This window comes from Saccoglossus kowalevskii, chromosome 14, assembly GCF_978046115.1.
Source record: "Saccoglossus kowalevskii chromosome 14, keSacKowa6.1, whole genome shotgun sequence".
In the NCBI taxonomy this organism is placed as follows: domain Eukaryota; kingdom Metazoa; phylum Hemichordata; class Enteropneusta; family Harrimaniidae; genus Saccoglossus; species Saccoglossus kowalevskii.
Window position 1 is genome coordinate 17,391,626 of NC_140654.1, and position 67,801 is coordinate 17,459,426.

The window sequence follows — 67,801 nt, forward strand, 5'->3', positions numbered from 1 at the left end:
ACTGAGTTAGCTAACTTTTCCCCTGACCATACTTACTGATTTAGCTGGCTTTTACCTTGACCATACTTACTGAGTTAGCTAACTTTTCCCCTGACCATACTTACTGATTTAGCTGGCTCTTCCCCTGACCATAATTACTGAGTTAGCTAACTTTTCCCTCAACCATGCTTACTGATTTAGCTAGCTCTTCCCCTGACCATACTTACTGAGTTAGCTAACTTTTGCCTTGACCATACTTACTGAGTTAGCTAACTTTTCCCTTGACCATACTTACTGAGTTAGCTAACTTTTCCCCTGACCATACTTACTGAGTTAGCTAACTTTCCCCCCTGACCATACTAACTGAGTTAGCTGGCTTTTCCCCTGACCATACTTACTGATTTAGCTAGCTCTTCCCCTGACCATACTTACTGAGTTATCTAACTTTTCCCCTGACCATACTTACTGAGTTAGCTAACTTTTCCTTTGACCATACTTACTGAGTTAGCTAACGTTTCCCCTGACCATACTTACTGAGTTAGCTATCTCTTCCTCTGACCATACTTACTGACTTAGCTAACTTTTCCCTCGACCATGCTTACTGATTTAGCTAGCTCTTCCCCTGACCATACTTACTGAGTTAGCTAACTTTTCCCTTGACCATACTTACTGAGATAGCTAACTTTTCCCTTGACCATACTTACTGATTTAGCTAGCTCTTCCCCTGACCATACTTACTGATTTAGCTAGCTCTTCCCCTGACCATACTTACTGATTTAGCTGGCTCTTCCCCTGACCATAATTACTGAGTTAGCTAACTTTTCCCTCAACCATGCTTACTGATTTAGCTAGCTCTTCCCCTGACCATACTTACTGAGTTAGCTAACTTTTCCCTTGACCATACTTACTGAGTTAGCTAACTTTTCCCTTGACCATACTTACTGAGTTAGCTAACTTTTCCCCTGACCATACTTACTGATTTAGCTAGCTCTTCCCCTGACCATACTTACTTAATTAGCTAACTTTTCCCTTGACCATACTTACTGAGTTAGCTAACTTTTCCCCTGACCACTTACTGAGTTAGCTAACTTTTCCCTTGACCATACTTACTGAGTTAGCAGGCTTTTCCCCTGACCATACTTACTGATTTAGCTAACTTTTCCCTTGACCATACTTAGTGAGTTAGCTAGCTCTTCCCCTGACCACACTTACTGAGTTAGCTAGCTCGTCCCCTGACCATACTTACTGATTTAGCTAGCTCTTCCCCTGACCATACTTACTGATTTAGCTAGCTCTTCCCCTGACCATACTTACTGATTTAGCTAGCTCTTCCCCTGACCATACTTACTGAGTTAGCTAACTTTTCCGTTGACCATACTTACTGAGTTAGCAGTTTTTTCCCCTGACCATACTTACTGATTTAGCTAGCTCTTCCCCTGACCATACTTACTGAGTTAGCTAACTTTTCCCTTGACCATACTTACTGAGTTAGCTAACTTTTCCCTTGACCATACTTACTGAGTTAGCCGGTTTTTCCCCTGACCATACTTACTGATTTAGCTAGCTCTTCCCCTGACCATACTTACTGAGTTAGCTAACTTTTCCCCTGACCATACTTACTGAGTTAGCAGTTTTTTCCCCTGACCATACTTACTGATTTAGCTAGCTCTTCCCCTGACCATACTTACTGAGTTAGCTAACTTTTCCCTTGACCATACTTACTGAGTTAGCAGTTTTTTCCCCTGACCATACTTACTGATTTAGCTAGCTCTTCCCCTGACCATACTTACTGAGTTAGCTAACTTTTCCCCTGACCATACTTACTGATTTTGCTGGCTTTTACCTTGACCATACTTACTGAGTTAGCTAACTTTTCCCCTGACCATACTTACTGATTTAGCTGGCTCTTCCCCTGACCATAATTACTGAGTTAGCTAACTTTTCCCTCAACCATGCTTACTGATTTAGCTAGCTCTTCCCCTGACCATACTTACTGAGTTAGCTAACTTTTCCCTTGACCATACTTACTGAGTTAGCTAACTTTTCCCTTGACCATACTTACTGAGTTAGCTAACTTTCCCCTGACCATACTTACTGATTTAGCTAGCTCTTCCCCTGACCATACTTACTTAATTAGCTAACTTTTCCCTTGACCATACTTACTGAGTTAGCTAACTTTTCCCCTGACAATACTTACTGAGTTAGCTAACTTTTCCCTTGACCATACTTACTGAGTTAGCAGGCTTTTCCCCTGACCATACTTACTGATTTAGCTAACTTTTCCCTTGACCATACTTAGTGAGTTAGCTAGCTCTTCCCCTGACCACACTTACTGAGTTAGCTAGCTCTTCCCCTGACCATACTTACTGATTTAGCTAGCTCTTCCCCTGACCATACTTACTGAGTTAGCTAACTTTTCCCTTGACCATACTTACTGAGTTAGCTAACTTTTCCCTTGACCATACTTACTGAGTTAGCAGTTTTTTCCCCTGACCATACTTACTGATTTAGCTAGCTCTTCCCCTGACCATACTTACTGAGTTAGCTAACTTTTCCCTTGACCATACTTACTGAGTTAGCTAACTTTTCCCTTGACCATACTTACTGAGTTAGCTAACTTTTCCCCTGACCATACTTACTGATTTAGCTGGCTCTTCCCCTGACCATAATTACTGAGTTAGCTAACTTTTCCCTCAACCATGCTTACTGATTTAGCTAGCTCTTCCCCTGACCATACTTACTGAGTTAGCTAACTTTTCCCTTGACCATACTTACTGAGTTAGCTAACTTTTCCCTTGACCATACTTACTGAGTTAGCTAACTTTTCCCCTGACCATACTTACTGAGTTAGCTAACTTTCCCCCCTGACCATACTTACTGAGTTAGCTGGCTTTTCCCCTGACCATACTTACTGATTTAGCTAGCTTTTACCTTGACCATACTTACTGAGTTAGCTAACTTTCCCCCTGACCATACTTACTGATTTAGCTGGCTTTTCCCCTGACCATACTTACTGATTTAGCTGGCTCTTCCCCTGACCATAATTACTGAGTTAGCTAACTTTTCCCTCAACCATGCTTACTGATTTAGCTAGCTCTTCCCCTGACCATACTTACTGAGTTAGCTAACTTTTCCCTTGACCATACTTACTGAGTTAGCTAACTTTTCCCTTGACCATACTTACTGAGTTAGCTAACTTTTCCCCTGACCATACTTACTGATTTAGCTAGCTCTTCCCCTGACCATACTTACTTAATTAGCTAACTTTTCCCTTGACCATACTTACTGAGTTAGCTAACTTTTCCCCTGACCATACTTACTGAGTTAGCTAACTTTTCCCTTGACCATACTTACTGAGTTAGCAGGCTTTTCCCCTGACCATACTTACTGATTTAGCTAACTTTTCCCTTGACCATACTTAGTGAGTTAGCTAGCTCTTCCCCTGACCACACTTACTGAGTTAGCTAGCTCGTCCCCTGACCATACTTACTGATTTAGCTAGCTCTTCCCCTGACCATACTTACTGATTTAGCTAGCTCTTCCCCTGACCATACTTACTGAGTTAGCTAACTTTTCCCTTGACCATACTTACTGAGTTAGCTAACTTTTCCCTTGACCATACTTACTGAGTTAGCAGTTTTTTCCCCTGACCATACTTACTGATTTAGCTAGCTCTTCCCCTGACCATACTTACTGAGTTAGCTAACTTTTCCCTTGACCATACTTACTGAGTTAGCTAACTTTTCCCTTGACCATACTTACTGAGTTAGCCGGTTTTTTCCCTGACCATACTTACTGATTTAGCTAGCTCTTCCCTTGACCATACTTACTGAGTTAGCTAACTTTTCCCCTGACCATACTTACTGAGTTAGCAGTTTTTTCCCCTGACCATACTTACTGATTTAGCTAGCTCTTCCCCTGACCATACTTACTGAGTTAGCTAACTTTTCCCTTGACCATACTTACTGAGTTAGCAGTTTTTTCCCCTGACCATACTTACTGATTTAGCTAGCTCTTCCCCTGACCATACTTACTGAGTTAGCTAACTTTTCCCCTGACCATACTTACTGATTTAGCTGGCTTTTACCTTGACCATACTTACTGAGTTAGCTAACTTTTTCCCTGACCATACTTACTGAGTTAGCTAACTTTTCCCCTGACCATACTTACTGAGTTAGCTAACTTTTCCCTCGACCATGCTTACTGAGTTAGCTAACTTTTCCCTTGACCATACTTACTGAGTTAGCAGGTTTTTCCCCTGACCATACTTACTGAGTTAGCTAAGTTTTCCCCTGACCATACTTACTGAGTTAGCTAACTTTTCCCCTGACCATACTTACTGAGTTAGCTAACTTTTCCCTTGACCATACTTACTGATTTAGCTAACTTTTCCCTTGACCATACTTACTGAGTTAGCAGGTTTTTCCCCCGACCATACTTACTGATTTAGCTAGCTCTTCCCTTGACCATACTTAGTGAGTTAGCTACTTTTATTTATTTATTTATTTATTCATTTATTTATTTATTTATTTATTTATTTATTTATTTATTTATTTATTTATTTATTTATTTATTTATTTATTTATTTATTTATTTATTTATTTATTTATTTATTTATTTATTTATTTATTTATTTATTTATTCATTCATTCATTCATTCATTCATTCATTCATTCATTCATTCATTCATTCATTTATTTATTTATTTATTTATTTATTTATTTATTTATTTGTACTGTGTGTATTAAACAAATCAACGTTTTTTTTGTTTGGTTATTTGTATCAACACAATGTGGTCAGTAGTTACTACAATGTCCAAGTGACGTCACGAGGATAACGACGATATTACCCGTTAGGTAAGCTTTTCAACAAGAACAAAAATGTATCGTTTCGCGACAGGAAAATAAAACACGAATTACATATATATTGGCACTATGTAATCAATCAATAAACAAACCACGCCATGTCGCCCACGCATTGGAGAAAGGGAGAGAATACGCAACATACACAAGAACTGAGAGTTGACGTTTAACCTACCTCTACAGCCTGTTTTGTCGATGTTGACCACGCCACTAGCTGTGTTCAACGGCTGTTAACGTGAGCGTTCAGGGCCCTCACCACGAATAATAAAAATGTACTTATTTGCACATACAAAATGAATATTTGATGTTTTAATTTCACCTCTATCAAATATTCAGACATAGTTTCAGGCTTGAATGGTCGAATTATTTGTGTAAAACGGTAGGCAGATATTTAGACATAAAGTTACCGTATTATTATAGTTAGGGATCAGAGGAAAATGAAGAAAGGTGAATACCATTCGATCAATGGAAGCTCGAATATATATAAAACATATCTGGTAAAAAGAATAGCTAATATAGCATTGTAGCCACGAGTCTCATTTTGCTTCATGGACAACAACAGCAAACTCGTGTATCTGAGTTGTATAGGCAATTAATGCTACAGCAAATTTAAACCGACGTCCCGGCTATTCCCTGATGGGTTGAGCGAACTTTGCACAACGTTACTTCTTTAATCGAATTTGCAGTTTGCGGTTAAACGCGACCTCCGGTGGGAATACAAACTCGGCGATGACCTTGTGGATTTAAGCAGCTTCAGAAACTCTCGCCGATGACTTTGCTCTAAAAATAAACGCTGACGCGGTTGCTTAGCAACATCTTATAGGTAAGGCCGACGTAGCGCTATTTGACGGTTACCATTTCTTGCAATTTCGTAATGAAATTTACAAAGATTATATGCGTTTCTTTTTTTTATTGGAAACATGCTGTTTTCGCTCGCTTGAAAGACGGTTCATTTTTATTACGTCACAAGCAGCGTCCCCGTGGAACCAAGAAGCGCGATATTTGTTGTAACGCCCAAGGCATAAATCCCCAAGTCAAAACGATGATGAAGAGTGAACGGTATCGTTTTAACTGTCGCGTTAAAAAGGACATTTAATTCATTCTCAGCGCCTTGTAAAAGTTGACTAAAATAATACTTTGTGCGATTTTTCTGACCTTTCAACAAAGAGCTTCTATACCAACATTTTTCATCGATCTACTCGCGCATATAATCAAAACTAAACTAAATTCAACTGGGCACTGATGTGGCAGCGTTTCTGCTTTTTCATTAGTAAAGCGTCACCGTCGTCGCCCGGGGGTGTGCTCGATGTGAGTCCCACACGACGTATACAACGCGTGTGCAATACATTATTGCTTTACCCGAAATTCAAACCCACACTACAATTACTGGGGCATTTCAACAACAACAACAACAACAACAACAACAACAACAACAACAACAACAACGACAATAACCTAAACACAGACAACAGCTCTAGCCCGCCTAATATGTATTTTTTTATTTTTCATATGCAACCTTTGTTTAATAATCCACGGTTGGGTATGATATTTCCACCTTATGCGATACAAGTAAGATGGACTAGCGGGCGAGTTAATGATACAACATATCAGAATTAGCAGTAATACGATTTACTGACAGAGAATTAACGGACGGTAAACCAACACCCTAATGAACTTCAATGAGTCGATGTCAAATTCGATTATTTTCTCCCGAGAAGCCCAGAATACGCAATCAAGCATACAATGTTGTATTACTGAAAAAAAGGGCTGACATTCAGTGCGACGCGTATGAATCCTGAGATTGCGAAATATAGACTAATGAAGAAATTCGTATTTCACTGGAACAACGCTTATACGGAATATACCTTAGATGCAAGTCTCGTTCGAAGCGAGGAAACGGATCTACAGTCAGTCTGAAAATGGGTCTGCAATTTAAGCGTTAATTCTGACAATGGGTCTACAATTTAAGCGTTAAGTCCGACAATGGGTCTGCAATTTAAGCGTTAATTCTGACAATGGGTCTACAATTTAAGCGTTAATTCTGAAAATGGGTCTACAATTTAAGCGTTAAGTCTGAGTATGGGTCTACAATTTAAGCGTTAAGTCTGACAATGGGTCTACAATTTAAGCGTTAAGTCTGACAATGGGTCTACAATTTAAGCGTTAATTCTGACAATGGGTCTAATATTTAAGCGTTAAGTCTGACAATGGGTCTACAATTTAAGCGTTAATTCTGACAATGGGTCTAATATTTAAGCGTTAAGTCTGACAATGGGTCTACAATTTAAGCGTTAAGTCTGACAATGGGTCTACAATTTAAGCGTTAAGTCTGACAATGGGTCTACAATTTAAGCGTTAAGTCTGACAATGGGTCTACAATTTAAGCGTTAATTCTGACAATGGGTCTAATATTTAAGCGTTAATTCTGACAATGGGTCTGCAATTTAAGCGTTAATTCTGACAATGGGTCTACAATTTAAGCGTTAATTCTGAAAATGGGTCTACAATTTAAGCGTTAAGTCTGAGTATGGGTCTACAATTTAAGCGTTAAGTCTGACAATGGGTCTACAATTTAAGCGTTAAGTCTGACAATGGGTCTACAATTTAAGCGTTAATTCTGACAATGGGTCTAATATTTAAGCGTTAAGTCTGACAATGGGTCTACAATTTAAGCGTTAATTCTGACAATGGGTCTAATATTTAAGCGTTAAGTCTGACAACGGGTCTACAATTTAAGCGTTAAGTCTGACAATGGGTCTACAATTTAAGCGTTAAGTCTGACAATGGGTCTACAATTTAAGCGTTAAGTCTGACAATGGGTCTACAATTTAAGCGTTAATTCTGACAATGGGTCTAATATTTAAGCGTTAATTCTGACAATGGGTCTACAATTTAAGCGTTAAGTCTGACAATGGGTCTACAATTTAAGCGTTAATTCTGACAATGGGTCTAATATTTAAGCGTTAATTCTGACAATGGGTCTGCAATTTAAGCGTTAAGTCTGACAATGGGTCTACAATTTAAGCGTTAAGTCTGACAATTGGGTTAAAATTGTAGCTGTTGTAAGCAACATTCAGTGTGAAAATTTAGTTTACATTTCAGCGTTCAGTTTGACTATAGGTCTACATTTTCAGCGTTCAGTCTGAAAATGGGTCTAACATTCCAACGTTCTGTATGAAAATTTGGTCTACATTTCAGCGTTTAGTTTGAATATGGGTCTACATTTTCAGCGCTCAGTTTGACTATGGGTATACAATTTCAGTGATCAGCCTGAAAATGGGCTATATTTTCAGCTGTTTCGGTGCTCCGTCTGAAAACGGGGTTATAATTTTAGCAGTCAGTCCGTTTTAGCGTTAAGTCTGAAATTAGGTCTACAATTCCGGCGGATACTTGGAAATTTGGTCTACAAATTCAGTCTGAAAATAAGTACATTTTCAGTCTAAAATTAGTCTACAGTTTCAGCATTCCATCTAAAAATGGGTCTACACTGAATTTAAGCGTTCCGACAATGGGTTAATAGTTATCACAATTTACAGATACAAAACAATAAAACATACACAATAAACGTATACAATGAAATATGCATGTTGAGTCACGTGGTTGCATGTTTCACAAAGATGTGTTACAAGGGTATACCTGTTTATGCAATTCGGCGCTCGGGAAAGAGTGTCGATTCTTTTGATTAGCGACAACTCCCGTACAGCACTTCCCAGGAAAATACACATGGGAATATGCCGTGACGGGGTCAAAATCAACACCTGAAAACAAAAAATATGCGCTTTCAAATAAAATCATGAAACATGTTCTCACTCTCTTGAATGGTGTACTTTAAATTAGGTTTTATTTTTTACTGCCTCATTTCCCGGTTCCGTCGCTCCGGTCCAATTAATCGCGACATCTGAAAGACGCGTGGTACGAGCTGTAAACTTTCATTGCCATACGGAGGTCACTTGTGAGGCTTACCACAACCTCGATAACCTCAGAGTAAAGTCTCCGTTCCAGAGAATAATCACTGCAGCTATAAAAGTCATATTTGATATTATCAGCAAAAAGACAGGAACTCAAAGGAGTCATTCAGGAAATTCTCTCCAGTAAAAAGCTTTGAATATGAAAAATAAAATGATCATAAAATCGAAATAATCTCAGATCAACGTGACTAGACTTTTTAGTTCATGTACATTTCGGGTGTGTTCACCGACCTCCAATACATTAAAAATAAGCAATGTGTCATACAAGAGGTTCCAACAATGTTAACAGGGCGTTCGCCGACTCACTGGTCCCGTTGACAAGACGAACCTGAGACGAATGCTGTACCGACAACATTGATGAAATATACACAGTATTTAAATACCCGTATAAATCGGCCGGATACGTACTTTCCTTCTCCCTCCGCGTGAATTTCAGAGCATTGCTACTGATTCCGGGATCAATTTTCTCAACAACAAAAAACGGTTGTTGGCTATACTATAATTTTTTTTATAGATTGTTTTCACGCGTCAACGTACGGACTGTTATTGATTTAGAAATCTGCGGTCTATAATCGTTTTGCGATATATCATAGAGGGCATACTTCTTCCAGATGAATGAATAAATAAACATATGCGATTGATTGACATTATCATAACAGACTACACACATTGACATATCAAGCAATTCGGTAAAACGAGGAAGAACATCACGGATTATTACATAAATAGAGTCGTTGAACTTCAACTTTTAAATAAAATCCTAGCGAAATCTAGTGAGTTTTGAGTTGGGTGGGTTGGTGCAGTGTAAGGCTGAATATGTCCTAAAATTGATATAAATATGTTTTCATAAGCTCAACATGTCCTGACGTCGTGTAACTGTATGTGGTTCATACCGTATCAGCTTGTCACTTCACGCTTTCATGGTATCAAGAAATTATGTGAAAACGCGAAACGAATTTACATATTCAAATGAGCTCATCGTTCCAGAACGGAACTATAGGTGGCGATGTTTTTGAATAGTTGAGTGTCGTGTAGTACTTATGAAGTATTGTCGCAGACAATGCGTGCGTTGAACTTTCGTGATTGATAATTATATTGATCTTGTGGTGTGGATTACATCATGTTGCCGTACGACCTGAGTCGCCACGTACGTGTGCGTGAGTGCACTAGCGAAATGCCAACGAAGCGCTCGATTGATATCGTGGCACCATTTCAAGTTATGCAAATCTCAATGCTACTCTGCAGCCTAACTTCGCAGTACGGTGATTTTATGGCTCAAATATAGGCCGTGGCACTGTGACGTCATTTTTGACAACTAGTGATAACAAATGCTGCTCATTGTGAACACTAGCTTGCGATCTTGTGTTGTTAAAGGGCGGCTGTCGCGTCGTCGCGCCGCGTCCTGTTCGATACGGGACTCGTAGCGACGTATACAACGCGTGTGCGGTTTATTTACATGAAATTCCAACACGCGCTGCGCGACGAACACCGTACGTGCGTATGTAAAGGATGGAAGTCGTCGCGCCGCGTCCTGTTCGATACGGGACTCGTAGCGACGTATACAACGCGTGTGCGGTTTATTTACATGAAATTCCAACATGCGCTGCGCGACGACCACCGTACGTGCGTATGTAAAGGATGGAAGTCGTCGCGCCGCGTCCTGTTCGATACGGGACTCGTAGCGACGTATACAACGCGTGTGCGGTTTATTTACATGAAATTCCAACACGCGCTGCGCGACGACCACCGTACGTGCGTATGTAAAGGATGGAAGTCGTCGTGCCACGTCCTGTTCGATATGGGACTCATAGCGACGTACACTAAGTGTGAAAAATATATTGTTTGTTTACATGAAATTCGAGCACGCGCTGCCTGACGATCATCGCCCAATAGCAAACAGTGCGACGGCCCAAAGACCATAGAGATTTCGCATTAGATGAACAGAAAAGTGTATGGAGGTAAAAAAAACAGATGAACCTTGTCAATCGCCATTTGTTGTTGTTCCACATTTTATAACTGTTCCAGATGAATGAAAATGCACATTTGATACACATCGTGAGGTTTCCAGTGATCGACGTCGTAAGGGCTGGGCCATTATATTATTTCTGCCGGGGACTAAGTTAAACTATTATACTATTACTGCCGGGGGCTAGGCTAAACTTTCCTGGAACATTAGTTTGGTTGTTCGCAAAGCATTACATCTCCACCATAATTACAGACGAATTTTCGGTGTGTCTTGTCATACACAATCCTTATTTTCTGCTTTTACTTCCGGAATCTTACCTGTGAAATATTTGATAAAAACTTAACAACAATATTGTCCACGCAACAGACCAAATCAGATTGTGATTTATCATAAACTGATATTGCGTTTGCAGGACACATAGACGTAAGATGACAAATCAAAATCACCAATAGTACACCATGTGCAGTGACTGTGCGGTGAAACAACCAGTGCATATGCACATTGGAGCATACCGTTGTTTCATCGAACGAATATACAGATGCGTACTACAAAAACAGCGTTCCAATGTCAAGATAAATCACAGTCAAATGTACCTATCATTATACAGTATTAAACAACAATATTCGTGAACCAAATTACTCGTCCGTATGATTATTAATGGCCTATTCCTAACGTGCAGGTGACGTTTGTCTTTCGTAGTTTTCGTAATTGTTCACCTTTTACTGAACTTTTCGTGACCCATGGACCAGGCACACACCGTTATTTACGTGATATATATCATTAATATAAAACTCCGCATGCTGCCGTCTGGCAAGCAAATTCACAGGCGCGGCGGCGGTAAAGTGGGTCATTTTGTGCGTGATATTCTGATCGATACTCTGTTTTTGACTTCAATTAGTGAGTTTTAGCTGAATAACATCGCAAAAAATTGCATGCTGTTAAGTGGCGTGCCGCCTGACACTTTTTTCTTTTTGTCTTGTCTCGCATGATTACAAACAATGTCGGTTGAACGCACTTTTCAAGAAAAATGAAATCAACCACTGTATACATTGCTTATTCACTAGAATATTTTATGCGTACATTTATGATATGCCCTTTGAGCGACAGACTTTTTCCCGGCAGCATTTCGACGCTACTTTTTGTCTATATTTTATACATGTTAGTGTATTTTTTTAGATAATTTTGAAACAAATGTATGTAATTTCTTATTGGCTACATTAATCAAACTTTTTGAAAAAACAATTTTACCATGCAGATTTTATTTTGCAAAAAGTTACAAAACTAAGCTCTCAAATGTTTAAAGGGGCAGTGTGGACATTTTTTAGTATTTATTTGACGCGTGGCACTACAAACATTGAGCACAACTTTGTGTTCGTTTGATGAAATAAGTACGACGCGCATGCGCTTTAAATTATCACTACCTCCCTAAAACTGAATGCGCATTCGCATTCGCAAATATATATATATATGGCGTCGTCTACGTAATTTTACGTGCATCTCATTTGAACCCAAAAGACATTACATTCTATGCCCGCAACAACAAAAAAATGATTTTTGCCGATGCACATGACACTGTGTGCTATTCATGTTTGGGGCCTACATCTAAACGTGAAAAACCGTTCTCGTGGCGGACATCCGGGCATTTTCACCTCTTGGCAACCATCACGTTGAAAACAAAGACCGAAACTCTCGGAAAACTGTATTTGGGGATAGTTGAGCAGTGTAACAAAATTACCCCCTACATGTGCAACATTTATACATTTGGTTGCCCAAGATTACTTCAAAGCTGAATCCGATCTGTTTCGTTGAACTATATAATGGGAATTTTTAGAGAACATCTATTATGCAACGCTTTCTCTCGTCTCTCGTCGTGTGTTTCGGTGCATATTATACATTTTCTACTACGGGGGGTATGTAACTATAACATCGTATGTGATACAGTCTTATAAATTATCTTAGATATGTTTTGAATCGTATCTGCAACATTTCGATGCGACGCCATGAAATTAAAACCGATTTCTTCAGCCTTGTGGCACAACACAGTACAACGGTGAATCATCACTTGTAAAGCCGACGTCTGTATACGACTATAGGCGGTCTACGATTTACAGAACCCTGATTAATCGCATCATGATTCATATCATATCAGGCTATTTTATTGTTTTCGCAACATAATCTTTTGAAATGTGGGACGCATTAGAAATAATACTGATTACATAACGGTTTAAATGTGGGATTTAAAAGCACCTTAATACAATTGTTGCAATATAGAGATAATACAATGTTTTTGTAATTTAGACACCAAAAAAATGATAGCATATTTATTGTTTCAAGCGAATTTGATTAATGCCATGACAACAAAGCAAAAGTAAATTATGTAATTAACGTATTTAATACCACATATCGGATTGATCATTTTGCTACCAGCAGTGTTTTTCTTCCTTGAATAATTAAAGAATTTTACTGATCGTTTTGTTTCCATGGTAACAAAGTAAGAATAGGATGTCTTATATTTGTCAGATTCTGCACTCCCGCTGTTTTCTGGAATGTTTATAGCAATGAAAAAAATATTTTATTATTATTTGCTTATATTCGTGTGCGCAGATTACTGGTTGTATACTAGTCTCACTAGATGACCAATTATGTGTTCATACATTCATAGAACAAAACAAGCACAAATAGGTAATATTCGGTAATCTCTGTTCCGGGTCACCATTCTGCAAATACGTACTCGACTTTGAAAGTACACAACAACACAAATAACCATCTACGGATACCTCGGGAGAACGCATTTCTTCCGCTTTCTTAAGGTAGAAGCCTACCCATAAATGCAATGCAGCCAGAATTTGTTCATTTTGTAATAAATTGTACTCCCGAGAAATATAATGACATTAACTTAAAAAAGTTGGTTGTTACCAGCTCAATTGATAGTTTCATTTTAGTGTCAGTATGGTAGTGTTCATACTGTACGTAGATTTCGATGGCAGATATTATCCCATATCTCAAATTGTAGGCTAGTGACATAGGCTGAAAAAATAATATATTGTGAACGTTGGGATACATTTTGTTGTCCTGAATTATTTAAAAAATCAGGGTTTTAAAAAGTGTCAAAAAATTTGCCTTTAACATTTTCCCATGAAATTGTTCTAAAATAGCAAAATATTTGTTTTTCGAAATATGTCACTGTAACACACCCATTTTATTTTATTGTGCCATGGGGCAATAGCCTCATGAATTTACATGGTCACGTGATTGACCAACTTGCTATAAAATGATGAGTAGGCTTGTCTCTTGAATTAAAATTCAATCAGATACTGTAATAGTCATGCACGTTGAACACTGAAGCAAATGGTTTCAAAAAAAAAAAAAAAAAAAAAAACAGTGTTGGACAGGATAGCCCAATAAACAGATTATATCGTTATAACTTTTATGATATCATACTTGAATTATATTCACAACAATTGAAAGAAAACATAATTACGCAACAACAAATAAAACAGTCCTAAACATCGAATAAACCTCATCTGACGTTCATATATTGTTAAGCAAAATTAATTTCCATGCCAAATTCAAGGTACCCCAAAAATGTTACAATATGCTATACAATATCGAAAAGTCGGGATACCAGAAAAGAACACACTTGGATCAGTGACATCCAAAATTTACTTTCAATTTGTACTATTAAAGGGCGGCAGTCGTCGTGCCGCGTCCTGTTCGATATGGGACTCATAGCGACGTATACAACGCGTGTAAAATACATTGTTTATTTACATGAAATTCGAACACGCGCTGCGCGACGACCACCGCGCTTTAATGATGCTTGACATGTACAAGAAGTTGGAAATGTTAATGTGTTTATAAATACATTTGTGGAACGATTCAAACAGTATCTTTCCTTAGTATGGCGGGCTGACTTGTGTACTTTAGGCAAGTTAGATACTTACTGCCAATTTAAAACTACCATAGAACCAGAAAGATATTTGTTTTCTGTTCATATTCGAACCCATATGCAATCACTATCTCGACTACGATGTTCATCACATTGTTTACGAATTGAAAAAGACAGAGGTCATCTTGAAAGAGATCAACGTACGTGCGAGCTTTGCAATACGAATTCTATTGAAAACGAGTTCCATTTTTTATTAGTTTGTAATTTTATAATCACATTAGATGTATCTATATCCCACACTACTACTGCGCCCCACCAACTGTAAATATTTGTTTTAATTACTGAAAACTCAAAATGATGTACTTCTACAGCGTTTAGCTGCCTTTGTATTTAATGCTATGAAACCTAGGCGGGAAGCCGCTGAAATATTGTAAATAATTTAAATGTTTTGTATTTACTGTTTTGGGCCGATGGCCATGTATCAGTTAATAAAGATCCTATTTATAAAATATATTGTTAAGAATGATTTGAAAGCTGAAAGCTGCTTTGTAGATCTCGAATGTCAGGCTTTGACTGACATTATCGTCAAAGTGAGTTATAAGTATGAATTGTGCGGCATTGAGTTCTGTATTATCTTATATCATTATAGAAGAAATTGCTATTGCATCTAAGGCCAATTATAAGGAGTTTCGTGATCGAATAAATAAGTGTAGAAACGTTGGATACCTTTGCAATTTTGTTCAATAGTACAGCGGCGAAATTATATTCTTCCCAAAATAAAACATTTTAAAAGGCACATTTCCCAATGGTAGGTGGTTTTATACATATTGATTTCAGTATATATTTATAATTCTTCTGTGTTTACATTAATTTAATATCCTTTCAATCTGTGTGTGTTAATAAACATTTATATAACACTTATTGAGATGTTTAGGAAACGTTGCATACAGTGTTGAAAAAAAAAACACTCAGAACTTAATAAGGGTATACATGGCCTCGACGAAATGCTTTACAATAGAAGATTTGCTGTGTTCAAGTCCGCGTGATATGTTGTTGCATTACTTCAGTGTCGCTGGATGCTCGTTCGAAGATGGTCCATGTCGCATACGACTTGTTTACCACTTCCGTGTCACTGAGAATGTTCTAGAACCGTACTGTGTCTGGGTAGAATATTCTAGATTTTTAGGAACTGGTTGAATAGGTAATAGAACACTGTAGAAGGCAATAGAAGGTAATGGAACATTCTAGAAATTTGTAGTAAGTTCCAGACTCATTATATATGCTGATGTAATGGTCTATTTATAGACAGTGGGGGTATATATAGGGGAGTTGTTCAGCACTGAGTTCAGATCGGAGATCTCGTTGAATTGTATTGGAGTTTAAGTATCTAGTTATTGGAGTAGTGGAGTTTTACCGCGTTATTGTACTTGATGTTTGCGTAGTATAATAATACCAGTACCAGTTGAAACCTCATCTGTTGGCTCCGTGTTCGTATGTTATCATCGCCGCCAGAGAAGTCTTTCTGTTACTGCTGCCATTTTGGTATTTGAACCATCACACCTGTACTATACCAATTACGGTAATATTACGTTGCGTGTGACAGTCCATGTTTATCCAAAGCTACTGTGCATTTCCTGGTGTTCACGGTACGAACGTCGAACATTTATACCAACAAACAAATTCAAACACCCTAGTTGTCTTAAAAAAATAAACTACGAACAAGATTACAAAATGACGGATACTTTTGGCGTACTAGTATTCGAACAAACATACCACGTAACACAGTAACCCGAAAACTGGGTGGGGGTCGAACCATATTCGAGTTGTTCTACTGAGCATGTTGCTGCACAAAATATTATGGGAGGGAATAAGAAAATATCTCACAGTGGTCGTTGCGTCGTGTTCAATATGGGTCCCATGCACAGTCACTTGGGGGCTGAAAATCAATAAATACTAATTTTCAAAAAAAATCATCCGCTATACGTATATAAATAAACAAGTTGTGAAACACGGCACCTAGTAAATCGACACCCTGTCGGTTTCAAATGTCGGTTTCTTACCTTAAAATGCGAAACAAAAATGTTAGAGGGGGTCAGGTGTTACGTTAATAACCATTGTTCATAATCGCTAACTTGATTTTATTCAAAACTGCACAAATCCCGCGTTTTCTGATGATATCCGACGATTTCATGAACGAAAATGGCCAGCAGCCAGAATCAAGGGGGATTCGCACAGAGTTCTGGGTAAATCAAGTGCGCATTTGAAACCGACAGGGTGTCGATTTACTAGGTGACGTGTTTCACAACTTGTTTATTTATATACGTATAGCGGATGATTTTTTTTGAAAATTAGTATTTATTGATTTTCAGCCCCCAAGTGACTGTGGTCCCATGCGACGCCTATCACCTGTGAAATACATTGTGTGTGCTTGTTTACACAAACTTCGAAAGCGCTGTACGACGGTCATCGCCCCTTTAAATGTCAATTGTTTGAAAACATTTTATGTGCATATTATGTATAATTGGAAATAAATATTTATGTTTCAATTTTTTCAGCACTATCATATTTCTGTAAAACCTAATTCTCAAAATAAACACAAAAAGGCGTTTAAACTAACTATACAAGGGCGCGTTGAACAATTTCTAGAGGGGGCGCTCCACTTCTTACCTTGTTCAGAGAAAATACTGGTTATTTATGAAACTGACTCTTAATATAAACAAGTCATTGAAAATGACACATTCCCCGTTAAGTTCTCTTTGTGCTCGTCATATTAAAGCGGAGGGGTTGTCGCGAGCGTGTCCTTGAAACTTGAGTTCCAAGTGGCGTATACAACAGATTGTTTATTTACATCAAAACACGTGTTTCGTGTCATAGTAATATGGCCAAAATAAAAACAGCCGTTATTCAGCCATCTTTGATCTGATTAGGAAACACACTGATATGTATGATGTATGTGCCAAATACGAATGAAAATGGTACATAAATTGTGGAAATATAGTAGTAAGGCCAAAAAGTCATATGGCTGTCAATCGGCCATCCTTGACCAGATTTTGAAACAAATTGTCATGGATATGCATCCTAACATGTATAAAGTACATGTATGTGCCAAATTTGAATGAAAACTGACAGAGCACATCCAAGATACCGCATAAAAAACAAAAACAAGATGCCTGCCAGTCGACCATCTTTGATCCATAATGGACATGTATCCTAACATGTATAATCTATATACCAAGTTTGAATGACAACTGACAAAGCATGTCCAAAATACAACATTTTCAAAAAACAAGATGGCTGCCAGTCGGCCATTTTGAATCGAATCGCTAAACCACTGCATGTGCATATGTCCCACATAAGGTACTAGTCACATGCAAAGAAAGAACGGAATCAGTCCACAGGATTCTGAAATATGACGTTGGATAGACTGACGCAGGGACAGACGGACACACGGACGGACGGTCGGACGGACAGACTCAGGAACTCATGGACGGTCGGGGACATGTATCCTAACATGTATGATCTATGTAGTAAATTTGAATGAAAACTGACAAAGCATGTCCAAAATACGACATTTTCAAAAAACAAGATGGCTGCCAGTCAGCCATCTTTGATCCAATTGTGAAATAAATCATCATGGACATGTATCCTAACATGTATAATCTATGTACCAAGTTTGAATGAAAACTGACAAAGCATGTCCAAAATACAACATTTTCAAAAACAAGATGGCTGCCAGTCGGCCATTTTGAATCCAATCGCTAAACCACTGCATGTGCATATGTCCCACATAAAGTACTAGGCACATGCAAAGAATGAACGGCATCGGTCCAAGGGACTCTGAGATATGACTCCGGACGGACGCACGGACGCACGGACGCACGGACGGACGGAGACCGAATTATAAGTCCCCTTTTTCGGACTTCGTCCGAACGGGGACTAAAAAAAATATAGTGCTTTTCCTATTAACAAGAGATTGCCAAAAGTGACGTTTTAGTAAAACAGCTGTCAACTCAGGTATAAGACAATGGAAACACTTGTGTAGCATTTAAATACTCGGCTTTCTCGAAATGCATTATATGTGCAAATCAGTCATCTTGACGGCGCATTTCATTCTCAATGACTGTAAGAGAGGTTGTCGCTTGTAAAAGAGGTGAAACTACAAAGGAAATGTGAGCCGAATAGAGCATCACAGTATTACAACTGTGTGAGCAATCACTGAATACAACTAAAACATATTATCGTATTAGCGACCTATTATTTTAAAAGAATTTCTTTTAAAAATACAAAAAGCAATCTGAGGGTTTTTATAAATATAAATATCACAACAACAAAAAATACTCAGCGTTTGTCACAGAGAATAACAATATAAATATAATCGAAAACGATAGAAGCCAGTGTAAAAATGTATATAAATTTCGAATTGCTGGTTAACGCAGCAATATTTAAAAAAAAACGAAATATGTAATTCGATGTCATGAATATGGTATGAAAAAAAAAGAGACTGAAATTAAATTTTCAGTTCGGTCAAACTAATCTCATGTATGCCAGGTATTGAATATCCAGTAATCAATTCGTTGCTACTTTGGGTGGTTTCAGATTTCAACATTGCTCACATGAAGCCATACACTTCCCTATATATCCAAAAACTAATCTGTTCAGTGCAACTCCGCTTCTACTGATCAATCACTAACGAGTCTATCTCTTTCTTTTGTAAGTATTCTGTCTCATATCAAGCATACCTATCCGGTCCCTTACTACGACGCGCCAAGTGTTGCAAACATATTATATTAAACAGAAAAAGGGAAAGCTGTCCAAAAAAATAATAATAAATAGTTTTTCTTCGTAGAATTGAACAGAAATGAAAATAAATATTAAAACAAATGAAAAAAGTGTGACTTGCAAAATATCAACATAAAATTAAAATAATAATATAGAAGGAAAAATAAAGTAAAAACACAATTGACGGTTTAAATGTGATTTATTACATACAATCTCCTATTTAACATACCATCCCATTAAAGGCACACGTGGAATATTAAATATACTGGTTATAATATTTGTAATTACTATTAGTTTATATACAATTATAATGGTTAATTCATTTGTCAAAGTTGCTAAGTGTGCCATAAACTTATATGGTCTACATGACATTATATGAATGATAGAATGGCATAGTGAAGATTGCTTGCATGATTGTTTCCCCACGCCTCACTCCCACACCCCCTCTTCTAATTATCAGAAATAATAGGTATGAGTCGATACTGTGGTATGCTTTCTGAATAGGCCTAATGAAAACAAAGCGAAAACATGTTTTGTAGTTTAATGACTCAAATTATCATACTTGTATCAATGGTTATGAGAAAGTTTGTATCACATTTCCAGTTGAACCAAGAAATAAAAATGTCTGTTAATTTTTCCATACCCACCTTCCAGCCAATCCCGCTCATAGCTACGAGATGCATTTTACTTGTTCGCTTTATGGTGAATGTCGATATGATTTATACAATTTGGCTTATACTTTATTTTATGGATTTTCTCCTGCGACTGAGGTTGAAAAGTTATTAGACAAATATTATTAGAAACGTTATCAAAAGCATATTTAAAAATTACAATACAATAAACTGTGAAGGTATTATGTTATGTTAATGTTTTATATCAGATAATACAACATGTTACAGTTCTGCAATATGCGACTAATAATGTTGAGCTTGTTTTTTAGGTACTAGTCACCTTAGTAAATGGTCATTAATTACTTTATAATATTACTTTATAACAATATATTATGTCGTAAACCAAAGAAACAAAACACACACTTGTATTTTCTTTAGAGTTCGCCATGTTCCGTGTCTTCCCGCCCGTCTTAAGCCATACCACTGGTTATCGAATACCTTTTATTTTGATTTACGTAAGAATCGAACAACGAAAACCAAAATAGAAATGTGACCCGTGATTATGAAATAAACAATACCCCTACCCCTATCGCAGTCTTAGCCCATAATTTATGTGTTGAAGAAAAACAAAGCGAAATTGTGTCACGGCATGAAATATACTTTGTATTTAATTTACATATGCCCAAGAAAAAAAATGAACTGTGTATTGCAATTATAATTGACCCCCCCATATCATGTTTCTTTTTATTGGGATTAGGTAGATCAAGGTCAACGTAACAAAAACATGGTTTAATATTCACCATTTCTACCGTTCTCCTCCAACCCACGACCATGCATAGAAATAGCTAATTTGTATTGATAACGTATTATATATCAAGTATTCATGTTTCCGGAGGTAATATATTCTAGTCATCATGTTATTAGTACTGTGTTAAAAATATTCACATAATATAATGTGTATTTACATGAAACAAACTAATAAATGCATTGCCATTAATTTTGAAAGTTCGTTATAGTTATATTTGTCAATATTCATATTGTTGCCATTTCAGTATCACACTTTGTATGTTATTATTCAGTGTCTTGACAGTGCTACTGAATAGACACATTTATTCTCCTTTATTAATTTGCATATTCATTTGCATATTCATTTGGTTAAAACGCGAATGTGGGGGAAATAAATTATAGAGATTAATTACTAGAGATCAACGTTGAAATCTCGTGAATTTCGCAGTCGTTTAACATGTTAGAAATGAATTACTTGAACGTCAGTAATGTCTACATTGATGGACATAATCGAGTCTAAGGTTGATTTTTAATAAGACGCTTATCCAGTGCTGTGTCAAGGTGCCAGAGGGAAATTATAGTTGTGCCTGGTCAGTATGCCATACGGGATCCAGTCGATAAAGTACGCGATCCTGGCCAGATCACCTAGTTGTGCCAACTTCACAAATCTTGTGTGTAATTTGTATATATATCTACATAGTTCCTTTAAACATCCGTCCAATCATAATTCGAGTACAGCGATTACAGTAAAGTAAAACAGATGACAACACTTTATGGGCGTATGTTATATAGTTGATACATCGTTCTGCCGCAGATTACTCAATGTACATTATTCTTTTTCTACGGCCTTATTCCCAATTGCTGGGGTCACCGGTGCGGATAATATCTCCGCATCATATTTTGTTTGGGTATGGGTTTTTACTGCCAGATGCCCTTTCTGTTATCGGACAAGGGCCTAGCCTCTGCTTTGTTTTCCTTCTTCTAGACTAGCTTCCAACCAGTCAACTTCGCATTCGTTAGTGAATGAATCTCGGCCTGTGGAATTGGCCTTCTAAATGAGTCTGTGGCACACTCACCCAGGGAGGGGTCGACCATATTTGATGTTCCGCCAGAGGTAGGATTTGAACTCAGGTCTACCAATCATGAGTCTAATGCGACAACCACTATGCTACCAGTGACCGGCATAACTAATGTACATTACGGTTACAATTTGTAGTCTGATTTATTGTTCCAGCGTCGTATTTCGGTCACCTTAACTCTAACAACGTGTCTTATAAACATTCTTACTGCAAACAAGATGAACATGATACTAAATTACATGTGGTTATGGTATGGTTGTTATATTTTTCTTGTATTTTTAAAGCGACTGTGTGTAATTTTAGTTTTGAAATGTAACAGTACTTTAGGCCGGTGGCCATATAGTGCGGAATAAAGAATAATAGCTGTTCTAAAAGATACTGCGATATTTCTCTTAAAGTAGTGTTTGAATGGGACAACATGTACTCCCTTCGGTACTGTGAATGGAGGATGCTTTACAGTAATGATTCAGTCATACACCGAATAATGTCATTCCGTATTAAAGGTTGCGCTGGGCTTGACACCTTGTTTTTTTAATTTGTCAATGTCAAATAATATTAATAAAATACATTTTAATACATGTATGTGTGTATGATTATCTCGCATCTCAGTTGAACACACTGTGAATGTAGACAGGGTGACAGATGACAAGGCAATTGCGTTACGTTTACTGAGTTATACATAAAAAGGGAAAAAAAAGACAATTTGACACATTGACGCCCAAGTTGGGCATTAATAGGTTCGATAAGGCCGCTGTTGGACACCGCAACGATGGATTGATTCGACCATGTGGTCCCACAAGACAAATCATGATCGATCGTCAACCAAGTCTTCCGCGTGGAAAGTGCAATTTACGTCATCATAAATGGAAAAAAACACAAAGATTTAGAGATTTAAGCTTCGTGAATCATTAGTATCTTCATAATAGAATAAGTGAATATAAATAGATATTTATAGTCTCCCAGGAGTCAGAAATGTCATTCTCCGAATTTAAAACACAAATACATTTTGTCATATATGTGACTTAAAGTGTTGCCATATTTGGATGAAAGACTATTATGACGACATGCGCAATAGAATGCGCACGAAACGCGTATACAGACACTTACTTAGGTGCTCGTACAAAGCAGGTGAACTAATAGGGTGATATAATAAGCTCTGTGGAATAAAATAAAGATGCTTTTAAAAGCGCGTAACCACCGGCGCCGGATAAAAGTGATGTCTGACTTCACTGGGACAAGATAACACCATTTTAAAAAGCACTTTTCTTTCAAAACTGCAATTTCGACAAAACGGAACTGACTGTCTCTATGATGACCTCTGTAACCAGCCATTATATTGGCAGAAACGCGCTAAACGATTTGTAAGCGTCGCTGCCGGATGCTTTTTACGCAAAGTTAAATGTTACACTGACGGAAGCAAGTATGTTCTCTGACTATCACGGCATGAAATTGATATCGCATCAGCAGTTTCGGAAAATAAAAACAAAACTTAAGAAGACCCCAAAAGCTTTTCATCATTGTATGTATATGTATATGCATTCTATGTAAATTAAAATCAAATATTACAAAAGAAACATAGTAATAATATTGCATTGTCCCACCAAAATACCTTTTCCAATCAGTATAGACATTTGCATAATTAAATATGAACTATTTGCTCATTAAGTGGCCGATCAACAGCCAATATGGTGAGTGTATTTCTTTGACCAATTTCATTCGAAATGTACGAAATGGACAGTCATGTTTTTGTCTAATATCAGGTACGAGAAAACCGACAAAATTCAGTTAATATAAAAAAAATAATAAATTGCATGTGGTGTTTTCCTCACGACAATGACAACTTTTCAGTGAGTATTTTTAACTGGATTTTCCAGCGTGACTACTTAAAAAAAAAACACGTCGAGTAAATGATATGAGCAACGGCACTCGTTATAAAAACACAATTACAACAGTAATCCAATATTGACTAGTGTATCAACAACACCAAAAAAACTAATCTAGTCCTCGAGTTACTGGATGACCTCGATCATGTTACAAGATCCGATGAAAAAGCAATATAGTAGTCTTTTTATAGCACAATAACGTTAATTCATCCTAATCGCTCTTTTCTCTTTCATGACAATCTTCAAAGCTTAATTTTACAGACAAAGTAACTTGCTGAATTACAATGCAAATCCCAATCCAGATTACAACATATTTAATAATGATGTTTTGTAATATACGGTTTGTGGGTTTCAGATGAGCGTTATATGTTATTCGATTACGTTACTAACTTGTGGGCTCGTTCACAGTTCGTACGTGACGCGCCTTCGCCAACGGTTTGCTCAAATTTGATCAACATTATCAAGAACAGCGATCATTGTGCTCCAAGTGGTATACTATATAATCAATCGAAGATTTGGTAAAAATAAGACTATAAGAGTTATACGACATATGTATATCTATATACATTGCTTACAATAAAAGACAAATGTATACAAAGCGACTACACATTTCCAGAAGTTATATCTTGGTGTTATATCAAATGGATTTTTGGAAGATTATTTCCAAAATGGCAGCTAATTACGTCGCATTAGGACACAAATACCACGTGACACAGAACCCCGGGTTTCTGGTGCGCGTACCATTATGACGCTCTGTGATTCGTTGCAGCCAGCCTGATTTGTACCAGAGTGACTACCGTTATCGCATTTGCTTATGATTTTACGGTACTTTCACGGACCATTTATCTGCCAAATCGTGATGAACAAAAATGGCGATTCTGATGAAGTACTTCGACCAAAAAATCATGTGACCTGAAAATGTTCTTCATGATGGTCCAGTCGCATAGACTGATATCATTAATTTTGAAGTGAAATTGTGGTATCGGATTATTCTAAAAGCCCGATCAGTTTGGTTTTATTTCGAATTGGAATACAAAGAAATATCATCGTATAGATACAGATAGAGTCTCATTAGGTCATAGTACAATCCAGGGGGCGCTTGTTTCCCTGTTACAGGCATACTAGTATATGCATGGTAATACACACTGTCCATTGCTGTGGCCCACCATGGGGCAATGTAACAGCGGCCTAGTGGTGTCAATATAAATATCAATATCAAACGGAACAATCATAGGTCGCCCGTAAATGAAATTGCTCTCTTGTTTTCGTAAATTAGGTACGACCTTGTACATGACATATTGGCATGCAAACCTAATACAGCAATTAAGACTGTGTGTTTTTTTTCGTGGATGGTAGAATTAAATTAATTGGATCAAATTAAATTAGATTAAATTACAGCGCCATGTCATGTCGCTTCATTGAGCGGCTAAGTGATTTAGTGATCTTTTCGCACACCGCCGTCATTGTGGTTGTTCATCAGCGAGATGATGCATGCTGGGTAAAATATTTGTCGCATCGAAGTTTTTTAAGGCTACTCGAATTGTTTGGTATTCTCATCTTGTGCAATAATATTAAGCACAGCTTGGCCCCTCGCAAACGTGTAAACGATCTGCATGCATGCGTACAACAAATGTGTTCATTATTCTTCGAATGAAATTAATAAAGAATGTGACGAATTCCCTAGATGAATTTATTTGTATTCATGAATTTGTTGTCACGAACGAGCCCTTTCATTGCAATTTTATCACTGTAAACTTTAAAATAATATTTACTTTTTGCAACGTGTATTGAATTAATTAGAATTTTGAGGACGCAATGTTTTTTTCCGATAACGCTCACACGGGTAGGTGTGTCTTCCAATAAAATAAATCGTTTACGTTAGCAGCCGGAAGCGTGACGTAATTTGGTGTATTGTGGGATACATCGTTTATATCGTCTTGATCGATAATAAAAACATACTAGTTTTATGTTCAAAATGACAAACTTTTGGGGTCAAAGGTCATATGCAAGGAAAGTGTCGACTTTCATAATTGCAGCCGGCGGTTTACACAGGGACGGAGAAGGGTCGTTGTTTCGTCTTTTCTGTGAGCAAAATGAAATGGAGACTCGTTTTAAAGGAAACATCAAGCCAAACAACATAATGACCCCTCAAGAAAAAGCTCCACAAATGTGGGAGAATGCAATTTACAGATTTCATCAGTATTATGTAGTCAGCCATCTTGATTTTCAAGCAAAGGATTTTTGGTAAAGTGTGACATCATATAATCTGTTGTCAGAAATTAAGAAAATGATTTCAAGTAGAACTTCAAAAGTTGAACTTCAAATTGAAATTGTATTCAGAATGGAAAGTGATATAAAAAACTGTAAATTGCATGTTCTTACATTTGTCGAGCTCTTTTATCTGGGAGTATTATGTTGTTAGCCTTGACTTTCCCTTTAAATTATTCAGTATTTACTAATAATAGACAATTAATGAATGTATTTATCACTTACATAACACAATTTTTCCAATAAATTTATATGAGCTCCCAGCGTGGTTCCCATTATAAGAATTGTCACGTGGTTACCCACGTATCCACTGCTATATCTTGTGCGTATGTTAATTAATTGTCCTTAGCAATGTTTAGTTCCTAACTGATTGCAGAAATACGATCTTGGCGTTAACGTGATAGTCATCTCAGTGTAGGGTATTATTTAATTTGTTTTGGAAAATCCTTCGGGATCAAATCAAATTTACAGACTCCACTGCAATTATATAATGGATGTAAAAAGTACAGTTACCTCTGGTCGGCACATGTTGCACTGATACAAGCTGTCAACTGATTTGACAACATACAAGACTCAGATTGGTTGATTTAATAATGATAATGATAATGATGTTATTTTTTATGATGTAGTACACCACCTTCTCTTGTATGGGGGACATTAGAAACTCGGGCAATGGTAGAATTGAAAAACTAAATTTGCACAGGAAAGACGCCCCTCCCCGTATTTGAAGGTTTATCAATAAACCAGATGAAGTACGGAAGAACACATGATGTGTGTTCGTCTTCGGGTTTTCGTTAGTTTTTCGTGTTCTACTAGTATGACCATCACCGTGACGAATAAATACAATTCTCGTACCAACCACAGTCTCTCTAATAGACAGTGTACTTACGTATATATGCCCTTGGTCTCGATACCAGCTCCTCGCATTTGCATTGCTGGTTTCACCTTTTCAGGCACGCAGAGTGCCACACGAGCCACTTACACATGTTACCATTGAAAGCAGCAGTCACAGACTCTTTCAAAATAGGAAGTACCAGAAGTAAAACCAAAGCACCGCCGAAGTGGGACACAGGGTGTTTTTAACAGTGCGTGGTTCAATTATTTTAATACATTCAAATGCACCGATTCACACCCTCCCCTGTGTCGACGGACTATTACACTATTGTCATAACGACCATTTCCTTATAATACTAGTAATTACTCCTCATACAACGTTTAAAAACAAAGCAATGGAAACACGTTTTACCGTTCATCATACCAAACTACGTCATAGAATGACACATATTAGACCAATTAATCTCACCTATAATTTGGTATGGGACTGACATTTTGACATATGATGGTTAAATTGTTATAATAACATAAACCATTTTGTAATTCTACCGTTTTATTCAAGATGTTGGTAAGGTGACACCAGTACTTGGGCTCAAGGGAAAACTTGGTACATACCGCATCAGGCTTAATTTGATGCTACAGTTGCCCAGAACAAATATTTACACAGGCTCCACAATATTTAAAACAATCTCATATTAAAATCAGCTCTAATTAAAACTGTGACTGGATTGGTTTAAACAAGGTTGGGGGCGTAATGATAAAACAAAAAGTATTCAGTTGTAAAACTAAATAATATTTTAAATATAAAACTTAAAAAAAAAACATACTCAGTTTAATACGAACAGTTAAAAAAAAATAAAGACTCACAAAAAACATAAGTCACACACATGGAAATTCGAATTTTATTTGATTTTCATGAAGATTTTAATATGCATAAAATCGTTGAGAGTTTTTCGACTTAGTTACCATAATTTGGAGATTAAAATTGACAAAAGAAAGTCCAGTCACAAACAAATCGCGACAGATTTTTGTCGTTTTAGTTTGCAAGAGTAAAAAAAAAATGAGTGAGGCAATAAGAAATAATTCAGTTAATTTTTCGTTAACATTCTAGAAAAAATGTGGATTGTGATCTTGCTGTCACGCTGGCTGAACATCTTAGGAGAACATTTTATAAATCCAATAAGAAATGAAGTTACTATGATATTATATTGTCCTCGGCTTTTTTTAGCAGAAATCTAGCAAATGTGTTCAGCAGGGTCCTAGGCGAGGTGCATGTGTGACATGTGCGAGTCCCAATTAAATTACACGTGATGCTACTTGTAATCGTATTAATTTATTATTGGTTGTTTAATTATAAATGTCATGATGCGGCGCGACCAGTTTACCACGCGAGGGCGCTAATGTGGTTTTGCTTGCGGAGTGTATCGATTTTATTTTTAGACCATTTTAGAAAACGATCTGGCAGCGTTTGACCTGTATTTGACCCCCGCACAAGAAAGTCATAAGGCCGTCTTCAGATAACTCCAACATTATTAGCATAATGGCCACCGAAATCAAATTTATTGGAGTTTGCAGACTGGCAACGGGCTTCCGCCTACGTCATAAGGACGACGTTGACGTCACCGAAGCTAATTATGCAGATAATAGTTCGCATCCTTGGCATAGTTGGCCGATTGCCGGGGTCTCAGGGTTGAAATATGACTCTGTCACCTATGAGACGTTGCCGGGTCTGTTGCCGCGTGCTCGGTCGGTCGCCATGACTGTCAACGTCGCAAAGTATGTCGAAATGGCGATTTCGTAGTCTCTTTCCGTACACTTCACACAGAGAAGGATTCATTCTCGTAAAAACAGGTTCCACAGTTGTTGTTCTCTTGTGAATTCATCGATTCATACAATCTCTGAGTTAAACAGTACAATATCTATAAAACAGACCTTACCACAATGTCCCCCATTACAAGATTCCACTGCATATCAATAATGCAAGTATCGTTGACAACTGTCCCTTTGGGAGCCACTCACATTCTTTACTACGTCTGAAACTTATCAAAATATTATCGCACAGCGGTAGACCGAATGACGTCGGCGACCATAAACGTTTGTGCTCACCAAAAGAAAGAGCGCCATCGATGTTTCAAAACAGGACATCAAACAAAATTGTCTGAAACAAAACCGCAAAGAACGCCATTACAACTGATGTTCACACTTGTTCTCATTAATTTTTGTCATACTTGGCAGTTGCTTAGTTTATTTTGCACGTTCCATACTTTACTGACATCACCGGGTGTGACAGATTATCGATCGTACTAATTTAAAAACAAAAGAATTACAACGCCTCCTGCAATGTCGCTAGCTTCAATCCAACCAAACCCCGCGCAATCGCTAAAACGATATTTGAAGATTTTATATTTAAGATATAAAATTCGACAAATTCTTAAAATATCATTATTATTATTAAAAAAAACACCTATCGTCCTTCAGAATTGGCGGACATTGTCTTCACAAAATCTCCTGTTTCATGAAAAATCTCGTTGTTTTTATAATACCACGTGACAACACTGGTGAGCCACTGAAGAAGTTTTTCTGTGCTTAGAAGAAATATGAGAAAGTGAATGTCTTCATTGCGCCGAGTCACAACGCGTAAAATACATTGTTTGTCTACAAGAAATTCAAACGCGCTGAGTGACGACCATGGCGACGTTAAATGGTTTCCCTATTTCTCTGACTTTATGAGCTGCTTATGAGGTAATTATATCGGACAAGTGCTAATTTCACATCTGACAGAGCCTAGTTAATTAAAATTGATGAGTATTGTAATTAATAAATAAATAATCTCCCGTGTGAGAGCAATATTATTTATATTAGTACGTTGCCTTTATTATATTTCCCAAATTACTAACATATTTGGATAGTTCTTTATGCGAAGGGATTTATGGAAGGTCATCATTGTTTGCTAACATTTGCTGTTATACATGATGATCTCTACAGACCACACGCCGGGACACTTTCCAGGGGCATTTTCCAGCCATACTTTCAAATATCATATACCTTAATGTTTGCAACGTTAACTAGTTTTTGAACTTCTTTCATTTGCGAGAGGAAATTCAGTAATGATGTGAAATTGTCCCGCGAAAATACCGAGATGTACAAACCTTTACGGTCATGCATAAAGCACATTGCTAATGGTCACTCCGCTGTTTATCAGAAAGAAGTTCAGATCTTATTTAATCGTCATCAAACACCGTGACAACAGCGCGAATGAAATTACAGCAAGCTCAGGTGCTGCCGGCAGCGCTTCAAGTTGGCAAATTAGACATCACTGATAAAACCGCCCCCCTGCCACACGACTGGCATGCGATTAAAATCGATTAAATAATTAATGAAGACACGATGACGACATGCCCCGGCAATTTTACACTAAGTCACACGAGGCGCAGTTAAATTAATAGATGATGAGTTTTATTTCCCCCGAGAAATAAGCGTAATATCTTCATTCTTTTCATTATATTACTGTTACAAACGTACTTTTCCCTATCGCTATCTCTCATTTTAAAGTTGAGATACATGTAAAGATATACGTGTGTAGCCATATGTAAGAAATTAAATGTCTCAATAGACCTTAGGTGTGAATGGCCGCCGAGATCTCGATAGGATCTCGATATCCACGAGACTTGTTTTTGCTCTTAAAATAGTGTGTCATTCAAATACTACGGTTATTTAGGTCAGCGGAACTCGGTGACGGGAGAGGAGAGAATGCAACACAGTTTCGGGGCACAAAACAAGCCCCGTGATTCTCTCGCTCTTATAAACTTGTTTCTGCAGAACACAAAATAGCCACGGTCCGGTGACGTAATAGTCCACGCGAATACGCTTCCGTATTGGATTACTTTTACGTACCAGTAATTCAAAAGACATCAGCAAAATTAAATCAATTTACTTCAATAATTGGAATCCACGAGGTGTACGAGATGTAGATACAAGTCTTGTGGGTCTTTCGCTCTGAACAAATTAAAGATATGAATGCAAACAAAAGCAAACAAAAATTTGCATGAAGATAAACGGGCGTACACACATATATCAAGGTTTCGTAAATAAAGAGATAATTTGTTGTGAGCAAGTTATCCTTATCGTAAAAAAGTGCGCCATGAAATAATTGTATTGTTATCCATTATAGTATGTGTTTTCCAAAGAAATTATTAAATTTATTTCAGTGTCACTGTGTAAAATATGGTTCATTTAAAAAAATGGACTAAGACTCTTCTGATCCAGATGTATTAAAAAATCTAGTATTGTACCCCTCCCATTTCTAAACAGTCAACAACAATCTGTTCTTATCAGTTTCGAGTGAAACTTTTTTCTCCGTGTAGGATTCCTTGTGTGATTTGATGAGAAAACGATGGCACGCTGACATGTCAAATTGTGCACGTCATTCACCTATCTCATTCGTCCGTAATTTGAGTGTAAATAAATGCACGAGTCGTTAACTCAGACGTCACGTGACGATTTAGAATGTCACAACATAATATCTAAAAATAGACTTAATTATTACAAGGGGACGAATTTACGACAATTCCAATTTATCCAATTTAACAATCTTCTAGAAACTGGCATTCCGAATAATGATTGGAATTATTCCATCAATGTGAATTCGGTTCACTTCATCGTCATTGCGTCAGAGCGACGCGAGTCATTCCCAAGGCTGAATTGGGGCGATTTACTTACCCACAGTACAATGCGCCGTCCATTTGTCTTATTATCATGTCGAAAAAATTTAATCAGCGAAAGTGAACGAATTACGGAAGATTCTTGTTCTAATCCCCATCCCTTTAGTTGAATCCTCCAACGAGTATTGTAATACCATCTCATCTTAGGGATGAATCATTAACAAAAACGGGTACTAGCCAAGGGACGGAATCACGTAACAATAGTCAAAGTAAAACGACTACGAAACCCCATATTTAGCAGTACTTTGACATAATGTTTCGGCAAGTAGTTGATTCAGTTTATTGTTTCGTTAAAGTTAATGAGATGTTATTGTATTGTCTCCAGCTGCAAATTGAACACATTCTTATACACAGTCCCGGGTTTACTGGGGTGGCAGTCGTCGTGCCGCGTCCTGTTCGATATGGGACTCATAGCGACGTATACAACGCGTGTAAAATACATTGTTTATTTACATGAAATTCGAACACGCGCTGCGCGACGACCACCACACTTTAACGTAAATTTAGACTTCATTGCCTGGTTCTATTACCTTCTACCTGTATATGATACAAGACCTTGAATATGTTAGTTATGCGCATGCGCACAATGGTCGCGATAGTCAGCAACATATCCTGCATGAGCTGGTCTGATTCTTCCCTCGATGGAATGTATTCAAATTACTTATTATACAGCTCACGTAGACCAATTTATGGAAAAAGCCTGTATTGAAAAATCTAAATTAAGATAGATTGAAATCGGGTTTTACTGATATAACATCATTCGCTAATCTCTCATTTTGGAATAAAAGATATATCATTGGGTATCAACAACTTCTATTGGTCGAACACTTATTTTAAAGTTACACGGATGTCTTAATCCCCCATGTGCGGCTTTGTAGTTCATTCTCGGTTAATCTAGACTGTTTTTAAAGCGCCACAATCGTTGCGCAGCGCGCGTTCAAATTTAATTTAATCAGACAACATATTTTACATGAGCTGTATACGTCGCATGAGTCCCACACCGACGACATATGTGGCTTTAAAAGCGTATCAAATTTTCACAAAATGTCACTCATTTACTTTATATGTTTATTTTTTTTTCCGAATTAGGAAAAAAAATCATAATTTCTTCCGAGTCTTTGTTTCACTGAGAGCTAGCCAGATGATAAAATTTACTAGCGGAAACACAGTTGAGGATGAAACACGTACATAAGGATGGGCGCAATTAAAAAGTGCGTCACAGTCGTCACGTGGTTAACGTAAGAGAATATTGCATTTCACGCGCGTTGTATACGTCGCTTTGTGAGGACTGTTGCTCTTCAAGCGTTCTAAAAATATATACATTAAAAGCTTATTTTTTTAAATGTATATTTTTATAAAGACATCATCGTTATTTCCAATGAATATTATCCAATTAGCGAGGGTCTCATTTTGAATAAGTGGGCGGTCTAAGTTGCTATGTCACGTGAAGACAGCCCATGTTCAGTCATTCTTAGCCTTTGAGCCAATCAAATTTGAATTTGGATGAAAGCTGACGATCGGCATTCAGATGAGTTTATAAGAAAATCCCCAGCATTTTGCTATTTACTGTGCGTTACGTGGTCAGTAAAAAAATCATCCGATAAGAAGATCGAATCGTACGAGTGTGGATATCCACATAATTAATCAACTACATGTAATTGTCATAAATAAAAGCCATGGACATCATGTTTTTTTAGGTTACTCGTCTTCTGAAGTAGGTCCGAAAGTGGGGCCACCAAACTTTACTATCACTCACACCCATCGGTCGGCCAATTTGAAAGTGAAATTTTGCGAAACTCGGAAATTATTTGTCTCCCTCCTTCCATTATTTTTAAGCTATCTTAAATATTTCGGTAAAAGAATATTGACTCAAGCGTTCAAAAGCTCGCGACGAAGAAGATGTGTAGTGCGATGTTTTAATAACGGACCTGACATGCATAAAACGGCACCGTTATACTTATGCTATGTGCCGTTCTATAATATATAGAAAATAATGTTGATCACCCTATGAAATAATGAACCACACAGAGCAAATGCCAAAGTGTTTTTATTCAAAGCTGAGAGCTATTTTGTTAACTGGCTGTCCGAATAATTCTCAAAATGGTTGTAAGGTTACACTTTCGATAATATTTGAAAACATACGAAGAGTAACACAATTACACCACCTAAGAACATGCATTGGGGTTACCGAGTTCCAGCCGCTTTTTACAATCATCGCAATACACGATATAATATTGTCGAACCGACGGAATCTAAAGATAAGGGAATTTGACGGATTCAATGCACGTGTTACTAAAAATAGAAATGCTGGATAAATCGAGAGCGAACTAAATACCAAATAAGCATGTGCTGAGGGCGGAGATTGACGACGACTGTGTTCAACTTTGTCAAAGATAACCCATTAATGTGACACGGTCTTGTCGAAGATTAGCATTTTAAGGATACCGGATTAACGCGATTGGAGATACTATAAATTATGTTTAGGATCGCGCAGTCGAAAGGAATTCTTGCGATGACCATGAGCTGGTTTATCGCCCCGAGTATTATGCATATATTGTTGCTATGCATAGCATTTCGAAATCATGTTGCGACCGACTGGAGTTTGTATTTGTTTCCAAGCGTTGACCTCAATTTGACAGTTTCTATAATCCCGTGGCAATTCTGCGTTGTACGCCTGGCTGCACAATTAACTTGAACCAGGCCGCCCAAATAAGTACGTGGTCTGTATGAACGATGTTTGTGATTAAAAGCTATAATTAGACGCGCTTACGGTCTATAAATGTTCGCGCTAAAACCCCCATCACAGGAAACCATTAAAATCAACGAGGGGAACTAACGAAACCGACATTGTTCTCCAATTTTTCACCAGGTACTTCCCTCCTGTGCAAGTAGTAATCAGTGTTTATTTACATAAGCGTAATCTACGTACCTAATTCCATGGTTAATGAAGCTGTTCTCTTGGTTTTATTCTGTAACAGGAAAGGAGATTTGTCCCAAATTATTTAACTATGCATTACAAGTTTTGAACATCTCAGGATAATTTAGTTTCAGTTCTTGTCTCAAATAAGGCGGTGATTTTTCTCCGCTGTTGTCTGTGAGTTCTCATACGCGGAGCTCAGACATGATGTGTGATTGTCATGTTTTGATTGGTACGTATAATTCCCAAACGTGGTTTCCCGTGAAATATGCCTCTAGTCATCATCATGGATTGTGTATGTAAAAGTTACTCTTTTATATGATATATATTTTAGGTTTATTTGCGTTTTAGAACAATTATGTGACATACTGCTATCGATGTGTGCAAAATAAACCCCGGACGCAAATGGCCGCCGAGATCTCGTTGAAGACGAGAGAGCCACGAGACTTGTTTTGGTCCGCCTTCTTATAGTGCTCCTTTCTCTTCTGTCATTGCGTTCACTGCCCTCCTGACCTATGTTGCCATGGTATTCACAACAGTAAAAACTGCCACCAATCGCAATCACAATGAATGTATTTATGAGTTATTTATATGATTCGATTTTATTTTAAATTTCGCAATTTTATATTCAATTTGATCTATTGTTTTTTCGAAAGCTCTTTATAAATCGCATGTCAATGTTTATTGGTTCATGATGTATGAATCTATATCGTGAACTTATAGTTGTGTGGTAACATACATGGCATTATTATGCATATGTCACCGTTACGCCATAAGTTACAGCGTGCCGTAATCATCCTACCATATAAGAAATGGGAATTCCAAATATGGAATGGTTACGCGCGTACGCGTCCTCCAAGAATAAAAACGAACATGGCTGCCACCAGGGCTTGACCCGAACTCCACAGAGTTCGATGCGCGTTACTTATCATCACTGCACAAAGAAGCTTTGCATAGAACTCATTTGCATATTCGAATATGTTCGAACTACCAGACCCTGTCGGTTAACAAAGTTATGCGTATGTCACTTGGTTACTTTAAACTCTTAATAAGACGTTTCACGCCCCGACTCCGAATAAAATGTTCTGTTTATTAGATTAAAATATACATGACGTTTCTACAATAAATGGCTAACTTTATAAACTTACTAGAACCTTTGTGTTCTATTGTTGTTAGACGCGCAAAATCGAACCCGTTCAAGCCAGAAATAGTATTGAAATATTCACCAGAATATACAAGATGAACGGAAATGTTAGGAAACTTTTTTCAGTGAAATTAGTCTTTAATGTTTCTTTTCCAACTATAACAGAGCGTTTTTTCTTCCAAGTTTTAGTGTATCACGTGCGCCATTTCACTATAGTAACATTACCTTGCAAAACATAGTCCGCGATAAAATGGTTCGTATTTACGTTTTTACTGAGGTCTGACATTAATAAATAGTTCGGATGTGACATACGTTTTTTCCCCACTTTTTGTAGTACGTTTTCAGATGTAACAGGTACAAGAAAATGGCCGTGCGTAGTGAGGTGATTGAGCACAAAATTGAAGGCTGTCTGTGGCAGAGGCACTATTGCGTAAAGCGCAAAGGCCTGTAGGAAGGAGATCGGGTTTGACCGGACTCCACACAAACAAGCTCGCTGATTCTGTTCTAAGCTTTTTGGATGTTGGCATTTTCATGATGTATCCTTGGAAGAAAAAGATGTATAATAATAAGGTTATTACGAGGATTCCTCAAAGTATGCACTCAGGCAGTACGCCGCGCATCCTCGTAATAACCTCATATTATTTTGTGAGTTATAGTGCCGTAATTTGCATATATTTTACATTAGCATTTTTTTTATACAGTTCAATCCTCGGGGGCGGAGCTACGTCACGGACGTTCTACGTTGCTAAGACGCGCACCACTGTACCACGTATTTCTATGGGCTCTGTGCGCGCTGCTGTGGAACGCCGGTGGAGCTGGTGAAAACTTAAGAAAACAACACAAACTCAACTTTGAAGTAATCCTGAACAACCAAATTCATATATGTTACACACGTAGGGCTAATCTTGTTACACTGTTCAGGGGACTCTCAACAACCATCGCAAAGTACCGTTTTCTGCAAGTTTTTGGTCTTTGTTTTCACCGCGAGGGTTGCCAGGCGGTAGAAAATGCCCGGATGTCCGCCCCCGAGAATAGAACACAATGCCAAAGAAGACCAGTTAATCGCTTATTAAAATTCAAGAAAACAGCAAGTACGCCACCAGTGGCGATGTATGACTGGGTCACCCCTACACCACTCTACAATTATCCTGGGATATCATGGCATAATATTTCAACATCGGAACCAATAGCAAATGCCTTCTAATACTGGCCGCTGTTCAGGACGAAAATATAACCAGCGTGTTCGCGGAAATTATGCTGATAACCCGAAACATTTTTTGAGTCAAAAAAATTTAATTTATCACAAAATAGAAACAATTCTGGATATTAATTGCTCTTTAAGTGGACGATTGACTGAACTGTACCTTTGAACTTCATCCATGTAATATTCCGTTTTTTATGTGGAGTAAAATCACAATATTTTATTAACAAAGCTTCTCTAATAATATCGCGCACGTGTCAACATATTGGAATAACGGCATCAATATCGATCGTCCTCGTTAATGAAGTTGGAGAACTACACCGTAACCCGACACTCTCATTTATTTTGTATTTATACATAAACGACTTATTAATGGGTTGTGGTATTGAATTATCTCAACCACAAAACACAGATGAAAATCAATGTACTTTAGTTAGTTATTATTGTATTTTCTCTGTCTTCTATAATTACCGGAATAGCCCCAGGGCGTCGCACGTACAATATTGTAACTCGCCCATGTGATATTATGTTATAGTACGACATCAACTCCGCCATCTTGTTTTGTTCTCACTCACAGCTAGTCATGTTAAAATCAATCGAAAAGTCAACCAAATATATATCTATGACATAACGATTTGGCGGGAAAATGTTTCATTTTTAATTCCTCGACCCTCTCCCCCTCCCCTCAATAAATGTTGTGCAAATGTGTGTATGCATGTGCCTATATATATATGATGTAAGCACGGATGGACTATATTTCTTTTTCATAAGTTGTCCATATTCTCATTTATTCTCTCGAAAGCGGATGTTTGCGATATATACGTGTGATTCCTAGTTTGAAATGTCTCGCAAAGACACGTAAACAGATTTATCAGCACATGTGATAAACTGTTCAACAACAGATTACGAAATGGAACCCTTGGAGAAAACGTGTCAATGACGCTCTGTGGCGAATATTGTGTAAGAATCTGGAAGACATAAGTTAACTTAAAGATAAGCGAGGGAATGAATTTGAGTGAATATAATTGGAAAATCATCAGTATAGAATCGTCCAAGGCAACATGCGCGTGAGCCTTTGTGAGAAAGACGCAATCGCAAGCTGTGGTATTTAATCACGTGTGTGAAATGGAGAATTACTTGGTGGACTTGTATTCGCTTAAAGTTCGCCTTCGCTCGTAGCGGCCAGCCCTAAAATTATTTTTGTTTTGTACTCCGAGAGTCTTGGCCACCAATTGTTAATTTTTCGAATCTCTATCACAAGTAGAACATATTTAAATTAGAGATTTAAAAAATATCAAAAACAATAAGGTATATATGACTGACATTATTAAAGCGCGGTGGTCGTCGCGCTGCGCATGTACCATCCCACAATCCAATGCGCTCTTCAAATGGAAATCACTAGTATGAGGTTTGACCTGGGCGCGACTTGCACTGATTACCGCCGGTGACTCCTTCGATGCCTTCCAATAACATGAAAATTACTTAATTAAAGCTTGGAAACGTCTTAGTTCGTACTCGTTGATCTGCGCAACAATCAAAGTCGCCATCTTTGTTTATATGAGACCCATATATCTCGCACATGTGCAGCGCGACGACTACCGCGCTTTAACGTTTCGGATCTTCGATTATAGCGCCATCAGTCGGTTTAAGTGCGAGAATGGGAGGGAGTGATTTCTAGCTTGCGGAATTTATTCGCGGCGAAATCAACCCCCTACGCAGACGAAAGTAAAACGCTTACAAGAGCACGGGTTTCTGAGATAAATGTGTTACACTTTGTAGGTGGCGTGTTTCTCAAGAAAAGAACGTCCAGGTTTGTTTTATATTGAACAATGATGCCTGGCTAAATGACGTGGCTAGAACACTATTCGACATATTGAACAATGATGCCTGGCTAAATGACGTGGCTAGAACACTATTCGACATATTGAACAATGATGCCTGGCTAAATGACGTGGCTAGAACACTATTCGACATATTGAACAATGATGCCTGGCTAAATGACGTGGCTAGAACACTATTCGACATATTGAACAATGATGCCTGGCTAAATGACGTGGCTAGAACACTATTCGACATATTGAACAATGATGCCTGGCTAAATGACGTGGCTAGAACACTATTCGACACATTGCTACAAGAGAAACACATCAACAATTCGATTCCAGTCGTTTTTCGTTGATGAACAAGACACAAACATAGTGGAAAGTTTCAAAGTAAACAAAACAGTGCTCTATGAAGTTTTAACTTCCTCCTTAACCCAACTGAAAAGTTGAGAGAATGGCTACTTCGCATAATCATTTACCCAGTGCAAATTTTACAGACATTTATAATAATTTGGTTATAAATCTCACGTAAATAAAAATTGGTTTTGTGAAATGTTATTTATAACAAATGATTAACATTGAGATTCTGGCTCCACTAATGACAACCAAATCATACTTTTTATTATTTATGTGCAGCCTGGCAAATTACGCAACGCATAAACAAATGCATTTTTTAGTGTGTGTACCGTGTGGCAGACAGAACTCATATCAAACATACACATTTTGTTAGAGCTGCGAATCCTAACCAACCTTCATATACACCCTAATTGTAAAATCACCCAGTCATATGTTGATGGCAAAGCCTTTGGCCAATTAAGTGATAACATTATCAATCTAAGGTTGCGCCAATAACACATATGGTTACCCAATCGCACGCACATCATCTAAAATTATGAGTCGTTCCATAATACTCGATTGCACACATTATTAACCCGGAATGAAGTAAATGTGCACAGTTACAAAAACAAACAAAATGGTATGTATGTGCGCAATACGAACAATGAATTCGGGGTGAAATGGAATTCACAAGTGACCTTTAACATGTTACAGACTTTATTGAGATATTGATCGCTTATTACTGTAAAACATGTCTTTTTAGCTAGCATGTTATTATGACTAATTTAGCTAATCTCTAATTTCGCTAATTTAAGCTGTAGCTAATTTGACAGAAAGTCTATTATAATAGGGAGATAGTCGACACTTTAGCTAAATTAAGATTCTGTTAATTCATGCCAAGAGTCAAATCCGCTAAAATTGCATGCAGCTATTCAACATGCATTCAACATGTTAGTACAGTATTTTTTACGTTCATAATAACCAGAATGTCTGAAATCTTGTGAATATGCATAGGCGATACATACGTATGTGACACAGTTGCTAAGATCGTGGCGTTTTTTTTGGAGATTATTTTTCGCGTACTCTACGAGTGCATGGTGTTCGAAACCGTGGGTATGGTAAACCCTCGCTGATAATTCATATTTTGTGTGATCGAGCCTACCAGTTACAATTATGCGCGTTATGATAATTTTTAATAAATATAAACACGCCAGCAACATCGATTATATAAAAAATATTGGCCAGAAACTTAAAAATTGTTCTGGTCGTTATTCTATGCCTAATTTGATACACCGAGACCGTGTATCCCGCGAATTAACTTGAACGAATAAAAAAAAACAAAAAAACATACATCTCAAAGGATCCGAGGTGTATCACGTCGCGAAGTGAAGGTTCCCATAACACCGTGTTACTCACTCACTAGCGTCGAGTGGGATCATGATTATAGGCTAAAACACAGAGTAGAGGATAACAGCGCTGAAGCCCATCGTTCATTGTTTCGCTCTCGCATAGGATAATGAAGTCTACCAGATCTCCCCGGGGAAATTACGTTTTACCGCTGTGAGCTCGGATACGCTCTGACGAGATGCTCGTTAATTTGAAAAGCAAGACGTGCGCAGTAATGAACTACATTCAAGCCGACATTTGGCGAATTTAACTGGCGTTTTGATTGAAACAGGTGCGTCTAACGCAAGACGCTGTTATTTTTTTATACGGTCGCCGAGTGATCTAGTACATGAAATACAACACAGCACGGTCATACAAAATGCGAACAGTTAACTCAAAGACACGAGGGTGTTCTGTGGTGTATTTACTTAGCTTTAATAACGCGGATAAACATCCTCCCGTAACAATAACACAATTTGACTGAATTCTAGTCGAGTCAACTGTGACATAACCACTGACCACCAAAGCCACCGACCCTGATCGCCGCCACGCACTGCGTCACAATAGCAGCCTTGTTGACATATTTAATGAAATATTATAGAGGAATTTAACGACAACCTTGAAACATTGTGTTGAAGTTATCACTCAACAATCTGACACTTGTCGAGGACAACGTGGAAATTGATAGATTGTCGTCTAAAAACACCAACGGCCGCTCAGAGTGTCATCACTTTGCGGCAATTGGAAGCACTTAAGTGGCCAATGTTTAGATAACAACAGATGTACTTTGCACTTATAATTACCTCTTACTGAAATATTGGTGGCAGCTGTTGCAACTTGAGGTTTGGATCTTTCTTGTGTCTAACTATAGATGGCGCTGGTAATGATTATAGTAAACTCGTGGAAAATGCTAACCTCATTTACATATTGTTAACGGAATACTCCGACAGAGGGCGACATTGACCAAAATGCATTTTTCTGGTTGGCGTCTATTTGTTTATTTATTTCTGCGTTCACTTGTTTTGTCTGGGCTACGTTCACTGTATCTACAGAGCTCGAGCAACACGTTTTTTTTTTATTTTACTAAGCAAAAATTATTGCTAAAAATCACATTTTTATTTTTTCAAAAAAAAATGGTGAATAATTATTCTCTAATGTCCAAAAAAAACAAAAAAAACAACAACAATATTACATTAGTGTAGTACTAAATAAGTTTTTATGTCCAATATGACTTGTTAAACACATGAATTTTATAATTTTATTTTGCTTAAATAGTCACTTTTATTTATTTATTTACTACAATATACTTATACTACAATAACCCTGCCATCAGACGATAATAACAACAACGATATAGCACTGGACTCAATTCACCGTGTCCAGCTCCATTGTAACGCTGTATGTTAATTTCGGGGGAAGCCCTTGTGCGTATCAACTCTGACCCGTCCCGAACGAGCATGCGCAGAGTGTAGCGGGTACTCTTTCGTCCATGTGTGTTTACATGTTGCAGCCTTGATATTTCATAACGATATTCGTGTGTTATTGAACCTAAACAATCACTTTGTGTTTGTTGATAACCACGAATACCGCCAATCAATAATCTAATTTACGCGTTTGAAAGATGAAAAGAACGAAAATTCCCCAAAATAAGGGCATTTCGCCAGGAGAGCAAAGGTCAGAGACGAGTCAACAGCCAATATCGCATAGAGACAGAGCGCGAACCAGAGGGAAACAGGTATGAAAATTAAGTTATATAATATCAAGATTGACCGTCGAGGTTCTATTCTATTCTATTCTATTCTATTCTATTCTATTCTATTCTATTCTATTCTATTCTATTCTATTCCATTCTATTCCATTCCATTCCATTCCATTCCATTCCATTCCATTCCACTGCATGTATATCTAAAAAGACAAAAAGAAATTCAAATTTAATTCATAATAGAATACCAGTTTCGAGGATATTAGCTGCTCTTTCAAATTTTGTCAAAACCTCGCGTTTATTCGATCTACCGATATCAGTAGAATAATTCTAGAAAACTATACAGATTGACTCTATTTACAAATTCAGAATGAAATGTTGTGTTTTATCAGCACATAGTTGAAGGTATGCCCTTGTCATAATTCGTTGAGCACTAATAATAAGACTGGTTATGAAACGAAGTGCGATGCTAAATGAATCATGATTCCATTAAATGCCCAATTTAGTTTTCCCAGGCACATGTTTATTGGAGGTATGGCTATGGGAAAGAGTGTTATTAATCACTTGCACAGCAAATGTTTTTTACAAGGTGTTAACACTAGTCCCCAGAAGCATCAATGTGTATATCATTCCAGATAGAAACATACTTCTCTATGGAGCAAATAAGGAACATGTTCCAAAGATAAGAATGATGTGATATTGACAATTTCTTTAAATTATGTTTTTTATTTCACAATAACTTACGTCGGAAATGCAGATTTGAGATTACCCGGTATGCGTTACATCGTAACATTGCTTTCTTTTGTAAAACATGGCTAAAAAATGACACATTGAAAGATTAATTTGTGTTCGTCATCTGCCATGTGGATTTGTGTCTGCGATTGCATAATCTTTATGGAGTGATATCAGCGGGTCATGATGACTATTTCTATTTTACTCAGAATAAGTGAAAAGTAAAATAGCTACAAAAACACCCGCTAAATAAATTCATACTCGTTTATTTTAATTAACCACTGTTTGCATAAGAAACTGTTTAAAGTTTGCGAAGGTTCGACTGATCATGAATTCTTATTCTTATTACCTCACTGGACTGATGAATCATGTTTTAGTGCATCCATGTCACATGATATTGATTGGCAGCTGCGCGTCGGTTTACTGGTTCGTGTTTTATCCTTTATTCAACAACTTCTCAACTTTTATGTTATGTATTAATTCTATTAATCAGATCGACGGATTCATGATTTATATTCTCTGTATAAATTGAGAGAAGTTAGTTAGAACATGGCTTTGTCAGCTGATCTTGATTAACAGGAGATCGTCAAAAGAACACACATGATTGGTTAATCTAATGCAACATTTTACTATTGGAGGGCGCATAGCCATGTTAGAAGCTGGTTATAAAATGACACAGCCTTTATACATGGTTTTGAAGTCACGAGTGCAGAACGCAAGTGACTACAAAACCTTGTATAAAGGGTGTATCATTTTATAACCTATACATACAACATTGCTACAATACATTCATAGTTACATACATCTACCATGGTAATTGTTTTATAAGTTGAAAAAAAACACAGATTGTATCAGAATCCACTGGAGCTGATTACTACAGCAAGACTTGCAAGGAAATAATCCCTATTGTTTAGAAGCGTATTTATATCCACTTATCACATATATTGATTTGGGATCACCAATGATCACTTTCTTCTGTGTCTGCTCATTGTATATTTTCGGAACACAATTTGGCGAAAGGTTTCCTAGGACTTCAGTGTAAGTCTCTATGACCCCCCCCCCCCCTCAGGATCCAGCGAAAGTCACTGTAATTTTCTTAGACTGACATGTAGGCGTGAGTGGCGCCCTCGCCGGCTGAACGGCATCAGACCCCCACTAGCGCCTGACTAGCGGCAAGATCAATACTGCAAATTCGCAAAGTTCACGCCTTCTTGCATTGAGTTTCAATGAATATTCATTCTGGTGGTCATGGTAACACCGTCAATCAAAGCAGTGTTTGTATTGTTGGCAAAAATCACTGTTTTCAACAGGATGATAAATTTTGGGTGGAAATAAACTGCTGTGAATGGTTACTTTTTGATAGCTGTCACTATCTGACATTTCTGCAATTTGATTGGTACCGACAAAAAATCATTGGGGGAAGTGAAAAACTACATCGTTCTGTCAGGCGTGTGTTGGGTTTGAACCACCGCGGAGGGCACAACTCACGCGACCTTGTCAAGCTATAACTTCCTAGGACCATAGTGAAAGTCACTATGACTCTCTAGAACCAACGTAAAAGTCACTGTGATTCTAAGGACCACAATGAATGTCATTGTAACTCCCAAGGACCCAGAGAAAGTTGCCATGACTGGTCGCATTTTCTTATCAGTTGATGTTCTTTTGGGCATACTTTGTAAATATTCTTGTAATAATTTTTTTTTTCAGAATACTACAAATAAAACAAGTTTCTTTTCACGATGTTTAAGTATTGGGAAATATATTGTACTTTTAATGGTTTTACCTGCATTTTTAAATCATGCTCTGTTGTACAAGGAAGGAGACGTCTTAAAACCTCCAGGTAAGTAACCTCTGGGTCAATGTGTGAGGGAATCTGATTATGGCTTTATAATTTTTTGGGCATTTTATTTAAGCTATCATTAATTTTCGCTGAAATAACATTTTTGGTGTTTTGTATAGAATTTATTTTATTCCCTGATTTTTGAGAAGTTGAGGAAAAAAGGTATATTCACTGGATTTTATTTTCACTGAATCATTCCTTCAGTGAAAATAGCGAAAATTGATTCCAAGCGAAAATAAAGTATTTTACAGTATTATTATTTATTTAGTGTTTTTATTGTTTTTGTAATCGCGGCGGCGTGGTATTTTGCGATAGTTAAAGCTACAGTAGCTATGATTTTAAAAGTTTGTTATCTAAATATAACCAAATAAAGATGACCAAATCTTACCAAAATATTGTTTTATAAACAATTGCCTGGGCATAATGCTAATGTCACATGAAATGCAATGTGAAACCTAAGGGTCGAGTAGTCACATGTTGGGAATTGAACAAAGTTATGACACATGACCAACACTATTATGGGAAATAACAGATAAAATCATCAATGAGAGGGCATCAAAAAGAGGCTTAGCCTGTCAGGTTCACAAGATTGCGATGTATTTGCCCACATCTGTTTTATGACTTCACTACCTTAAAGAACTCTTTCAACAACAATATTAAGACATTCGTACCAGCTGCTCCAAAATATTGGCAATTATGGCCATGCAGTAACACAATGTCTTGTCTCTCATTACTGAAGGAAATCAACAGCCGCGATGTTGTCACTGATTGGCTTCTTGCACTGTCAATCACTGTGGTGGTGTATGAAAATGATTAACATACTGTAAAATGACTAATTTTCATTGGGTTTAAATTTCGCTGATTTACCATTTCAGGCATATTCAGTGGGTTTTAAATTCACAGTTTTATCATTTAGAAAATGTGTTCTATGCTAAATTTTACATATTCACTGGGTTTTAATTTAGCAAATTTTCCAGTCAGAGGAATAAACAAAATTAAAACCCAGTGAATAATTAAATTAACCCCTTTACAATATATTGATTTGTTTTTAAATACAGTGAAAGTTGTAATTTTATTTTTAGGACAGATTTATGAAATTGATGAACAAAAAATGTATTTGCATTGTGTGGGAAGAGGATCACCAACAGGTAAAATATACTATGTAGTAGTTAAGGTATTATTACTTTTCATTCTTATTATGCACTTTAAATTTAAATTATCGGTATATTATTTTTGTTTGGATAACACAGCAATTTCCTAAAATATAACCAAGGTATTTCCTGCTGGTTTGAATAACTGAAGAAGAAATCTGGGTCTAATAAACTAGTATAGAAATATGAACCCTCAATTACATGTGTTTTGGACAATTTTTAATTAAATTTGCCATCAGAGATAGGGGTTAGCACTTTGGAAAAAGCACAAAGTTATTGTTCTGATAGAACGTGTTCAGATATCCCAGATTTTATTTTGTTCTTTGTCATTAATTTGATGGAACCTTATGATGGTTCATTTCATTAATTGTTAGTGACTGTTAAATTTAAAGCAAATTTTCAAGAAAAGTCACCTCGATGCATCTGTCCATGCAGGTGCATCCATCTCAGAAATGCCATCAATATAATGAACCATGACATTCATACTAAAAACATTATGTATGCATTGGTCTCATGATCAGAATTAAGATGGATGACCAGCGGCCATTTTTGGCAACATTCAGAAGCATTCATTTCAGAAGCAGATCTGAGGCACGGATGGCCATTATCTTTTACGTGCTTGGGCTGTTGCCAATTGTGCATTTATAACTGTGTTATCATTAAAACTCGAAAATGTGGCCTATTAAAATTCATCCACCAAATTATTTAATAATTTTTCCTAATTTGATTGGCTTCTAAAATCTAGACCAATTCAAAATTTGGTTGTTTTTGGATCACATACAATTGTATTGTTGTTTTATTCAAGATGGCTGACTGGTAGCCATCTTATGTATAAATTTCATCTTATGTGAATATATATATATATATATATATATATATATATATATATATATATATATATATATATATATATATATATATAATATTTTTTTTAATTCCTTATATATATTTTGACAGTGGTTCTAGATGCTCCAACAGGCATGTCATCAGATGTGTGGATTTTTGTCCAAGAAAAACTATCCAAATTAACTAAGGTAAAATCTTTGACCTTTGATCAATTGTTGTCAACTTTTACCAAAAAAACAAACTTCATAGGTTGTGCCAAAATTTGCTGGGAAAACTTATGGTGCATATTGTCTACCGGCAATCTTTGTCTTTTCCAAAATGATTACATGTTTTAATAAATCTGAGATTGTAGGGTTACTCATGAGACATCCTCTATATATTCTGTATTCTTTTATGACAATAGTTCATGTGACGTGTATGTGCATGTACATGTGCATGTCTGTCATTTCCAATAAAGAAACTTACTTTCCATTGACATATATCCGTGACATTCTTGGGAAGATTAGGTTTTACACACTATAGTACATCCTGTGATACATACACAAACATTTTGTGCTTAACAGTAAAGCATGTGCAGGTGATGACCCTCCCGCTTAAAATGAACCATGTAATTTGCAGGTCTGTATTTATGACAGAGCCGGTTTGGGATACAGTGAAGCTCCCTCACAGGTGAGTTTAGCCATTTCGGCATGCCAAAGGTTCTTTATGTTTTCTGTAATGAATTTGATAAATATTTTTCTTGGTACAATTTTCAGATATTCCACTGATACTTTCTGCACAACTCACTGCATTCTCTTCATCTGTATATGAATATTTATAAATGCTAATAACAGTTGAATCGAATCAGCCAATTAAAGAGCACAGTGCACATTGACGTCATTTGTTCTATTTATATTCCATCAGCGAATAGAAACCTCTTGTTTTAGTTTGAATTGTGTAATTAATAAATATTTATGAAAACAAAGGGAATGGGTTTGTAGCACTGAGAGTATTCCTGCTCAAGTGATTTAATTTAAACTTGGTATGTAGGTGCTCTGAAATATTCTGACCCGAGGACTTTTGTTATCTTTATGCATATTTATTACCTAATTTGCATAATGCTATTAAAATCATGTGACCTCACTAATGAATATTATGTCACCTCATGATGAATATTATGAATAAACTACTGGTCATTTGATTCTCTTAATTTTTTTTTCTGACTCCAGTTTCAATATAAAAATGTAGAAACAGATGAAAAAGAGAAATCATACATGCATAACAAATGGCAAGAAGCAACCACTGAAAGGTACAAATCTTTTGTTTTGAATTTGTTTTTTCCGTTTTGATATGCGTTCCATGAAATGATTACAGATGTGTTTCCACTTAGCTTATCAACCACAAATGATCTTTGAGTTTACAATTTAGACAGGTTAGTTGATGACTAGTTAGGGTAACACTAACATGTCTCACGATGTGTGTGTGTTTGTGTGCTCTTTCCTCCCTGTACTGGGTAAAAAGGGCACAATATTACATACAATTTTGACCTGAATAGTAAATATTTCAAATAAATTTTTTGTAAATTTTTTTTACCAATTACAAGTCAGTAGAATTATGTATTCGTTCTGTACAACAACTGTCATCAAATCTTCTTATTGCCCTTTGCTATAATATCATTGAGACTACTCCTTCAAATTGACGAGGGCAAGCCAACTATTGGAATATTTATCGATTTTACAAAAGCTTTTGATACTATTAATCATACAATTTTGCTGGAAAAAATGGGTCATTATGGTATACGCGGGCTTCCAAATAAGTGGTTTAAAAGTTATCTAGAAGATAGATCACAATTCATTTTTTCAAATGGTGTTTCATCTGGGCAACTTCCTATATCATGTGGTGTACCACAAGGTTCAGTACTTGGCCCTACCTTATTTCTTTTATACATTAATGATTTCCCAAACTCTACACATTTTTTTAACTTTAGACTCTTTGCTGATGACTCCAATTTGTTTCATTCTTTTCCACTAGGGGCAGATATTGATTTGTGTATTATTAACAAACATTTAAACAGTGTTGTACACTGGTGTGATGCAAATAAGTTGACTATCAATTGTTCAAAAACAAAATATATGATCATCAAAAAAAATGATAGCCAGAATTATAACGTTTTCCGACTTTACTGCGCATGCTCCACCAATTTTTAATACTCTCCAAATTCTTGATATTTTTAAACTTCATAAGTCATTACTTTTAAGTTTTATGTATGATATAATTCATGAGAATCTCCCACAATCAATGTCAACATATAATTTGCAGTATTTACATCATAAATATAGAACACGACAAAGATGTCGAAATGATTTACTTGTACCTAGAATGAACACAGTAGCGGGGACATTTGCAATATCTTATTTAGGGGCCAAACTTTGGAACAGCATATCAATTTCTTTAAGGTCTAAACAAAAACTTACATTCAAAAATACTATACGGGAAAATTTAATGTCAGAGTATTTAGAATAGAACTAATATTTATTATAAATGTATGTATATACATATATATATATATTATTATATTATCATATTTGTTTATTTGAAATATACTGAGGTGTAACCTACTGTCCTAACTTAAGTCATTAAATTCAAGTTATGTCAGGGATCTGACTCGACTAGCTTTTAAGCTATTTCAGATTCCATTTTACCTAGACTGCATGTACAATTTTGAGTATTGTATGAAATATTTTCTAGGTCAATAAATTATTATTATAATCTCCAATTTAAATTTAACTACTGTTTATAGTTTACTTATTATGATTGGTGGAGAGTGTAGGAGACATTTTCTCATTAATTTTCATAAACATGATATATATAAATATACATGTAGTTTATAATAATTTTTCTATGACTTTTGTAGGATGGCTGATGATTTAAAAAAACTGTTATCCGTCAGTAAAACAGAATTACCGTATATACTGGTTGGTTCAGAAATTGGAGCTTTGATTGCAAGATTCTATGCACAGTTATCAGAAATAAGGTAACAAACATGAGTGCTAATGTGTTTTATAAATACCATCTTTGTTACAGGCTAAAAAGTAGTTCCCGGGTAATTCATGTGCACATACCAACTATGTTCCATACTAAAAAGTAGTCCCTGGGAAATTCATGTACATTTACCAACTATGTTCCAAACTAAAAAGTAGTCCCTGGGAAATTCATGTACATTTACCAACTAAGTTCCAAACTAAAAAAGTAGTCCCTGGGTAATTCATGTCCGCATACCAACTATGTTCCAAACTAAAAAAAATAGTTCCTGGGTAATTCATGTATACATTTACCAACTAAGTTCCAAACTAAAAAAGTAGTCCCTGGGTAATTCATGTCCGCATACCAACTATGTTCCAAACTAAAAAAAATAGTTCCTGGGTAATTCATGTATACATAACAACTATGTTCCTGACTACATATTAGTCCCCGGGTAATTCATGTCTGCATACCAACTATGTTCCAAACTAAAAAAAATAGTTCCTGGGTAATTCATGTATACATAACAACTATGTTCCTGACTACATATTAGTCCCCGGGTAATTCATGTCTGCATACCAACTATGTTCCAAACTAAAAAAGTAGTCCCTGGGAAATTCATGTACATATACCAACTAAGTTCCAAACTAAACAAAGTAGTCCCTGGATAATTCATGTGCACATACCAACTGTGTTCCAAACTAAAAAAGTAGTCCCTGGGTAATTCATGTACACATACCAACTATGTTCCAGGTTAAAAAGTAGTCCCTAGGTAATTTATGTACACATACCAACTATGTTCCAAACTATAAAAAAGTAGTCCCTGGGTAATTCATGTACACATACCAACTATGTTCCAGGTTAAAAAGTAGTCCCTAGGTAATTTATGTACACATACCAACTATGTTCCAAACAAAAAAAAGTAGTCTCTGGGTAATTCATGTACACATACCAACTATGTTCCAGGTTAAACAGTAGTCCTAGGTAATTTATGTACACATACCAACTATGTTCCAGGTTAAAAAGTAGTCCCTAGGTAATTTATGTACACATACCAACTATGTTCCAAACTAAAAAAAAAGTAGTCTCTGGGTAATTCATGTACACATACCAACTATGTTCCAGGTTAAACAGTAGTCCTAGGTAATTTATGTACACATACCAACTATGTTCCAGGTTAAAAAGTAGTCCCTAGGTAATTTATTTACACATACCAACTATGTTCCAGGTTAAAATGTAGTCCCTAGATAATTCATGTACACATACCAACTATGTTCCAGGTTAAAAAGTAGTCCCTAGGTAATTTATGTACACATACCAACTACGTCCCAGGTTAAAAAGGAGTCCCTAGGTAATTTATGTACACATACCAACTATGTTCCATGTTAAAAACAAGTCCCTAGGTAATTTATGTACACATGCCAACTATGTTCCAGGTTAAAAAGGAGTCCCTGGGTAATTCATGTACACATACCAACTATTTTCCAGGTTAAAAAGGAGTCCCTGGGTAATTCATGTACACATACCAACTATGTTCCAGGTTAAAAAGAAGTCCCTGGGTAATTCATGTACACATACCAACTATGTTCCAGGTTAAAAAGGGGTCCCTGGGTAATTCATGTACACATACCAACTATGTTCCAGGTTAAAAAGGAGTCCCTGGGTAATTCATGTACACATACCAACTATGTTCCAGGTTAAAAAAGAAGTCCCTTGGTAATTTGTGTGCACATACCAACTAATGTTTCAGGCTAAATAAATATTGGTCTCTGAGTAAATTATGTGCATGTACCAACTATGTTCAGAGGTGAGTAGTGGTCCCTAGGAATTCATGTTCAATTACCTTGGGTAATTCATGTCCTCGATGGCCCATTGATGCTCATCTTGTTGATGTACTGGTTTCACATTGTTAAAAAGGCCTTTTATTTATTAGTGTTGAGGGGTAATACATATTGTACCTTCTGAGATTTAATTGGGGAATACTACTCTTCAGGAGTTCAATAGTTTTCAAAACACAGTTTGATAAACTTTATCGTATATGTCAGCACTTTCCTCAGACCAGCACCTTATATAAATACCAGCAGTGATGTAAGCTGATAATAATTCCACATTGTGTTATTTTCCCAACAGTGATGTTACAGATATTGTCCTTATTGATCCTATCACAGAAATTTTGTTCAAAATTGATGACGGAATATGGACTCAATTTTGGTAAGTATTACTGATAGAAATATGAACGTTATATATATAGGCAATATCTCAATATTTTTTAATTCTTGAACAGAATAACTTACAAGTCTACAATGAAGAACATAACAAAATGGACTCGCAAGCACAAACTATAATGACCAAGTACACATTACATGGTCATATCAGTACAGTGAGAGAAATGGTTACAACCATGAGGGGTTTTCAGGTGTTTTGAAAGAAAGCATACACATCTACATGTGACAAGCGAACCTCAAGGATTATGGTACAAGATGAGAAATTTTCGAAACCCCTTAAGAAGCAAATTTAGTAAGAAAAAATACACTTCAGGCAGTTTCTAGTCGCAGCAAGTTTATAATGGTCAACATCTAATCCTTTAATTCTGCTCACCAAATTTTGATTCCAAATTTTACAAACTGGTCTGTATTTTTCTATAATTTCTTGTTTATTTTGGAACAAATAGATATCAATTTCCATTGACTATAATTCGTGAGGATTTTTTTCGAAAAAATGTGAAAAAATTCAGGTTTATTTTGTGAAAGGTTCAAAAGTTTAAATCCACAAAATCACAAATCTGATTGGCTGTTATGGTCATGAGGTACAGTTATCATCTTTTGTTTCCAGCAGGTAGTGCGAGTAGTTGTTTACATTATTTCTATTCCTGTGTCTGTTTTATTTTCAGGTTCGGTCATTTAGTGCCATCGTTTCAAGCACTTCATACATCGGCCATTGTGGGTTTATCAAGAATAGCTTTACTAATGGGTTTAATGCAACAGCCAATCATAGGGCCAGAATTTACGCTTCCTGATGATGTCGTAGCTAGACAAGTAAGTCAGAAATTATGAAAAAAAATGGTCCATTTTGTCTTGCAAGAAACGCTGCACAACATATACCATATGTTACCAATATTTACGAGAGTTTAGATTCCAAATAAATTTATCTCGGGGTAGGGAACGAGGGGATACCGTTGACTTCCGATTTCATACAAGTGTGCACATAGTAACGACATACAATAGAACACCAAGCAAGACACAGGTCAAAATAGGTTTAAATCTATATATATATTCATGGTAATGAGTAAACATTAACAACAACAAAGTTGTACATAAATAAACAAAATAACGTTACTATATCCAAATAGTCAATAATAATGCCTTAATCTACACAGCAATACTGTCTGTTATGACCCTTAACCTAACGTATCTATGCCAATACTGTCGCTACGTCGGTAGTGCTAAACGATGGGTAGTCTGTCACGTCGCGTTTAGTCAGCGGTACTATCACGCTCAACTACAACGCCTATGTTATATTGCAAGAGCCCTGCTCGGCAACTATAACCCCTAGACTAATCTATTCTCAAAGTATCTCCAAATACTCAAATAAAAACCCAACAACCAATACACTAACACTATGCTTCAGGTATTACTATTAACACCACATGGAACCGATCACTAGCCTAAGTATTAACATCCCGTAATTCTCATTGGTCAATCCCTGACTGAACCAAACACATTACAACAATAGGTATCACAATACAGTTTGCGTCAATATTGTCAACACTCTGACAATCATCTGAATAATAATGATAAAATACAGTGCAATCAAACAACTACTTAACTATGCATGTACTTAACACAACAATAATATAACTTGCAACGCAGTTGCACAAGAGTCACGCATTAAACCAAACCAGTTCATATGTCTCAGACTGTCACAGTCAAGAACACAGTTCTCTGTTGGATACTGGACGGAATGTCTCTATCACTACACAGCGGTATCATACAACAAACTCTGTATACCCGTGGACGGTTTGCAGTTCAATGTTCTCTTCATATACAGCACACACTCTCAGGCGATAAAGGTTCTTCGACACAGCGTTGAAAATCTCAAAGTGTTTCTGCCAAATGGAAAATCGGCCATAGCTTCCGCTGTATCTTATGGTTTTGCAGTTTCACGAATCAATGCACAATATTCACAGACCTGTAACACGTCTGTGCAATAAATCAAGTTCATCACAATAATTCGAATGTCACGATAATCAGATGACATGGAATAACACAGCAACCATGTTTATATTCGAATCGATGAAAGGAATGAGTCGCCAGTTGACTCACATACATAAATACGGCAGTACAATGATGTATCATCGATCGTCACACTCTACATGTGCGCAGCCATCTTTGTTATAATGTTGTCATCTCACAAATCGCGTGATCGAGATTTGTATTCACGCGCGTATGCGTACACGTAGTGTTAACTCACGATTTCTGAAAAGGAGCTGCAGAAATGTCAATTCTGGTCGGATTAACTCGACATTTGCATCGGCAGAGTCTCTGGTCTCTTTTCTCATCAGAATGTAGCTCTGAGATCAAATCCGGACACAATACGTCCAACACCAGCCAAATCTTTCAGCAGCCCATCTCCGGCATGTCCTAGTACGCCGCCATCATGAAGTAAAAGGGACGACTCCCTAAGATAACGCAGAATATTTTCCCGCGCTCACAATACCCATCAAATTACATTAGCATCTAGTAAAACAGAACAAATCAAGACCGCGCTAGGCAGTCATAGAAAGGGAAAATCCCCAGATATATGCCAATGCATGTATCAATTGGGTATCGCCTTCTAGGCACAATTCCTAACACATGGTATTATGATTTCGTAAGATCTATAAATATCCCACACAAAGTGTAATCTCTGGTACATGTTCTGACACGGCTGCTTTCAATCAAGGGCTGAACCAACAGCGTTCTAACGGAGGGTTCTCCAACTAGCTAAATCACACAAAATAAGATCACCAAATCCTACAGTAAATTCGACATGGTTACACATACAATTACATTTTTGACACAACAACCAAGATCATGGCCCTAGCAACCAGTTCAAACACCATATATTTGCATAATGATTTGACCAACATAGGTCATACTCAGAACAAACTTTAATTTCGTCATCAACTTTTGTGACATCCATGGCAACAGTAACATCACCATAGTGACTGTCAAGGAAACTGCATTTTGGTGATGCAACATAGTAGGCAATAATAATTAAACTCAATTTTTGCAACATGTTGCATTTAGAACTGCTAGAATTTTAGCAGTTATATTTTATAGCGTAGTATAGCGTAGTATAGCGTAGTATAGCGTAACTTCTGTTAACAATAGGACATTTGTCATATTCATCCCATATATGCTTGATTTTGGCAATATTGGTTTTGTTCATGATTGCATCTAAATAATTAATGCATATAAAATAAACAGTATCCATCTTTACTATCCTATCCTTGAGGCGGATATCTGGGTATTTTCATCGCCTGGCAAACATCACAGTGAAAACAAAGGCCAAAACGTCTCAGAAAACTACTTTCTCTTAGTTTTTGAGATTCTTCTAAACAGAATAACAAGATTATCCCTATATGTACAATATATATAAATTTGGTTTCTCAGGATTACTTCAAAACTGAGTTTGTGCTGTTTCCTTGACTTTAGCTGTTTTCACCGGCTCTGCGACCGGTATTCCACAGCATCTCGTGCAGAGCCCATAGAAATACATGGTACAGTGGTGCACGTCTTAGCAACATAGAACGTTCTGTGATGTAGCTTTACCGCTGGGGATAGCCCTGTTCACACATGATGTGCTTTGTCATACAATCTTTGCTGCATACAAAATCCTGCTATAAACGAAGTGCGTCTGTGATATTAAAATGACTTAGGTACGCATAAGCAATGTCAATCAAATCGACCGCTCTGTTTGGTTTTGTAGTCATTCAGAATATAACAAATCTCTCATCAATGCTAATTTCTTTTTTGACTTCCATGGGAGTCTTTGCAGTTACCCTGTCTGTATGTGTGTCTGTCTGTTCCACTGATATCTCAAGAACCATACATCGGTTTTTGATGAAACTTGGTGCATAGATGCTCTGGGCCAATGCGCAGATTTGATTAGGTTTTTGTAGAAATCTGTGCATAATAATTACCTATTTTGCATAATGATTAGTAATTTTTGGCTTTTCCACTGATATCTCAACTACTAATCATCACATTTCAATGAAACTTGGTACCTAGATGTCATAGGACACTGCACAGACCTAGTAGATTTTAGGGTAATATCAGTACATATTAATTACCTAATTTGCATAATAAATTAATTTTCAGCTTTTGATATTTCAGGTAGTAAGCATTACATTACAATGAAACATGGTACATAGATACTCAAGGACTATGCAGAGATTGATTGTTTTGGAATAAATATTTGTGCATATTAGTCACCTAATTTGCATAATTAGTTAATTTTCGAATTTCCTTATTTCCCGTATCTCAAGTACTAATCATCACATTTCAATGAAACTTGGTACATAGATCCTCTAGGACTAGGACTAGTTTGGGGGTAAATAATTGTGCATATTATTTAACTTATTTGCATAATTATTCAATTTTCAGCTTTTTCACTGATATCTCGAGTACTAATCATCATCTTTAAATGAAACTTTGTACATAGATGCTCTAGGGCAATGTACAAATATGATCGGTTTTGGGTTAAAATCTGTTCATATAAATTCTCTAATTAGCATAATAATTCATAATTGTTTGGTTCTGATCGCATTTCAATGAAACTTGGTACATAGATGGTCTGTTACATTGCGCAGACCTTATTAGTTTTACACTCTGTTCATTTTAATTTTCTGATTGGCATAATTAGTTTTCAGCTTTTCCATCAATATCTCAAGTACAAGTAATTTTGAATTAATTTTTACTGTGTCTTTAATACTCTCAGCACACGGGAGTTCTTTCTAAGCTCTCTTTGATTTCAAAACAGTCAACGCTGTGAATGGTGTTCCTTGCAGTCATAGAAATGCTTCGTCTATAGAGAGCGGTAGTTAACAGAAGCACTTTATCTCTAGAGGGCGCTAGTTAACAGATGCACTCCATCTCTAGAGGGTGCTAGTTAACAGAAGCACTGTTTCTAGAGGGCGCTAGTTAACAGAAGCACTTCATCTCTAGAGGGCGCTAGTTAACAGATGCACTTCATCTCTAGGGCTGAGTTTGATTGTAACGCGGGTCCCTACGCGCTTAGCGAGGGTTGCACTCGAACGACCGGGGTTGCGACGCGAATGACGTCAAATGATGTCATTTGACCTTTAAACTCTACTCGGGCTTCTCCAGCTAATGTACCAAGGCTGCTCGAGTTGTAACTCTACAAAATGTCTGCTAAACAAAAGTGAGTATGGCGAAGTTTTTGTTTATGTTTTGTATTTATCAAGAGTTTGAAGTATTATACTTAATATGAATGTGTTGGAAATATGTTTGATTATGAATATTTGTCAACTGTTGTAAATTTGTGCACCAACAATTGTGCAGACTATATAATTTTGCGTATTTATTGGTCAATTCATTTATATTTTATTGGCAAATTACAATTACTATACTAATATTAGTCTTGTTCAGCAAACTGTACATGCATGATTTGAACTTGAGTTGAAAGTACGCACAATTTAGTTAAAACTGGTTAAAGGCAGCAACTAATAATGATAGTTGTCAACGACCAACATTACATCTTGAACTCGTTTGGCAACAATTCAAGGTCGTTGATGCCAAAATTTTGATCCTAAGTAAATGCACAATGTCCCGTGTTGAAAATGTTGGCAATATTTCGCACAATACCATGCACTGTTGACTTCGAAATGTCGAAGGTATTGCTTTCTTCTCTCATTGACTCTTGGTTTACTAAGTACCAAATAAAAATCATTAGCTGCTTCTCTGGGGAAACCTGCTGTCTGCCACCGGCATGTTCTGATATAAGTAAATATCCAATTCGCTCTAAAATATAATTAAATACGGCTGATTCGAAAGTGAAAAGAAAAATCACATGAGTACTCCGGTACGATTACTTCTGCGAAATCCCGGATTCTAGGAACATATTTCCTACGCAAAAATAGCGTAATTAACGCAGCAATTGACATGAAATTAGATAAAATATCAAAAATAAAACCATCTTCAGTCTCTTCTGTAATTTGTTCAAAAAACTGCTGAAAAGTGACAAATTCTTGGAAGTTGTCGGCCATATTGTATATATCCGTGAGTGCAGATTTTGCCATTCGTTTGTAATCTCCCGGGTTACGATGCTGCGCATGAGCATTAACGAAGCCTGACGTAGGTCCTACCTACTCGGGTCATGACCCGCGTTAGAATCGAACTCGGCCTAGAGGACACTAGTTAACAGATGCACTTCATCTTTAGAGGGCGCTAGTTAACAGATTCACTTCATCTCTCGAGGGCGCTAGTTAACAGATGCACTTCAGCTACTTATGATAAGTTCAATTAAAGGGAAGTTTGATGCAGCTAATCACAAATATAAAGATTAGTCTACAATGAATTTAAATTTGTCTAACATTATTTTTTTTTCAGAAATATTTATTGTGTAATCCAAGTCATTTAAAAACTGTAGTTGATGAACATTATTTTATTAATGAAAGCATATCACAGATTAAGTAAGTATCAGTGAACTAATATATCATGTTTACATTGTGATTGAAGCTTATAAGAAACAGTATGTTAAACTATTGAAAGTACTAACAAAAACTACTACATGAACATTTAATGTAATTTGTTTCTAACATTTTGCATATTTTTTTTTCTCTTCTTTTTTTTTGGGTGGGTGGTGTTGATTCATATTTTGGTTTTGTCTCAAAAGATTATCACCATAGAAACACCTTCATTTTCAATATGGTTTGCGTATTCATTTCAGTACTTTGTGGCAGATGAAGTCATTTCCATCTAATATATCTGTTACCGTGGTAACAGGAAACTATTATGATGAGCAGCTTCCAAGTAATCTCAATACAGTGAGTAAAACTGTGATCTCAGTGCATGACAACTTTGTAGTTTATTTTCTTACCAAACTACATGCTTAGTGATGAATGGATTTTGTAGTGATTTGGATTTCACAGTGTGTGAGTCCTTTAGAAAGAACATTTCACTTTAAATTGTAGCTAACACAATAATCCATAAAACACTAACATAGTTGTTGAGTGTGATTACTAAAGATGTATTGTCAGGAACATTTGACATGGATGTTTGACAATATGTCTGATATATAAACTTGTCAATAGGCAAACATCACAAACTGTTCCATGGATTTAGTTGTGATTGAGTTTTCACCATCTTAGGATGTCAGCAAATCCTTAATAACACCTCTGTCTGCAATTCTCTGCAAATCGACTATATCAAAAAATTACACAACAGAGAATAGATTATAATGAAACTTGATACATATGTGCCCTGGAACAATACACTGACCTAATTACTTTGGAGTTGAAACTATGCATAATAATTGCTTAATTTGCATAATACCATTTTTTTTTCAAAAACCAATTATTTCATTTCAATAAGACTTGGTATGTAAGTGCCTGGGAACAATCTATTAATTTTGTATTGAAATTTGAGCATACTAATTGCCGAATTTATTGATATTTCATGGATGCTCTGAAGTAATCAACAGACATGATTAATTTATTAATGAAAAATATGGATAATTATTATTAGCTAATTTTAATACATGTATCTCAAAATCAGATTTAAATTAAACTTATAGTAAAGGTGCTCTGAAATAAATTAGACTGAAAACCACAAATTGAATGTGGATCACATAGTTTTCACGTTGTACATCTCAAATAGCAGACAAAAATTAGTTGCCAAGCTGCTTGTTTGATAGGTTAATTAATTTTTAATATGTTTCCAATACTATCAGCACATAGGAGTTCTTTGATTTGTCCTTAGCAGAAGCCCAGATTAAGATTATTCTTTCGAATTTATAGGACGTTTTTACTTATGTTATTTATTATGTCTTTGAGAACTTTGAACATTGCACATCACATACTTCTTAAAGTTAGTTGTGTTTACTGTGCTCCCAAAGTATAATTTGAACAGCAGTGCATGATGGGATTTAATGTAGTAAAGACAAATAATAACTTAATAAACGGCGCAATACGGGGCAGCTTCTGATAAGAGCAGTCACAAATGATTTGATTTTTACTAAAGTTACTCAAAATTGAAAGTTATCAGCAAGTTTCGCCGGCAATACAATTATAAACAAATCAAGTTCTTGTACAGATGTTGACAATGCACTCGTTTAGGGAATGTATCATCAAATCATATGAACTACTAAGTATATGTAATATATATCTTTTTCGTGATCTGATTAACTTTGACTGACTGATGGCCATTTTAAATTCATTAAAATCATTAAATCCTCAACATGTTTTGAGAGATGACTGGGATAATTTCAATAAATCTTGTAAACCTATTGAGTTCCAGGTGCAAATACTTATGTTTATGAAATCCACTTGATAATGGCCGTCTGATTACCATTTTTGTCTGGTTTTATCTGGTTCTATCTGGTTCTCTGGATCAAAGTCTCAACCTTCACTTTTAATCTTATAATCTCAGTGACTTTATGTAGTTCCTAAATCTCAAAGGTCTATGCCATTTACAATTAGTAAACATTTGTATTCAGTTTAGCACAAACCGATATTTTGAAATTGTTCAATATTTAGAAATTTGTGTTTTCAGGCATGGGCTAAATCTCATCAGCATTTGATTTCAACATTGCACCCTGGTTGTAAACATATTGTGATAAATGGAGCCGATCATCATATGTTGTATCGAAATCCAGACGCAGTGACTGATCCAATCAAAAGACTGGTACGACAGTGGAGGCAACGTCGCGCAAAGACTGTCAAACAGTGATGACAAATAAAAATATTTTTAAATCACATTTTTAAATTTCTTGTGGCATATTTATTGTCTGTCTAGTGGTCACTTTGTTGTTGTCTGATTATCATAATTTAAAGCAATCTCAGAAGGTGATGGCTGCAGAAGGGAGATTTTCAGAACTAGATGCATGAAGCTGATAACAGCCACTGGTGGCGCTATATACAATCAAAACCTATTTAGGCTTGCCAACGCTCACGCCAGCGAACAGTGTAAAAAGCACAGACACTTGTTAAATTTAGTGACCAGTTTAGCATGATAGAAAGCGCGTATATAATAAATAACCACAATAGACAGGGTGGGGGTCAAGACCAAATATACATGATTCCGGAATTTCAAAATAAATTCTTTCTATTAATAATTGCACATTAAAATAATAGTCATGAGATATGTCTACGTCATAACCTCGTTAAAGATATTAGCATAGTGTGTATGCTTCAGGCCTCTTTTCCGTATTCCACAACGCATGCGTCATCTCGGTCAATTGCAATATACGTTTTATGCAGGTAACGTTCAGCACCGTCAATGAGGTTTGTCAATCAAACCTCTTCGACGGTGCTGAACGCCGCGTTTGTATTCGAAACCCACACATAAGCGACGCTATCAAATATGTGCACTAGCTAACAAGCCACACCAACCGACTGTCAGATAGTGAAAGATTTGTAAACACTCCTACCATTGTCATATTCTGTAATATGCCATCACAATTCAGGTTCCATATATCTGGATGTAGGTTGTTTGTGAGTTTAACTGAGACTTTTTCGGTAAATGTGACCATATATATTTGCAATCATATCTGGAGATTTACATTTCCTATAAAGACAGCACATACGACTTTTTTTGATTGAACGAATTTATTTACATCAGTGAGTATAGACTCGTATTTGTTCGTGCTTGAAAGTCAGTTACTTAATTTGTAGATGTGTTTGTCTGGGGGTGAAAACGTCCAATGAAAACTTAAGGTAGGATATCTACTTTTAATATGTAATATTATGTTTCCAGCTCGTTCTATGGAGTGTTGCGTCGTATATTAGCGAAGTGGAAATGTGCTTTAAAGTAAGTTGTTATGGAGACAAACCTTAATTAGGCTGATTGTTTGGAAGAGACAATGTCTCTTCAAACACTCTGTATATGTCTTGGCCATACCGGGTGAGGCGAGTTGAGAGGGAGAGAGGAATATTACTTTAGTGGTAAGTTGAAATATGTTTGTCATAAGTCAAAGTACAAATTATATCGTTTTCTTCTGGAGTTAATTTATATATCATTGGAAGATAAATGCTAACTTTCAAGTTTCGTGAAGTTCATTAAAGGACGGTGGTCGTCGCGTCACGCATGTACGAGACTCGTATGAACAAAGATGGCGATTTTTACTTTTGCACAGACCATGCCAACGAATACAAACTGAGACGTCACTAAGCTTTAACTATGTAATTTCTTTGGTGATGTGAAGGTATCAAAGGAGTCACCTGCGGTAATTAGTGCACATCGCACCCAGGTCAAAACTTGTACTCGTGATTTCATTTATCAAGTGAACATAAATGTTGCACATGCGCAGTGTGACGACCACCGCCCTTTAACTTTTTATTTTATTAACTAATTTTTAATATAATGCAGGACTATGAAATCATTCGTAATATGTAAATTATATCGCTACTTTCGTCGTACGGACCCATGTTCGAATTTTATATAACTACTATTGTATTTTGCTCGCATTTTGTTTCGCATGGCCTCGTATCTACCGCGACGCGACGCCGCGCGTCGACTGTCTGTCTGAGCATTGCCCCTTCATTTACATAATTTTTTATTCACGCTTTCGCAATGATGACGAGCTCTCTGAGAATCGTTAATTAGATCAAGATAAATTGTAATTGTGTAAGTACAATCTGTTAACATTTAGTTTATTGTACATTCTCGCCAAATAAATAAAGTTAAATGTGACAATTAGTTTTGGAGTTTTCGTCTTCATTCTTCTTTGAGAAAAACAAAATTATTGCACAAAATACGCTAGCTGTAAGCAGGTAATATTTGCTTGATTGGAATGATTACGTAGTACTGGATAATTCTATTATTGCTTTGGGTAGGGTCGACACCAGAATGCGAAAGCTATGGACGACAAAGCATCGATTGGTCGGGAAGATCAGCTGCACACACCTTATTACATATTTGTTAGTTGATGACACATTGAAGTGCTTCAAGTTCATGTGGGTTGCAGTGGGCAGCGTCTCTGAACATCAATCGAGATCTTTGCCATTATCAATGAGAAAGGTGTCAATTTAATTTTGTAGTTCGGGAAAATAGTCAGTTGTACTGGGAAGTTGCAAACGTTGTATTGGAAAGCCCGAAAGAAGTTATGAAGAACACGGAGCGTTGTTTGCAAATTACGTAAAGTGACTTTGGAAGAGTGTGAATTTGTATTTACGGTTCTAGAAATTTTTCAGGAAAATATTTTGCAAAATCGTCAACGTGGTTTGGGACCGAAATAGCCATGTTCGTGTTAGATGAAATAATTACAGAGATGTTAAATACTGTGTCTCAATTCCTATATGTGTATAGGTAGTATAATGTAATTTCATTCTGTGTGTATAAATCTTATAAATTAGCTCTGTTATTATGTGTCATTTACAAAACAGTTCGATACATGACTAATTTGTAAATCAATAATAGACGACTTTGTACTGTAGTTTATACCACGTTCTCAACTAGATCCCCGACCAATGTCTCCAGCTCCTAGTCTTCTGCCTTCCAAAGAAAAAAAAGAGTAAAAACGTTTTCCAACGACAACCACAGAAATGAAAGCCGAGTCTAACTCAGTTGTGTTTGTTATAATCCGGAATGGGCATTCGGGGATCGATGCAGCGAAGAGAAAAAATGATGACCTTCTGTCCGAAATACCTCTTTGATTTCCAAATATGCAGTGGGAGAAAAGGACCCATTGTCTCCCAAAAATGGCAATATCAACCCCTTGACAATATGAAAGCATAATTTATATACTCCTTGGGCGTCACTGTTCAACATTTTCCACGAGTGTATCGGCAAAAGATGACAATTTTTAAATGCATGTTTTTATCACTGACACATTTGTTTTGGTGAAAGGAAACTGTTGCGAGAAAGTTGTCGAGTTTCGTGTTTTTTTATATATGAATTAGACAAAAGTAAATTACGGCTTATAATCCGCTGCAATTCATGGGTCCTGATTGGTCAACAGGTCCAGTCGTTTGATAAACACTCATAATAATATTACATTTTACTTTGAATGTATTTAGACATCGCTAGTGTGTATGCACCCGAATTTACCTATACCATAATGCACGGCTAATTCGAAGAGCAGGCGCGACAGCGTTTTAATTATAGTTCCATATGGCTTTACAATCAATTTACAATTAATCACTCAATTTTTCATATTTTAAATACTATTTATACATTCTGCGTGTTTAAATAAATTCAGGTAGAAGGCTGGACACAGATGTAATGAGTTCTGCTAATGTCGGTCTCCGGATTGCGGCGTTATAGCTATCCAACTAAATAATATCACCTGTACCAGCACATTGAAGCAAACTGTATTAAAAAGCTTCGAAATAAGCAGATGTGGAGCTAATATCGAAGTGTCAAGGGTCATATTGTGACCCGGACACAGTATTAAATCATTCATCGATATCGTTTCAATAATGATGATAAGAAATACATGTGGCCTACTGCTAATTTTACAATGACTTTGCAGTTCGAAGACATCCTCCAAATTATTGGCGAATTCAACCGTTTTCAGAAGATCCAATTATGTATGATATGTATAGCGAACATTCCCATATCGTGGCTTAGCTTGTCAAGTACTTTCCTCAGCGCTTCGTCGGACCATTACTGCAGGGTTACGGGCAACCAGACGTACACACCGGGCCAATCGCCGCTGAAGAACTGCACAATACCGTACACTTATTCAGGCGATGTGTTGACGTGGGACACATGTAAACGCTATGACAACAACGCGTCATTCCTGGAGTGTCGGCACCCCGACGACGTTGTGACGGAATGCGACAAAGGTTGGGTTTTCGATAGGAGCATTTACGAAAACACAGTCGTCCATGAAGTGAGTCTGAACCCCTGATCGGCCCGGGTTTATGTGCATTTTTGAGCAAAAAACAACAGCAAAACTCCCACATCAGCAAACGTTCATTTTGAATGATGTTTGTTATTATTATTAATTTAGTTCGTTCCGTCCGTCCGTCTATCCGTCCGTACGTACGTCCGGAGCTATATCTCGGACACAGTCAGCCGGCGCATACGTAATAATAAAATAAATACGATATTTACTATATAGGGGCCGCCATTTTGAATGCAGCATAAAACTAAATACTGTAAAAGGGTTATTTATTCACTAAGTTTTAATTTTGCTTATTTCGCTTATTTCATCAAAAAATGTCATTCCAGCTCAGCAGTCAGTCAGCGACGGCCTTACAATCAGGTGACAATTTCGGTTTCAGTGTTCTATGTTCTTCGTGTAATTAGGTGTTCGTATGCAAGGGATTTTTCCACACAAAATTCGGCCAAATTTTGTTATCGGTTGGCTTAATATAACTCCAACGGATCGCATTTTTGTGAAAGATTGGTATTTTTGTCCTGATTTGTAGGAATCTGAAAAACGCGTTGTCTGTTATTTAGTTTTATGCTGCATTCAAGATGGCGGCCCCCATAATGCAAATATCGTATTCATTTTATTGTCACGTGTGCGCCAGCTGACTGTGATCTCGTACACCCATTTACAGATTTCATTCAAACTTTACATGAAGACAATACATGATGTCTTACATATGCGCGTCAATTTACTTTATAATCGGAGAAAAAATGGCCGACTGGCGGCCATTTTGGATGTAAAATTTGCTATTTCTGATACATAAACGTGTCCGCAGCAGTATCTCGGAGATGACTGGGCCGATTTAGATCAAAGTTGGTATGATGATCATACATATTGGGTTGTAGGTGCACGTAATTTTTTTTTCGTGATTCGAACAAATATGGCCGACTGGCGACCATCTTGTTTTTCATGGTACCCATGCTACTTTATCTTGAATGCAATGAACGTTTCTGTTTATATTTTGTACAAAGATAGTGTACCAAGAGATACATCTGCATCAACATGAGTTTTGTGATTCAATTCAATTCATGTAAATATGCTAAATCATTATTTTTACATGCCCGGAGCTGTTTTTTAGAGATGACTGGGGCGATTTGGATCAAATTTGGTATGGAGATCATACATATTTAGTTTTTAGTCATACATATTTAGGTGCACGTCATACTTTTTCCGTGATTCAAACAAATAGGACAGACTGGCGGCTATTTTGTTTTTCATGGTACCCATGCTACTTTCTCTTGAATGCCATGAACGTTTCTGTTTACAAAGGTAATATACCAAGAGATACAACTATACCATCATTATTTTTGTGATTCGATTCAATATGGCTGACTGACGCCAAAATTTCATGTAAAAGCACTATAAATCGTCATTTTTACATGTCCGGAGCTGTTTTTCAGAGATGACTAGGCCGATTTGGATCAAAGTTGGTATGATGATCATACATATTGGGTTATAGTTGCATGTCATATTTTTTCTGTGATTCAAACTAATACGGCTGACTGGTGGCCATTTTGTTTTTCATGATACCCAGGCCTACTTTCCCATGAATGCAATGAACATTTCTGTTTAAATTGTGTACAAAGATAGTATACCAATAGATACATCAACATGAACATTATTTTTGTAATTTGATTCAATATGACTGCCCAATGTCAAATTCTCGTGTAAAAGCACTAAATCATAATTTTTTTACAAATCCATCTCTTATTAATGGTTTCAATCTAATCTCAATGACTTCATCAGCATCAAATTGATATGTCAGATCACACAATTTTGGACGGGGATTGTGTCATTAACAATGACTTGTTATTATAAATATAAACAATATACATGTATATGTGTATTAGGAATGTTAACGGCGTATCTGGCGATATGTTGGACATATAATATGTATGTGTAATCAAAATGAGTTTTATACTACTTTTGAATCGTTTGATTTCATGTTTTTTTTGTGTGTTTTAAGTTCGAAACACTCGCTCGAAAGTATGGGTTTACAGATATAAATCCAATGGATTGACTGTTTTATCCGTTAGTTTGAGCTTGTTTGTGAGTGGGACTGGATGAAGCAATTGTCTAAATCAATGGTTGGAGTTGGTCAGATGGCTGGAGCTGTTGTGTTTGGTCAATTTGCAGATATGTAAGTAGTGCATATTAATCGTGGCATTGGACAAAGCGAATCCCCACAAACTTCAATTCAGACAATGCAGTTCAATTTAATTTACAATTTACAGTTACGGCAGGAAACCGCTGTACATAACAGGTTTGATGTTAATCATTGTCTTTGGGGTCGCCAATGCGTTTTCACCATGTTTTTTCCTGGTCGTAATTGCACAGTTCCTCCTGGCTGCTTATGGTAATGGCGTGCGTCTAACTGGTTACGTACTATGTAAGTACTGAACACTAAATGTAGAAGTAAAATACTGTAAAATACTTTATTTTCGCTTGGAATTTATTTTCGCTATTTTCGCTGAGGGGATGATTCAGTGAAAATAAAACCGCGCAAATATACTATTTTCCCTATAACTTTCACTCAACTTGTCAAAAATCAGTGAAAATAAATTCCATACTAAACACACAAAATATCTTTTCAGTGAAAATTAATTACAGCTAAAATAAAGTATTTTACAGCACGTTGATTTTATTCAAATGTTGAAGTTTGTTATGAACACGATGTGGTATTCACTTATAGCATTGTTGGATTTCTTATTAAATCCGCTGCCATGTTGTCAATTTACAACTACACAACAACCACAATTTCGTTTTGAAAAACTTGTGTAACATTGCTTTAACCGCACCGTGTGCTTTAACGCATTCGCCATTATATCCGTGACGTCACGGAATCGTTTTATCGACAGAGAGCGTTTTGTATATCAAAAAGAAACCCCGATTCCCCAATTAATAATATCAGTAATACTATTCTCTATAATATTGTAGCTATCGAGTCTGTCGGCGCTAATTACCGAATTGGATGCAACGTCATGAATATGGTATCC

The 67,801-nt window shown here is 36.6% G+C and overlaps 2 protein-coding genes across 2 annotated transcripts in view; both read left to right on the forward strand.

The window, feature by feature from the left end:
- Positions 1–41,875: 41,875 nt before the first annotated feature.
- On the forward strand, positions 41,876–60,683 carry LOC102804363 (uncharacterized). The gene is made up of 12 exons (XM_006825475.3): positions 41,876–42,167; positions 44,574–44,706; positions 45,789–45,854; positions 46,815–46,891; positions 47,322–47,372; positions 47,912–47,991; positions 49,597–49,716; positions 51,834–51,914; positions 52,594–52,738; positions 58,316–58,398; positions 58,656–58,752; positions 60,479–60,683. The coding sequence occupies exons 1-12, from the start codon at positions 42,054–42,056 to the stop codon at positions 60,653–60,655; spliced, it is 1,224 nt and encodes a 407-aa protein (XP_006825538.1). The 5' UTR covers positions 41,876–42,053; the 3' UTR covers positions 60,656–60,683.
- Positions 60,684–66,886: 6,203 nt separating this feature from the next.
- The window catches only part of LOC100371545 (organic cation transporter protein-like), a 5,576-nt gene continuing 4,661 nt past the window's right edge, over positions 66,887–67,801 (forward strand). Inside the window, exons 1-2 of the mRNA XM_085507988.1 lie at positions 66,887–67,194; positions 67,743–67,801. The exon at positions 67,743–67,801 is cut by the window's right edge and continues 113 nt beyond it. Of these exons, the coding sequence (XP_085364114.1) occupies positions 67,074–67,194; positions 67,743–67,801 (180 nt within the window). The 5' untranslated portion in view covers positions 66,887–67,073. The remainder of the gene's footprint in view (positions 67,195–67,742) is intronic.

Bases quoted from the DNA above. Each gene is read 5' to 3' on its own strand.
- LOC102804363 (XM_006825475.3), top strand. From the start codon at position 42,054: ATGAAAAGAACGAAAATTCCCCAAAATAAGGGCATTTCGCCAGGAGAG. The intron at 47,373-47,911 runs GTGAGTTTAGCC...TTCTGACTCCAG, and splicing joins ACAGTGAAGCTCCCTCACAG to TTTCAATATAAAAATGTAGA. The intron at 58,753-60,478 runs GTGAGTAAAACT...TTGTGTTTTCAG, and splicing joins TTCCAAGTAATCTCAATACA to GCATGGGCTAAATCTCATCA.